We start from the raw sequence: 60,948 nt of genomic DNA, 5'->3' as shown, positions 1-60,948 counted from the left end.
ATAGCGTTTCCTGTCTGTCTGAGTTGTATTAAGATAAACAAAGAGAAGGAAACTATATGAGTACAGGCACTCATTAAGAACCTTGAATCTTTGTGTCTTGAACATCTGAAAAGGAATTCTGTTTTTTCTGTTTAGGTTACCCTTTTTAAATATATAATTTAATTGGAGGAAACATACTCTATTTCCAAAAGCAAAATGATATTAAACTAAAAATTTAATTTGGCAATTAGATTAGGTATAGACTAATCTATGCACTTGACATTTGTTAGTGTCCTTGACACATTACCTTCCATGGGTGAAGTTTCAGAAGTTCCATAAATCTCACTTTGCCTCTTCTTCCTCTATGCTTGAAGATACTTGAATGAGCAACATGCAATGCCTGTGCCAATATATAGATTGCATTGTAGATGCTGTAGCTGTGGCCAGTCATGTCCATTTCAAAAACAGATGCAGGGAGGGTCTCTAGCTTCTCCTCCTCGGTGCAGATCGGTTGACTGTCCATCATGGAGTTGGGTTTCCCATCTACCATGAAGCCTGAGAACACACATCCAAATGCCTCATTCCAGAAAACCCTAATAAAGCCATCTTCTTGATTGAAGTTTGGTTTTATTGTCTGAAGAAATTCCCGAAACCCTAGGCTCTCTCTTGAATGAACTGCAAAAGATAGAGCACCATGGAGAAAATCTAGGTCTTCCCATCTCTGAAAGGGAAGAGATGTGAAATCCATCTGGGCTGTCATAATCAGAATTTTACCATTTCCTTGTAATGGTATCTCTTCAAATTCTGACAGAGTCGGAAACATTCTCAAAATTATCATTACAATAATTTCACCTTGCACTAAGACTGAATTGACAGTGCTGTTGATTACAACAGTGTACATTTTCATCCCTTCTTTCACCATATTGACAATGTCAGTGGAATAAGTAATGATTGGGAATCTTTCAATGAAATCAAAGCAGATCCCGCTCTGGGCAAACATTGGTACCATATTTTGTACAAACATCTCCCCATTTTCATTATTCGCAGACAAGACCCCTGTCCAGGTCCATTTAAAATGCTGCAGCAGCTGAAGAATTCCTTTATACTGATGGTCCACATTTGGAAACATTTGGTGATAGAAACCAGCCTGTTTGTCCTTATTTGTTATTGGAGCAGAGCCATACGTCAACTATAGAAAATACAGATGAATTAGGAAAGGAGAAAATAGGCTTTGATTTTTTAAAAAGTGTATTGATATATAGTTTTGTAACTGTAGTGCACAAGCAAAGGTTTAGGTCCATTTCATATTACCACTTTTACATTTGGCAGTTGTGCTCCAAGCATAAGAGTTTAATGGTCATTTTGCACAATTCATCAATCTTTGCTTGTCTTAATCTTGCTTATGCTTCCTTGTGTCTTCCTAGGCTGTATAAACACAGACATTTGTCTCCGTCTATTCTAGGCTCTCAGAAAAGGGCTAATTTAGTTATTAAGTATGTTCTGTGAATGCAGCCAGTAACATTTGCTACAACAGGAGCTTTCTAGGCCCAGTTAATTTGCATGAGGCTGTCCATCCATATATTATTACCCAAGCAATTGAAGAAAGAGCAGCCATTAACAGGTGTGGTTCATAGATTTCAAAATCAGGTTGAAAGAAAAATATGCCTCTTAATTTCAGTCAGTGTTTACCTGTTCCAAGTGATCAAATCTTAGATTAAAAAATGAGATACTTAATTGGATTGCATCCATACTCCACATGCATGGTTACCTGAGGAAACTTATAGATCTGCAGAATGATGGCCACGTGAAGACATACATCAGTGTCAGGTCCTCCAATTATTGCTACTGGATATTTCTGGATGTCACAGTTGTAGTTAGGAATTAATCTGCCTTTAGAGGAAAGGAGTTCCATTGAGTCATGATATACCCATTTTGAAGTGAAATGACTGTTATAGATTTGAAAGCCGAGTGTTATATTGGGTAATATCTGGTGATTAGTATTGATCTCTGACAGCAAATACTAAAGCCAGGATGTGCTGGTAAATCTGAGTTATGACTCTGAAGAGAGAGGTACATGATCTGCTATAATCCATTTAATTCAGAATATGATATCTAGTTTGCCCTTCCTTTCAATTATAATATTTATTTTATTTTATTTATATATTATATTCATATAGCCCCCCCATCTCACACAAACTGACTCTGGGCAGTGTATAATGATTAAAAACAATTTGAGGGGTTGGTCCAGTCTATACATGTAAGAACCAATAGATCGGATTCATACTACTTATTTAAACTAGTCAGCAACTAAACTAATCGAAGCGCTTTATAAGAAAGATCGGGGAGCAGTCAGATTCACCTAGTATCTTCCACTCCTGCTAGGTATCCCATAATTACGCAAAGTTAGGTATCACAGTGATGCCTTCACTCTTGACCAGGGAGGCTACAGTGAGCATCAATCTGTGGGGTATATTGGCAATGGTTGTTGATAATGATATCAAAATTGAGTTCTTTGTCTTTCATCTTTTTTTCAATTCCATCTTTTCTCTGAAAAAAAATAATTACATGACAAGACTACGACAATCCTCCATGTTAGATTAGGTTAGGATGTTCATCAAAACAAATTATTAGGAAGAAAAATATGGTTCCCAGCTCCCTTCATACAGTACATCTTTGGTATTGTGACAGAGGTAGTAACATTTGCATAAATTTGGCAGTACAAAAATATAATTGAATTAAGTATATGGGATAATATCTCCAAAGAAAAGACACTGGCTTCTATAGGCCAAATTTAACACTGGTGAGATTCAGGAGAGGGGGTGACAAAAAGAAATATACTTCTCTAACATTCTTTGCTTGGCATTTATGGCACCAGATAAATCAAACAAGTAAAGGCAGCAAACATGTAGAAGCTATAAAGGCCATAAAATCATAATGCATTGGCAAAGCCAGTATCCATATTAATATAAAACAAACACAACCAGCAATTATTTTATACCCTCAAAATAGCACACACTATTCTCGACATCCACACACAAGTTAGCTTACAATACATGTAACACAATTCAAACAATGCTCTTACTCTCGCTCACCTTCAGGTATATTTTGCATGTATGACCCTGGCATGACTGAATACTTACATAATATCCCCAAAAAGGTTGCTAGAAGGAGGCGTCTTGAAGTCCATCATCATATAAAACAGGTAGATCTGAGAAATGATGCCAGCAATGTTGATGTCCCCTGACTGGTATTGCTTGTGAAGAATAGGCAGAGGATCAGCAGTGCTGCATTTACTGTGAGAAACGTTACACATTATCAGAGGCCAAAGCATTGACAGGAATGCTGTGGACACACCACCCAGAAAGAAACAATTCATTCTTGAAGTGATATCACCTTTCTCCACCTTACCTTTCCTTATGGATTCTGAGTTTAAGACCCAAAGAACTACTTGGTTTGTGTGTGTGTGTGTGTGTGTGTGTGTGTGTAGAGGTCAGGAAGGTGAGACTTTGAGATAAAAATCATATGTGGTCAAGCACTGGCTAACTTTAATTGCAGGTGGCAATGGTGCGGGAAGTATGAACAGTTCTCAATCCGGTTGAGGTGGACAATTAAGGTTATACTAATTATTAAATTACTAAGTAATGTATTTGAGATAATTGCCACCTTAGAATCCCAGGACTTAGGAGACCTTGAACAAGAAGGGGTATTTTGTTTGTCATGTCTCAGAAGAAATTGTCTCTGATTGATACTGAGCAATAATGGGAGTTTGAATGGGTAATAGCAACCCTAAAAACAGCAAGGATGGAAAAAAGAAAAAATAATGCCAGGAAAGTGGAAATTATTTGCAATATTTGTATTTATAATAGTGAAGGGAGAGTCCTTGATCCCATACCAGGCTGTCTTCTTCCCTCCTTTGTCCTCTTTGGGGAACTCTTGTCATGGAGGAACTTTCTTCAGCTGTCTGAAGCTATCTAAAATGAAATTTGCTTGCTAGCCATCTTCTCTGTCTGAACTACTCTCCTCCTGTAAGCTCCTTAGTGAGTTGAACTTCCTTCCCTGAACTCTCAAATAAAGATTCTCAATCTCTGCAAATAAAAAAATCCCTCTCCTACTTCTTTCCCAGAATCAGATTATTATATTCAAGTAAGTTTCAATGTCTCTGAGAACTTACAACAGGATGGTAGACAGTGTTTGTCTCCTCCATTAACATATAAGGAACATATAAAAAAGTTTATTTCCCTTATTCCTGAAGTGGAGATAAATCTTCACCACTTTACAGATTCTCATGGATTGTTTGTTTCTTCCCTTCATTCTTTATTTTTTGCTTTGGTCTCACTGTGTGTGTGTCTTTGTTCGTGCTTTGTAGATGAATGAAATTGTAAGAAGCATCTCATTCAATAACACTGCAGGAGAAACACAACCTTTCAACCAAAATGGAGAACTAGAATGTTTGGTCACATTCCCAAACCAGTCCTTTTTCAAAATCAAAGTTGGTGGAATAGGGTCTGTGACTTCCCAACAGGACATGTTAATGATCTATGGGGAAGCCATCATTTGGCCAAGTAGGTTGAACCAGGTAGGGTCAAAACACATGCTTGGATAATACAGGATCATGTTACCAATGTTTAACTGACTAGATGTGAGCTCTGGAATAGTTCTAGTGATTTTTTTTTTTTGGTCTTTTCGCATTTGTGAAGGACTAAAATATGTGGCAGGGAAACAATATACTGATTAATGATTTATGGAGGTAGATTTACTTGGTAATACTTAATACTCCCAAGTTAAAAAAAAGAGTCAGAAGTGATGTAATAATACAACCATGTGAAGAAAGCTTTATATAGTCATACAGTGTTGAAAAAAGGGAACAAATTCAAGGTATCCAATATGGATCCAAAAATTAGGATAAATACCTTGCACCAGGTTAAACTTTTGAGAAATCATGAAGGGTTGACAAGTTGTCTTGTAAGTAAACACAGCTTCTTTTCCTTTTACATGAGGAAAAGATTGATAGAATGTGACACAAATCAAGGTCTCATATAGATCAACCAGAGCTTTCTTGCTTTTCCCCTCATTCTCGGCCCATTCAATAAATTAGAACAACAACAACAACAACAACAACAACAAAATCCTTAAACATACCAAAATGCACAAAGCACAGAAACAATAACCACAGCAATTCAGCAAGAGCCTCTGAGGATATCATCTTATCATGTAAATTACATCGACCATTACATCAACCTGTCCTACCGGGTCAGGCAGAGAAGTTACTGTAAGTTACAGACCCCATTTACAAAGGAATGGTGACTAGGAGGGCCCAGGAGGAGAGACTTCTCTGCCATTGCCCCCGCCCTATGGAACACTCTTCACCCAGAGGTGAAGTGGGCCCCCACTCTCCCTGCCTTCTGGAAAGGTGTGAAGTCTGGGCTCTGCCACTTCTTTAGGCAGAGAAGTGAAATAGACAACCCTGGGGGTGGTTGGCACCCTGAAGATGCTCCCTGAGTCTAACAACTTCTAATTAACATCAGTTCCTTGTAAGCTGTTTATTTTTATATTGAAATTGTTTTATTTGAATGTATTTTAATTAATAATCATTCTATTTTCATTCATATTTATTCTTGTTACTGTAAACCATCCAGAGTTGCCCTGCACTGTGATGGACAGTGATACATTTAAAATATACATAAATAAATGAATGCCTACATTTCAGCAACTTCCTAAAGGCCATCAGCAATGAAGGTTGCCTGAAGTAGGTAGAAGCTCAGTGTTTTGACTTAGTTAAACAAGAGCTTTCAGAGGAAGCTGACTTAATGTGGCTAAAATGCTGTTGGTACATAAAACCAAGTCAATACAGGGTATCAACTCTCATGGTCAGACTCGGCCACAACACAGGCTGCTTCAGGCACTCACATGGACCTGAAGGGAATTCCTTAAAGCATCTCTCTACCCCTCTGAAGTGTGGAGAGGAGAGGAGAGGAGAGGAGAGGAGAGGAGAGGAGAGGAGAGGAGAGGAGAGGAGAGGAGAGGAGAGGAGAGGAGAGGAGAGGAGAGGAGAGGAGAGGAACCTCCATTGCAAACACCAGATATTAGGACAACTTGTTGAATCCTTAAAACTAAAAAAACTACTATTATTTTTTACAGATATTTGTTATAAATAAACCAATCTGATATGCAGATGTTAAGGAATGAGTGGAAGAAAGAATTAAAGGTTTTGATATTGCCTAGACAATGGGACAGTGTCTTAACTTCTATAGCAAGAGTGTCAAGTGACCTTCAACAATGACTTATATGGCAAAAAATAATCTTTAGAATTTATTGGACTCCACTAGATCTGTATAGAAATTAATTGTCAAAAATAGCATTTTGTTGGAGATGTAATAAGGACAATGACTCTTTAAAATATATGTTTGTACAATGTCCTATAATTGCCAAGCTTTGGGAGAAAGTCGTGGACTATATAAATATGAACGTGTGACAAAAGGTAAAATTTTCAGAGGGTAATTTTCTTTTGAACTATGTAACTAATACATGGAAGTTGACATGTGGACAACATAAGTGGATTCTCCGTGGTCTTCCTATGACCAAAAACCTGATATTGCAGCATTGGAAAGATAAATATATTAACTCTTCTTTTCTCTTTGTTGTGGTTTTGTTCATTTGTTTATTAAACCACTTTTATGTATTTCTTTCTTCTTTCTGTAATCAAAAACTAAAAACATATAAACAAACTCTGAGGAAACTTCCCTACCCCTTTCCTTTTCCTGAAAATATCCATGACAGTGGAAGAAATTGCAGCCCTAATTTGGAAATCTCAGAATGAATCTTCAAGTATGAGAAGTCTGGTATGTTCAAAGACTTATAAATGGATTGACTATGTGAGAGAAGCATTGACCAAAATTAAACTCAGAAGACTATTAATCACAGAAAATCAAAATGGGATAAAGGGAAGATTACAGTGCATTTCTCACCATTCAGGAGTCTATGCTTAGCATGTAAATAATGGAATAGTACATATTTTAATATTTATTCATTTATTTTTATTTTATATAATTTTAAGGAAATTCTCTATACAATTCTGGGTGGAGGCTGTCATAAAAAATAAAACATTAAAAACAGAACCAGCTTTCCAATTCCAAAATCAGCTGGAAAATTTGCATCTGGCAAACATGGCAAAGCAGTCTTCAGTTTTGGGTCTTACTGCTTTTACATGGCTAAATTAAAAGACAGAATATGGTTCTACATCTTTCAGTTTTTCCTTTGTCTTAATTGCTGTTTGCTATTCAATTCAGGCCTCAATATGATGATATAGCATTTAGGGAAAAAGATGCATATGAGGAGCCCCCCACTGGATGTTATGATGGAGAAGATCTCCACAGCCACCATATGTTTGCCCCCTGTGGTCAGATAGCTCGGAACAAAGGAGAGCCAAACGCTGCAAAAGATCAACATGCTGAAGGTGATGAATTTGGCTTCATTAAAAGTGTCAGGTAGTTTGCGGGCAAAGAAAGCTACAGTAAAGCTGACAAGGGCTAGGAGGCCCATAAAGCCCAGGACACAGTAGAACATCACAAAGGAGCCTTCATTGCATTCCAGAACAATTTTTTCTGCCATTAAGTGCATGTTGAAATTGGGGAATGGAGGAAAGGTCAACAGCCAGATGGTGCAAAGAACTACTTGAATGAAGGAGCAGAACACTATGATGGAAATGGCCAATCTTTTCCCCACCCACTTCCTCATCCTAGACTTTGGTTTGGTGGCCATGAAAGCTAAAATCACAATGATGGTTTTTGCTAACACGCATGATACAGCTACAGTAAATATTATGCCAAAAGCACTTTGTCGGAGGAGACATGTTATTTTATGGGGTTTGCCAATAAACAGTAAAGCACAAAGGAATGAAAGCAGGAGGGAAATGAGAAGGATGAAGGTGAGGTTTCGGTTGTTGGCCTTGACAATGGGAGTGTCCTGGTACTTAATGAAGATACCCAGAACCAACAATATGATCACAGAAGACAAAAGAGAAGAAATGGCCAAGGTGGTCCCCAATGTTTCCTCATATGTCAGGAAGGTTACAGCTTTTGGAAGACATGAATTCTGACCCTTGTTTGGATACTGATCTTCTGGACATGAGAAACAGTCATCCATATCTAGGAAAAAGAATCAGGTTAGGAAGATGGTTGCACTGAAATTAAACTGAAAAAATCAGAATCGAACACGACAGTGACATCAAAGTTTGGGAAGATAGGAAATATTTTTCAAGACAGATTCTGTCAAATATGCCCCCCCATTTGTTGGCTATATAGGTAAAGTCTTTCCTAATAGATTCTTTTCTTTTGTACAAGGGGTTGGGGGGGGGGGTGGATGACAAAAATACTTAATGTATGTATTTGATCTCTCCATGCCATTAGATATATATTCATAGGTCCATAGATTCATACATGGACATACATTCCCATTTAGGTTTTTTTTCCCCTTTCCTTTTTGGTTTGCTTATATTTGGGTTCCTTTCCATTTCAAATCTACTTAGCTACTTTCCTTTGGTAGAAATATAGTTGTCGCAAGGTTTCACACATAGGAACATTTTAAGCCCATACTTAGTAACAGTGAACAATTCCATTTGGCCTGTTGTTTAGCGCCAGCACTGGACATCACCTTGCAGATCTTTGCTAATCTTGAAAAGGTCACACATGACAGTCCAGGTTGGAACTTGGATGGGAGTTCACCAGGAAATCCAGAGTTGTTGTCTAGACTGTGAAGTCAAAATACATTCTGGGAGATGACTGATACCATATTCTAGCAAACAATTATGCTCCTATCTGATGAGAAAGACTCTGAATTGGAGGAGCAGGGCTTTAGAAGTTGTGGCCTTGCCCTCAGTAGCCAGCAGCCTCTGTGATATTTGAGGATTTGTATCAGAAAAAGCAGGACCCATTGTAGGATGATCCTGCAGGTCTGGAGCAGTCAGAGGACAGCTTTCATGATATCACAGCTTGAAAATGTTGCAGTTGGATGTTATGTTGGTGCTCATGAGCAGTCTGAAGCAGTTGTTAGAGATTTGATCTGCATAGCCTGAATATCAAATATCTCAACATCCCATGATTGCCATTATGTGACCAGCACAGAGAAAATAAATTAAGAGAGATATAAATAGAGACCTTTTCACTATGTGAGAAAATAGCATTAAGATCTATAGTCATATCAGATTATACCCTGACATTGCAACTATCAACTGAGGGAGAAATTTGGCTGCATTGAAGTGAATATCTACACCACCTAATATATCAGCACATCTGGAAACTCTGCATCTCTCGTCTTTCACCACTCACCTATCACATTGGAAATCTTCCCCTCTGGACAGCGAAGACAATCATAGCAACAAAATGGCTTCCCTTCTATTTTGCTCTTAGCATAACCCAACTGGCAATAGTGATTACACAGAGAAAGTGGCCGGGCCTGTTCATAAAGGAAAGAAAGAATGCTTTGTTTTTTCCAAGACCGTGTTGTAATAGTTATTCTCCATGTAAGCTCCCACTTTATCAGGTCTGGTGGGAAGTCTTGCAACTCATGTCAATAAAAACAGGGAAGAGGGAAACATACTATGGGATTTACAGAGCTACAGCTCAATGTCTCTGCCATGTATTTTCAACAATGTTAAGGTAACACCCTCCTTGAGTCAGGTTCATCTTCTACTTAACAAATGAATAGGTCCATGTAGTTTTATTGAAAACACAGTGGTGGTAGTTCACCTCCATCCTCTTTGTGCAAGTTTGTTCAACTGCCTACAGCCTTGAGATTTTCTAGTATTCTGGAAACTAACTATTAACCCAGACCACTTGGCTTAGCTTGTTTCACCATCAACCAAGGTCTGTTGGATGAAAATGGGATCCTGGATGATCCAAACATATGCTTTACCCTACCTGGTTAAACCTACTTGGCCAAATGATGGCTTCCTCATAGATCGTTAGCATGTCCTTTTGGGAAGTCACAGGCCCTATTCCACCAATCTTGACTTTCTTGAAGGACTTATTTGGGAATGTGACCCAATTGATGACATCAAACCCAGCCTCTAGTTCTCCATTTTGGTTGAAAGATAGTGTTTCTCCTGCAGTATTATTGAATGAGATGCTTCTTACAATTTCATTCAACTACAAAACACACACAGAGACACAGAGAGAGAGAAAAAAAAAAAAATTGAATGAAGGGAAGAAACAAACAATTCATGAGGATCTATAAAGCGGTGAAGGTGTATCTCCACCTCAGGAATATGGGACATAAACTTTTCTCTATTTAGCTGATACGGTATGTTAATGGAAGAGACAAACACTGTCTCCCGTATTCTTACAAGTTCTTGTAGATATACACCTTTACTTGTATCTAATAATCTGAGTCTGGGAAAGAGCTGGGAGAGAGATTGTTTTATTTGGAGAGAGTCTGTCACTGACATTTGGGGGAGGGAGAAAAGTCGAACCAGGCTAAGGAGTTTTCAGGAAGAGAGTGGTTAAATCAGAAAAGATGACTAGCAAGCAAAGTGAACTTCTATTCAGTTTCAGACTGCTGAAGAAAATTCCTCCATGGTATAATTTCACAAAGAGGAGAAGGAAGGGAAGAAGACAGCCTGGGATGGGATCAAGCCTATCCAACATCAATTCCAAAGAGGCAGAAGCAGATGTGTAACTCAATGTTCTGCTGGACATGAGAGGTTGCCAGCTAGGTTTTAGTTCAACCTCTTGATTAATGCTGTTGGGAATTGAATAATAGCTATGTGCACAGTGATGGTCACACTTTGCACCCTCCATTCCTCTTGCAGAAAGGAGATAGGTAATCTTTATCTGATAAAGCACTTTAAGCCATATGTTAGCTTCCAGTTTCTTCTGAAGTTAGAAATGGGAAGAGGGAGTACTTATCTTCTTTAACATATGGCAGAACTATTTAGCAGAATGAGTCAAACTCTTGGAGAAAACAGTGCTTTTATAATTATTAAATGTTACAGGTGAAAGGGGAAGAAAGAAATTGAACTGGTCCTTGCATACTGTCATTTGATCAGTTATGAATGCACCCACATGACCCATAACAAAGCTAAAAGAGAAAAATAACAAGAACTGTTTAAATGTTTCTAGGCATAGTTTTGATCATGATGATGGCAATCATGATGATGAAGATGATGATGGTGCCATCACTAAAACTACATTTAAAGGAAAATGCCACTGAATCATTAAAGTTAGTAAAAATAAATTATGAAACCCATAAAGATGAAGTAGGAGCCATATAAAATATCAGACAGTTTCCTCCATTGCAGTACTGGAATAGTGTTTCCAGTTTGTCTGAGATATATTAGCATGAACAGAGGGAAGGAAGCTATATGAGTACAGGCACTCAGTAAGAACCGTGAATCTTTGTGTCTTTAGCATCTGGAAAGGAATTTTGCTTTTTTTCCTTAACTTATCCCTTTTTAAGTATAGTATTTCTATGTAGGAGACATGCTCTATATCCAAAAGCAGAACGATATTGAATAAAAGATTTAATTTGGCGATTAGATTAGGTAGAGACTAATCTAGACACTTGAAACTTGTTAGTGTCCTTGAGACATTACCTTCCATGGGTGAAGTTTCAGAAGTTCCATAAATCTTACTTTGCCTCTTCTTGCTCTATGTTTGAAGGAATCTGAATGAGCAACATGCAATGCCTGTGCCAATATATAGATTGCATTGTAGATGCTGTAGCTGTGGCCTGTCATGTCCATTTCAGAAACAGATGCAGGGAGGGTCTCTAGCTTCTCCTCCCCAGTGCAGGTCGGTTGACTGTCCATCATGGAGTTGGGTTCCCCATCTACCATGGAGCCTGAGAACATACATCCAAACGCCTCCTTCCAGAAAACCCTAATAAAGCCATCTTCTTGACTGAAGTTTGGTTTTATTGTCTGAAGAAATTCTCGAAACCCAAGGATCTCTCTTGAATGAACTGCAAAGGATAGAGCACCATGGAGAAAATCTAGGTCTTCCCACCTCTGAAAGGGAAGAGATGCAAAATCCATCTGGGCTGTCATAATGATGATTTTACTATTTTCTTGTAATGGTATCTCTTCAAATTTTGACACAGTCGGAAACATTCTCATAACTATCATTACAACAATTTCACCTTGCACTAAGACTGAATTGACAGTGCTGTTCATGATAATAGTGTACGTTTCCATCCCTTCTTTCACCATATTGACAATGTCAGTGGAATAAGAAATGACTGGGGTTCTTTCGATGAAGGCAAAGCAGATCCCGCTCTTGGCAAACATTGGTACCACATTTTGTACAAACTTCTCCCCATTTTCATTAGTCGCAGACACGACCCCAATCCACGTCCACTTAAAATGCTGTAGCAGCTGAAGAATTCCCTTATACTGATGGTCCGTATTAGGAAACATTTGGTGATAGAAACCAGCCTGTTTGTCCTTATTTGTTATTGGAGCAGAACCATACGTCAACTACAGAAATTATAGATGAATTAGGAAAGAAGACAATAGGCTTTGATTTTATAAAAAAGTGTATTAATATACTTTTCTAAATGTAGTGCACAAGTTAAGGCTTAGATCCATTTCATATTACCAGTTTTACATTTGGCAGTTGTGTCCCTCCAACACTTTAAAGCATAAGAGTTTAAGGGTTGTTTCGCAGAATTTTTCAATCTTTGCTTGTCTTAATTTTGCTCAGGGCTTTTGTGCCTTCCTATGCTTTATAAACAGAGCCATTTGGCTCAGTCTATTGTGGGATCTCAGAAAAGGACTAATTTAGTTATTAAGTATGTTCTGTGAATGCAGCCAGTAACATTTGGTATACCAGGAGTTTCTACACCCAGGTAAAGTGCACTAGGCTGTCCATCCACAATTACTCCCTAAGACTGAAGAAGGAGCAGCCATTATAAGTGTGTTTCATAGATTTGAAAATCAGGTGGAAAGAAAAATATGCCCCTTGATTTCAGTCAGTGTTTACTTTTTCCAAGTGATCAAGTCTTAGATAAAAGGAATGAGATACTTAATTGGTTTATATCTGTATTCTACATACATGGTTACCTGAGGAAACTTGTAGATGTGCAGAATGATGGCCACGTGAAGGCATACGTCAGTGTCAGGTCCTCCGATTATTGCTACTGGGTATTTCTGGATGTCGCAGTTGTAGTTAGGGATTAATCTGCCTTTAGATGAAAGGAGTTCCATTGACGCATGACACACCCATTTGGAAGCGAAATGACTGTCATAGATTTGGAAGCCAAGTGTAAGATTGGGTAAAATGTGGGGATTAGCATTGATCTCCTTGACAGCAAATACTAAAGTCAGGATGTGTTGGTAAATCTGAGTTATGACCCTGAAGAGAGAGATACATTTTCTGCTATAATACATTTAACTAAGAATATATTTATTTTGCCCTTCCTTTCTAGTAGAATATGAGGGGTTGGTCCAGTCTATTTATGTAAGACGTAACAGGTCTGATTCATGCTACTTGTTTAAACTAGTCAGCAACTAAACTAATCAATGCACTTTATTAGAAAGATAAGGCAGCAGCCAGAGTCACCAGGTTTCTTCCAGTCCTGCTTGGTATCCCATAATTTAGAAAGGTTAGGTATGTGAGTGATGCCATCACTTTTGATAGGGAGGCTACAGTGAGCATCAATCTGTGGGGTATATTGGCAATGGTTGTTGATAATGACATCAAAATGGAGTTTTTTGTCTTTCATCTTTTCTTCAATTCCATCTTTTCTCTGGAAAAAAAATGTACTTGGGAAGACTAGGACAACCCTCCATGTTAGTTAGGTTAGGATGTTCATCAAAACAAGTTACTAGGAAGGGAAATTTTGCTCCCAGCTCCCTTCATACAGGTTTCGTGTTGTGACAGAGGATGTGCTCCTTGCATACGTTTGGCGGTACAAAAATATAATTGAATTAAGTATATCGTATAATATCTCCAAAGAAAAGACACTGGCTTCTATAGGCCCAATTTAACACTGGTGAGATTCAGAAGAGAGAATGACAAAAAGAAATATACTTCTCTAACATTCTTTGCTTGGCACTGATGGCACCAGATAAATCAAACACATAAAGGGAGCAAACATGTAGAAGCTATAAAGGCCATAAAATCATAATGCATTGGCAAAGCCAGTATCCATATTAATATAAAACAAACACAACCAGCAATTATTTTATACCCTCAAAATAGCACACACTATTCTCGACATCCACACACAAGTTAGCTTACAACACATGCAACACAATTCAAACAATGCTCTTACTCTCACTCACCTTCAGGTCTATTTTACATGTATCACCCTGGCATGACTGAATACTTACATAATATCCTCCAAGAGGTCACTAGAAGGAGGTGTGTTGAAGTCCATCATCATATAAAACTGGTAGCTCTGAGAAATGGTGCCAGCAATGTTGATGTCTCCTGACTGGTATTGCTTGTGAAGAATAGGCAGAGGATCAGCAGTGCTGCATTTACTGTGAGAAACGTTACACATTATCAGAGGCCAAAGCATTGACAGGAATGCTGTGGATACACCACCCAGAAAGAAACAATTCATTCTTGAAGTGATATCCCCTTTCTCCACCTTCCCTTCCCTTATGGATTCTGAGTTTAAGACACAAAGAACTACTTGGCTTGTGTGTGTGTGTGTGTGTGTGTGTCTGTCTGTGTGTGTGTGTGTAGAGCTTAGGAAGTTCAGACTTTGAGATAATAATCATGTGTGGTCAAGCACTGGCTAACTTCAATTGCAGTTGGGAATGGTGCAGGAGGTACGAACTGTTCTCAATCCGCTTGAGGTGGACAATCACAGTTATACTAATTATTACATTACTAATTATTACATTTGAGATAATCACCAATTTAGAATCCCAGGCCATAGGAAACTCTGAACAAGAAGAGGTATTTTGTTTGTTATGTCTCAAAAGAAATTGTCTCTGGTTGACATCGAGCAATACTGGGATTTGGAATGGATAATAGCAAGCCTGAAAACAGCAAGGATGGAAAAGAAAAAAAATACTGTCAGGAAAGTTGAAGTTATTTGCAACATTTGTATTTAGAATTTATTTATTATGTTTATTTATTATGTTTATATAGCCGCCCATCGCACACAAGGTGACTCTGGGTGGCGTACAACAATTTAAAAAATACATAAAAACAACTACATATTAAAAACAGTAAAAACACACAAAAAATGGAGGGGATAAAATATAATAAAATCATAAAATCTCCACAGTCCCTTGGGAAGCCCAGGCCTGATCACATAGCCAGTTCTTGAGGGACTTATGGAATGTTAAGAGGGATGGAGTTAATCTCACTTCTGGGGGGAGAACATTCCACATGGTGGGCACCGCATCAGAGAAGGCCCACCACCTGGGACCTGCCAAATGTAATTCTCTGGCATACGGGTTCCGCAGCATGCCTTCTCTACCAGGTCTGATGGGATGGGCCAATGTAACTGGGGAGAGGCAGTCCCTCAGGTAACCTGGCCCCATGCCATGAAGGGCTTTAAAGGTCAAAGCAGCACCTTGAATTGGACCCGGAAGCAAATTGGCAACCAGTGCAGCTCGCGAAGCTGAGGTGTGATGTGACTTGCCCTAGGGACATGCATAACTGCATGTGTTGTGTAATTTGCACCAGTTGAAGCTTCTGGATACTCTTCAAGGGCAGCCCCATGTAGAGCGCATTACAGACATCCAAAGGGCAGGTGACCAGGGCATGAGTGACAGTGATTAGGTCCCTCTGATCTAGTAATGGGCACAACTGGCACACACCACGAAGCTGTGCAAAGGCCCTCCCAGCTACCACTGCCACCTGTTCTTCAAGCAGGTGTCACAAGTCCAGGATAAATCTGTTTATCACCTTCACTGTGTACTCACAAGGAATATGATTTAAGTCATACCTGAGTGGTCTAGTGGTTTTCCCTACATTCTTAAATTTAAGCCTGAATTTTGTAATGCTCAATACAAAAGCTCATGATCTGAGCCACAGTCAGCTCCTGGTCTTGTTTTTACTAACTGTATAGAGCTGTGGCTGGTGTGGGTCTTCCGGGCTGTGTGGCCGTGGTCTTGAAGTCTTGTTTCCTAACGTTTCGCCAGCACCTGTGACCGGCATCTTCAGAGTGCAGGAGCACAGACAGGAACAGTTCTCTCTGTGCCCAGGGTGAAGTGACCCTTCTGTGGATATTTATAGAGATCTGGGGGGTGTGGTGTGGTGTGGTGTGGGTGGGGTTGGGTTACTGAGTGGCTGCTTGTTTTGGAGTCAGCATCTGTGTGTATTTTCCTGGGGATTAGGCAGGGTTTTTTCTTCTACTGAATTGTTAACGAGGGGCTGCTGGGGGTGATTAGCAAGTTCATTGTATGAACTGTTCACATGTCCTGGTGGTTGAGCTGAGTTCGTTGACCTTTTGCAGGCTGTATTTTTCAGGATTGGTAGCCAGGTTTGATTTTTAGACTCTCCTCTTTTTTATTGAAACTGTGCTGGTGTTTGTGAATTTCAATGGCTTCCTGGTATAGCCTGGTATAGTGGCTGTTGGTGTTGTCCAGTATCTCTGTGTTTTCAAATAGGATTTTGTGTCCAGTGTGCTTGAGAGCATGTTCAGCTACTGCAGATTTTTCTGGTTGCTGTAGTCTGCAGTGTCTTTCATGTTCTTTTATCCTGGTATGGATGCTGCGTTTTCTGGTCCCGATGTATACTTGCCCGCAACTGCATGGTATGCGGTATACTCCTGCGGCGGTGAGGGGATCCCTTTTGTTGATTTTAGCACTTCTTGTACTTTTCTGGTGGGTCTGAAGATTGTTTGGAAATTGTGCTTTTCCATGAGTTTTCCCATGCGGTCTGTGACCCCTTTGATATAGGGCAGAAATACTTTGTTGGTGGGTGGCTGTTTTTCTTCTTCAGTCACATGTTGCTTTCTTGGTTTGATGGCTCTTTGCGACTGAAGAAGAAAAACAGCCACCCACCAATAAACCAACGCATGGGAAAACTGATGGAAAAACACAACTTCCAAACAATCTTCAGACCCACCAGAAAAGTACAAGAAGTGCTAAAATCAGCAAAAGACAAAAGGGATCCCCTCACCGCTGCAGGAGTATACCACATACCATGCAGTTGCGGACAAATATACATCGGGACCACAAAACGCAGCATCCATACCAGGATAAAAGAACACAAAAGACACTGCAGACTACAGCAACCAGAAAAATCTGCAGTAGCTGAACATGCTCTCAAGCACACTGGACACAAAATCCTATTTGAAAACACAGAGATATTGGACAACACCAACAGCCACTATACCAGGCTATACCGGGAAGCCATTGAGATTCACAAACACCAGCACAGTTTCAATAAAAAAGAGGAGAGTCTAAAAATCAACAAAACCTGGCTACTAATCCTGAAAAATACAGCCTGCAAAAGGTCAACGAACTCAGCTCAACCACCAGGACATGTGAACAGTTCATACAATGAACTTGCTAATCACCCCCAGCAGCCCCTCGTTAACAATTCAGTAGAAGAAAAAACCCTGCCTAATCCCCAGGAAAATACACACAGATGCTGACTCCAAAACAAGCAGCCACTCAGTAACCCAACCCCACCCACACCACACCACACCCCCCAGATCTCTATAAATACCCACAGAAGGGTCACTTCACCCTGGGCACAGAGAGAACTGTTCCTGTCTGTGCTCCTGCACTCTGAAGATGCCGGTCACAGGTGCTGGCGAAACGTTAGGAAACAAGACTTCAAGACCACGGCCACACAGCCCGGAAGACCCACACCAGCCATCGTATGCCGGCCGTGAAAGCCTTCGACAATACATTGTATAGAGCTTCTGTATCTTTGGCTGCAAACTACATAACCAGTCTGGTTTCACTATTGACCATCTGGTAATGTCCATGTGTAGAGTCGTCTCTTGTGTTGTTGGAAAAGAGTGTTTGCTATGGCCAGCTTGTTCTCTTGACAAAACTCTATAAGCCTTTGCCCTGCTTCATTTTGTACTCCAAGGCCAAACTTGCCTGTTATTCTGATTATTTCTTGACTTCCCACTTTGGCATTCCAATCCCCTATGATGAAAAGGACATCTTTTTTTGGTGCTAGTTCTTGAAGATGTTGTAGGTCTTCATAGAACCGATCAACCTCAGCTTCTTCGGCATCAGTGGTTGGGGCATAGACTTGGATTACTGTGATGTTGAATGGTTTGCCTTGGATTCTCAATGAGATATTCTGTCATTTTTGAGGTTGTACCCCATTACTGCCTTTTCCACTCTCTTATTGACTATGAGTGCTACTCCATTTCTTCTAAGGGTTTCTTGCCCACAGTAGTAGATATACAGTAATGGTCACCTGAATTAAATTCACCCATTCCCATCCATTGTAATTCACTGATTCCCAAGCTGTCCATGTTCAATCTTGTCATATCATGTTTGACCACATCCAGCTTGCCCTGATTCATAGATCTTACATTCCACATTCCTATGCAACATTGTTCTTTACAGCATCGGACCTTCTTTTCACTTCCAGATATATCCAGGACTGAGCGTCTTTTCGGCTTTGGCCCAGTCACTTCACTCTTTCTGGAGCTACTTGGAATAGCCCTCCGCTCTTCCCCAGTAGCATATTGGACACCTTCTGACCTGAGGGGCTCATCTTCTGGCATCATATCTTTTAGCCTTTTGATATTGTCCATGGAGTTTTCTTGGCAAGGATACTGGAGTGGGTTGCCACTTTTTTCTCCAGTGGACCACATTTTTTCAGAACTTTCTACCATGACCTTGGGTGGCCCTGCACAGCATAGCTCATGGCTTCATTGAGTTATGTAAGCCCTTTCGCCATGACACAGCCGTGACCCATGAAGGGTTAATTCTATTTTCATTAATATTTGTTCTTGTTACCCAGAGTCACTCTGCGTTGAGATGGGAATGATAAATTTAATAAATAAATAAATAAATAAATAAATAAATAAATAAATGCCTAAGTTATAGCAACTTCCTAAAGGCAATCAATAATGAAGGTTTCCTGAAGTAGGTCAAACCTCAATGTTTTGACTTAGTTAAACAAGAGCTATCAAAAACAAGAGCTGACTTTATGTGCCTAAACTTCACTTGGTATACAAAACCAAGTCAGTACAGGGTATCATCCCTGCAGGGTCAGATTCATCTGCAATGCAGGCTGCTATAGACACTCACTTGGACCCCAAGGCAGTTTCTTCAAGGATCCCTGTACCCATCCAAAGTGTCCAACTTGCGAGCAAGCAGCAAGATGATGAACTGACCAGGAGAGTTTAAGGAAAGATTGGCAACTGTTCTGCATCCTCACCAGAGAGGGGATTTAAGCCTCACAGAAACAGCCTTCAGTTGCTAGGAGTAATGTACAAACTGATGATGTAATAAAAAATATGTCAGTAAAAACCGGGAAAAGTAACATTTGATGTATCTATTTGGTTTTGATTTGATTGGAGTTTTGAAGAAAAGAGAACATTAATATGATACAAATGGTGAGCTCATGATCAGAGTTTTCTGCAGTGTACTATGGGGTTATTATTTCTTTAACAACACTTCTATACTGCTTGTTTCTCTTTATTCAAGGTGCAAAAGGGAGGAGAGGAGAGGAGAGGAGAGGAGAGGAGAGGAGAGGAGAGGAGAGGAGAGGAGAGGAGAGGAGAGGAGAGGAGAGGAGAGGAGAGGAGAGGAGAGGAGAGGAGAGGAGAGGAGAGGAGAGGAAAGGAAAGGAAAGGAAAGGAAAGGAAAGGAAAGGAAAGGAAAGGAAAGGAAAGGAAAGGAAAGGAAAGGAAAGGAAAGGAAAGGAAAGGAAAGGAAAGGAAAGGAACCTCCATTGCAAACATCAGATATTAGGACAACTTGTTGAATCCTTAAAACTAAAAAAATTGCTATTAGTTTTTACAGATATTTGTCATAAATAAACCAATCTGATATGCAGATGTTAAGGAATGAGTGGAAGAAAGGATTAAAGGTTTCGATAATGCCTAGACAATGGGAGAGTGTCTTAACTTCTATAGCAAGAGTGTCAAGTGACCTTCAACAATGACTTATACGGCAAAAAATAATCTTAAGAATTTATTGGACTCCACTATATCTGTATAGAAACGGATTGTCAAAAACAGCATTTCATTGGAGACGTAATAAGGAGAATGTTTCTTTAAAGTATATGTATGTAGAACATCCTATAATTGCCAAGCTTTGGGAGAAAGTGGTAGACTATATAAATATGATCGTGTGACAAAAGCTAAAATTTTCAGAGGGTAATTTTCTTTTGAACTATGTAACTAGTACATGGAATTTGACATTTGGACAACATAAGTGGATTCTCCGTGGTCTTCCTATGACCAAAAACCTGATATTGCAGCATTGGAAAGTTAAATATATTAACTCTTCTTTTCTCTTTGTTGTGGTTTTGTTCACTTGTTTATTAAACCACTTTTATGTATTTCTTTCTTCTTTCTGTAATCAAAAACTAAAAACATAAAAGAAAACTCTGAGGAAACTCCCCTACCCCTTTCCTATTCTTTAAAATAACCATGACAGTGGAAGAAATTGCAGCCCTAATTTGGAAGTCTCAGAATGAATATTCAAGTATGAGAAGGCTTACAAATGTCTGGTATGCTCAAAGACTTATTGATGGATCGGCTATGTGAGAGAAGCACTGACCAAAATTAAACTCAAAAGACTATTAATAACACAAAATCAAAATGGGATAAAGGGGAGATTACAGTGCATTTCTCACCATTCCAGAATCTATGCTTAGTATGTAAATAATGGAATTGCACATATTTCAATATTTATTTATTTATTTATTTATTTATTTATTTTTATTTAACCTAATTTTATAGCAACTATCTATACAACTCTGGGTGGAGGCTGTCATAAAAAATAAAACATTAAAACCAGAACCAGCTTTCCAATTCCTAAAATCAGCTGGAAAATTTGCAACTGGTACATGGCAAAGGGACTTCAATTTGGGGTCTTATTGCTTTTACATGGCTAAATTAAAAGATGGAATACGGTTCTAGATCTTTCCGTTTTTCCTTTGTCTTAATTGCTGTTTGCTATTCAATTCAGGCCTCAATAAGATGATAAAACATTTAGGGAAAAAGATAAATACGAGGAGCCCCCCACTGGATGTTATGATGGAGAAGATCTCCACAGCCACCATATGTTTGCCCCCTGTGGTCAGATAGCTCGGAACAAAGGAGAGCCAAACACTGCAAAAGATCAACATGCTGAAGGTGATGAATTTGGCTTCATTAAAAGTGTCAGGTAGTTTGCGGGCAAAGAAAGCTACAGTAAAGCTGACAAGGGCTAGGAGGCCCATAAAGCCCAGGACAGAGTAGAACATCACAAAGGAGCCTTCATTACATTCCAGAACAATTTCTTCTGCCATTAAATGCATGTTGAAATCGGGGAACGGAGGAAAGCTCAACAGCCATATGGTACAAAGAACTATTTGAATGAAGGAGCAAAACACTATGATGGAAATGGCCAATCTTTTCCCCACCCACTTCCTCATCCTAGACTTTGGTTTGGTGGCCATGAAAGCTAAAATCACAATGATGGTTTTTGCTAACACGCAAGATACAGCTACAGTAAATATTATGCCAAAAGCACTTTGTCGGAGGAGACATGTTATTTTATGAGGTTTGCCAATAAACAGTAAAGCACAAAGGAATGAAAGCAGGAGGGAAATGAGAAGGATGAAGGTGAGGTTTCGGTTGTTGGCCTTGACAATGGGAGTGTTCTCATACTTAATGAAGATACCCAGAACCAACAATATAATCAAAGAAGACAAAAGAGAAGAAATGGTCAAGATGGTCCCCAATGTTTCCTCATATGTCAGGAAGGTTACAGCTTTTGGAAGACATGAATTCTGACCCTTGTTTGGATACTGGTCTTCTGGGCATGAGAAACAGTCATCCGTATCTAGGAAAAAGAATCAGGTTAGGAAGATGGTTGCACTGAAATTAAACTGAAAAAATCAGAATTGAACACGAGAGTGACATCAAAGTTTGTGAAAATAGGAAATATTTTTCAAGACAGATTCTGTCAAATAAGGCCCCCATTTATTAGCTATATAGGTGAACTCTTTCCTAATACATTTTACTCTTTTGTACTGTGGGGGTGGGGGTGGGATGGATGACATAATACTTAATGTATATATTTTACCTCTTCATGCCATTACATATATATTCATAGATCCATAGATTCGTACATGGACATACATTCCCATTTAAGTTTTTATTTCCCCCTCCCTTTTTTGTTTGGTTATAGTCTGGGTTCCTTTCCACTTCAAATCTACTTACTTACAGTATTTTCCTTTAGTAGAAATATAATTGTAGTAAGGTTTCACATATAAGAACATTTTAGGCCCATACTTATTAATGCTGGACAATTCCATTTGGCCTGTTATTTAGAGCCAGCACTTGACAGGACCTAGCAGATCTTTGCTAATCTTGAAAAGGTCACACATGACAGTCCAGGTTGGAAATTGGATGGGAATTCGCCAGGAAATCCTGAAGTTGTTGTCTAGACTGTGAAGTCAAAAAGCATTCTGGGAGATGACTAATTGATACCATATTCTACCAAACAATTATGCTCCTATCTGATGAGGAAGACTCTGAATTGGAGGAGCAGGGCTTTAGAAGTTGTGGCTTTTCCCTGAGGAGCCAGCAGCCTCTGTGATATTTGGGGATTTGAATCAGAAAAAGCAGGACCTGTTGTAGGATGATCCTGCAGGTCTGGAACAGTCAGAGGACAGCACTCATGATTTCACAGGTTGAAAATATTGCTGTTGGATGTTATATTGGTGCTTATGAGCAATTTGAAGCAGTTGTTAGAGATTTAGTCTCTGCATAGCCTGAATATCAAATATCTCAACATCCCACTATTGCCATTATGTGACCAGCACAAAGAAAATAAATTAATAGAGATATAAGTAGAGACCTTTTCACTATGTGAGAAAATAGCATTAAGATTTATAGTCATATCAGATTATACCCTGAGATTGTAACTATGAACTGCGAGACAGATTTGGCTGCATAGAAGTGAATATCTATACCACCTAATAGATCAGCACATCTGCAACCTCTGCATCTCTCGTCTTCCACCACTCACCGATCAGATTGGAAATCGTCCATTCTGGACAGCGAAGACAATCATAGCAACAAAATGGCTTCCCTTCTATTTTGGTCTTAGCATAACCCAACTGGCAATAGTTATTACACAGAGAAAGTGGCCGAGCCTGTTCACAATGGAAAGAAAAGAATGCTCTGTTTTTTCCAAGACCATGTTGTAATAGTTATTCATCATTTAAGCTCCCACTCTGTATCAAGTTTGGTGGGAAGTCTTGTAACTGATGTCAATGAAAACAGGGAAGAGAGGAACATACTATGGGATTTACAGAGCTACAGCTCAATGTCTCTGCCATGTATTTTCAACAATGCTAAGGTAAAACCCTCCTTGAGTCAAGGTCATTTTCTACTTAGCAAATGAACAGGTCCATGTAGTTTTATTGAAAACACAGTGGAGGTAGTTCACCTCCATCCTCTTTGTGCAAGTTTGTTCAACTGCCTACAGCCTTGAGATTTTCTAGTATTCTGGAAACTAACTATTAATCCAGACTACTTGGCTTAGCTTGTTTCACCATCAACCAAGGTCTGTTGGATGACGACCTCTGCTGTGATTTAAGTTGATATATGTTTGTGTAATGATATGGATTATATAGTGTAAAGGTCTTCATGGAATAGGAACAGCTATTTATCCTAATTTTTATATCCATTTTGGTTACAATAAATTTGTTCCCTTTTTCAACACTATATGCCTATATAAAAGCTTGGTTCACCTGGCTATGTTATTATATTACTTCCTCCTCCTCCTCCTCCTCCTCCTCCTCCTCCTCCTCCTCCTCCTCCTCCTCCTCCTCCTCCTCCTCCTCCTTCTTCTTCTTCTTCTTCTTCTTCTTCTTCTTCTTCTTCTTCTTCTTCTTCTTCTTCTTCTTCTTCTTCTTCTTCTTCTTCTTCTTCTTCTTCTTCTTCCTTGAAGGCAGTATTGCAAACTAAATCTCCCACCTCATAACATTAGTCAGTAGAAGGTTTTCCTGGAACATCTTTTGATACTTCAGATATGAGAAGACAATAAAAATCACTAGACCTATTCCAGAGCTCACATCTAGTCAGTAAAACATTCATGATACAATCCTGGATTATCCAAACATGTGCTTTACCCTACCTGGTTAAACCTACTTGGCCAAATGATGGCTTCCTCATAGATTGTTAACATGTCCTGTTGGGAAGTCACAGACCCTATTCCACCAACTTTGACTTTTGAAAAAGACTTGTTTGGGAATGTGACCCAATTGATGACATCAAATCCAGCCTCCAGTTCTCCATTTTGGTTGAAACAAAGTGTTTCTCCTGCAGTATTATTGACTGAGATGCTTCTTACAATTTCATTCATCTACAAAACACACACAAATACACGCACACAGTGAGAGACCAAAGCAAAAATAAAGAATGAAGGGAAGAAACAAACAATTCATGAGGAACTACAAAGTGATGAAGATTTATCTCCACTTCAGGAATATGGGAAATAAACTTTTTAATATTTAGCTTATCTGTTAATGGAGGAGACAAACACTGTCTACTGTCTTGTTACAAGTTCTTGTAGATATACACCCTTAATTGTATCTAATAATCTGAGTGTGGGAAAAAGCTGGGAGAGAAATTGTTTTATTTGGAGAGAGTCTGTCACTGATATCTGGGGGAGGGAGAAAAGTTGAAATGGTCTAAGGAGCTTTCAGGAAGAGAGTGGTTAAATCAGAGAAGATGGGTAGCAAGCAAAGTGAACTTCGATTCAGTTTCAGACTGCTGAAGAAAATTCCTCCATGGTATAATTTCACAAAGAGGAGAAGGAAGGGAAGAAGACAGCCTGGGATGGGATCAAGCCTATCCAACGTCAATTCCAAAGAGGCAGAAGCAGATGTGTAACTCAATGTTCTGCTAGACATGAGAGGTTGCCAGCTAGGTTTTAGTTCAACCTCTTGATTAATAATGTTGGGAACTCAATAATAGTTATATGCACAGTGATGGTCACACCTTGCACCCTCCATTCCTCTTGCAGAAAGGAGATAGGTAATCCTCGTCTGATAAAGCACTTTAAGCCATATGTTAGCTTCCAGTTTCTTCTGAAGTTAGAAATGGGAAGAGGGAGTACTTATCTTCTTTAACATATGGCAGAACTATTTAGCAGAAAGAGTCAAACTCTTGCAGGAAACAGTACTTTTATAATTATTAAATGATACAGATGAAAGGGGAAGAAAGAAATTGAACTAGTCCTTGCATACTGTCATTTGATCAGTTATGAATGCACCCACATGACCCATAACAAAGCTAAAAGGGAAAAATAACAAGAACTGTTTAAATGTTTCTAGGCATAGTTTTGATCATGATGATGGCAGTCATAATGATGAAGATGATGATGGTGCCATCACTAAACTAAATTTAAAGGAAAATGCCATTGAATTGTTAAAGTTAGTAAAAATAAATTATGAAATCCATAAAGATGAAATAGAAGCCATATAAAATATCAGATGGTTTCCTCCATTGCAGTACTGGAATAGCATTTCCTGTCTGTCTGAGATATATTAACATGAACAGAGAAAAGGATACTATATGAGTACAGACACTCAGTAAGAACCATGAATCTTTGTGTCTTTAGCATCTGGAAAGGAATTCTGCTTTTTTTCCTTAACTGATCCCTTTTTAAGTATACTATTTCTATGGAGAAGACATACTCTACACCCAAAAGCAAAATGATTTTGAACAAAAGTTTTTAATTTGGTGATTAGATTAGGTAGAGACTAATCTAGACACTTGACACTTTTTAGTGTCCTAGAGACATTACCTTCCATGGGTGAAGTTTCAGAAGTTCCATAAATCTTACTTTGCCTCTTCTTGCTCTATGCTTGAAGATATTTGAATGAGCAACATGCAATGCCTGTGCCAATATATAGATTGCATTGTAGATGCTATAGCTGTGGCCTGTCATGTCCATTTCAAAAACAGATGCAGGGAGGGTCTCTAGCTTCTCCTCCCCGGTGCAGATCGGTTGACTGTCCATCATGGAGTTGGGTTCCCCATCCACCATGGAGCCTGAGAAGATACACCCAAATTCCTCCTTCCAGAAAACCCTAATAAAGCCATCTTCTTGATTGAAGTTTGGTTTTATTGTCTGAAGAAATTCCCGAAACCCTAGGATCTCTCTTGAATGAACTGCAAAGGATAGAGCACCATGAAGAAAATCTAGGTCTTCCCATCTCTGAAAGGGAAGAGATGTGAAATCTATCTGGGCAGTCATAATCCAGATTTTGCTATTTTCTTGTAATGGTATATCTTCATATTTTGCCAAAGAGGGAAACATTCTCAAAACAATCATTACAACAATTTCACCTTGCACTAAGACTGAATTGACAGTGCTGTTCATGACAACAAAGTACATTTTCATCCCTTCTTTCACCATATTGACAATGTCAGTGGAATAAGAAATGACTGGGAATCTTTCAATGAAGTCAAAGCAGATCCCGCTCTGGGCAAACCTTGGTACCACATTTTGTACAAAATTCTCCCCATTCTCATTACTCACGGACAAGACCCCAATCCAGGTCCACTTAAAATGCTGCAGTAGCTGAAGAATTCCCTTATACTGATGGTCCATATTTGGAAACATTTGGTGATAGAAACCAGCCTGTTTGTCCTTATTTGTTATTGGTGCAGAGCCATACGTCAATAAACAAAGTACAAAAGAATTAGGAAAGGAGACAATAGGCTTTGATTTTTTAAAAAGTGTATTGATGTAATTTTTAAACTGTAGTGCACAAGCAAAGGATTAGATCCATTTCATATTACCAGTTTTACATTCGGCAGTTTTGTTCCTCTAAGACTTTCAAGCAGACGACTTTAAAGTTAGTTTTGCACAACTTACCAATCTTTGCTCAACTTAATCTTTCTTTGCGGGTTTTGTGGCTTCCTATTCTGTATAAGTGCAGAGATTTAGGTCAATCTATTGTGGGAACTCAGAAAAGGGGCTAATTTAGTTATTCAGTATGTTATGTGAGTGCAGCTAGTAATGTTCAGTGCACCAGGAGATTTCAAGGCCCAGGTAATGTGCGGGAGGCTCTCCATCCAGTTATTATTACCGAAGCAATTGAAGAAGGAGCAGCCATTGTAAGCGTGTTTCATACATTTCAAAATCAGGTTGAAAGAATAATATGCCTCTCAATTTCAGTCAGTGATTACTTTTTCCAGTTCATCAACTCTCTATATATAAAAGGAATGAGACATTTTTACAGAATGTATGCACATTCCACATACTTGGTTACCTGAGGAAACTTGTAGATGTGCAGAATATTGGCCACGTGAAGACATATATCAGTGTCAGGTCCTCCAATTATTGCTACTGGATATTTCTGGATGTCACAGTTGTAGTTAGGGATTAATCTGCCTTTGGAGGAAAGGAGTTCCATTGAGTCATGATATACCCATTTTGGAGTGAAATGGCTGTTATAGATTTGGAAGCCGAGTGTAAGATTGGGTAAAATCTGGGGATTAGTATTGATCTCCTTGACAGCAAATACTAAAGCCAGGATGTGTTGGTAAATCTGAGTGATGACCCTGAAGAGAGAGGTACATGATCTGCTATAATACATTTAACTCAGAATATGATATCTAATTTGCCCTTCCTTTCAAATACAATATTACAGATTGGTCCAGTCTATATATGTAAGAGACAAGAGGTCTGATTCATGCCAGTTATTTAATCTGGTCAGCAACTAAACTAATCAAACCATGTGATCAGAAAGATCTGGCAGCACTCAGATTAACCAAGTTTCTTCCACTCCTGCTTGGCATCCCATAATTTTTGTTCCAGGACAGCATTAGGAAGGGTTTAATATGTCAGTGATGCTTCACTATTGACAAGGGAAGCTACAGTGAGCATCAATCTGTGTGGCATATTACGCATGGTTGTTGATAATGATATCAATAGAGAGTTCTTTATCTTTCAACTTTTCTTCAATTCCACCTTTTCTCTGTGAAAAAAAAAAAATAGATGGCAAGACTAGGACAATCCTCCATGGTAGATTAGGTTAGGATGTTCATGGAAACAAGTTACTTGGAAGAGAAATTTGGCTCCCAGCTCCCTTCATACAGCTTTGGTGTTGTGACAGAGGAACTGCTACTTGCATAAATCTGGCTGTAAAAAAATATAATTGAATTAAGTATGTGGTACAATATATCAAAGAAAACACACTGGCTTCTATAGGCTGAAACTAAAATTGCTGAGGTTTGGGAGAGGGGGTGACAAAAAAAATCCATTCTCTAACACTACTATATTTGCTTGGCATATGAATCAAACAGGTAAAGGCAACAAATATTTAGAAACTACAAAGGCCATAAAATCTTAATGCATAGGAAAAAAACAGTGTACATGTGAATATATAACAGACACAACCAGCAATACTTTTATACTCCACAGAAGCTTCAAGACCAAATGGCACACTCCCTACTACACAACCACACACATGTGAGCATACCATATATGTAACCGAATTCAAACTGTGCTCTTACTCTCATTCACTTCCAGATCTATTTTACATGTATGTCCCTGGCATGACTGAATACTTACATAACATCCTCAAAGAGGTCGCTAGAAGGAGGTGTCTTGAAGTCCATCATCCTATAAAACAGGTAGATCTGAGAAATGGTGCCAGCAATGTTGATGTCCCCTGCCTGGTATTGCTTGTGAAGAATAGGCAGAGGATCAGCAATGCTGCATTTACTATAAGAAATGTTGCCGATTACTGTTGTCCAAAGCATTGATAGGAACACTGTGGACACACCACATAGAAGGAAACAATTCATTCTGCAGCTCACATCACCTTTTTCCACCTTACCTTTCCTTATGGATTTTGAGTTTAAGACCCAAAGAATTGCTTGGTGTGCATCTGTGTGTGTGTGTGTGTGTGTGTGTGTGTGTGTGTATGGAGATCTTGGGAAGCTGAGACTTTGAGATAAAGATCATATGTGGTCAAGCACTGGCTAATTTTAATTGCAGATGGGAATGGTGCAGGGCGTATTAACAGTTATTGATCCACTTGAGGTGGACAATCATGGTTATACTAATTATTACATTTGAGATAATCACCAACTTAGAATCCCAGGCCTTAGGAAACCCTGAAGAAGAAGGGGTATTTTGTTTGTTATGTCTCAGAAGAAATTGCCTCTGGTTGACACCAAGTGATAATGGGATTTATAACGGGTAACAGCAAGCCGGAAAACAGCAAGGATGGAAAAGAGAAAAAATGCAGGCATGAAATTAGAAGATATTTGCAACATTTGTATTTATAATAGTGAAGGGGGAATCCTTGTGAAGTCCACAGTTAGTAAATATTATGATTAGATAGATGATAGATAGATAGAGATAATGATGATGATGATGTTAAGTACATAGATAGATAGATAGATAGATAGATAGATAGATAGATAGATAGATAGATAGATAGATAGATAGATAGATGATAGAACCATGAAGCAGCAATGAAATGTGAGGTAGACTTTTCCTTGTATAGAAATTCCTGCCCTGCGGCAAAAGTAATGTTATAGATGACCCTATCTGGGAAAAATAGGAAAGCGATAAGATAATCAAGACTAACAAAAGAAACTCAGAAAGAGACCAAAAAAAAAAAAAAATGGGGAGAAGGAAGGATTGAGCTGGTTAATGGCTTTCCTCCTGAATGGAAACAAAGAGTTGCCAAACTATTGATGGCCTTGAAAAGGTTTTCCAGATGCTTTCAGATTAGCAAAACAGTTTCCAAGGAAGAAGGGATGAGACATTGAAGAGCAAATGGCTCTTCCCTTAATTAACAAAGGAACAGTCCTGGAAGAGGCTATGTCTCTGACAACATTATCTTTGACACATATCCTTTTGCCATTTCAATCATTGTTTTATTAAGTTTCAGCAATCAGAGATGCCAGTGGGAAGAGCTGGTATATACTACATAATATGAAGATTGACAAGTCATCTTTGGGTAGAACATTAGGGTTTCAGTTCTAATCAGGAAGGGAACTGGCCCCTTACATCAGTCTTTGAGTCTTGTGGGGTTGACCTTAGTATGAACTTCACAGAAACATTAAGCCAAACTACAGAAAACAAAAGGAGTAACATCAGTTTGAAGGAATAGTATCATGGGACCAGTTATGGAGGAGGCACAAATGAGACCAATTTGCCAGGACAAAACAAAATATTTGTTTGTTTCTGTTTGTTTATAGCATTCATTTCCTGTGAACTTCATGAGGATTCCCCCTTCACTAATATAAATACAAAAGTTGCAAATAACTTCAACTTTCCTGGCAGTATTTTTTCTCTTTTCCACCCTTGCTATTTTCTGGCTTGTTATTACTCATTCCAAATCCCATTATTGCTCGGTGCCAACCACAGACAATTTCTTCTGAGACATAACAAACAAAATACCTCTTCTTGTTCAGGGTTTCCTATAGCCTAGGATTCAAACTTGGTGATTATCACAAAGATGATAATTAGAACTGTAATAATTAGTATAACCATGATTTTATACCTCATGTGGATCAAGAACTCTTACTAAAACCTGCATCATTCCTATCTGCAATTAAAGGTAGCCAGTGCTTGACCACACTTGATTTTTATCTCAAAGTCTCAGCTTTCCATTCCCTCCATAAATACACACAAACAGACATGCACACCAAGAAACTCTTTGGGTCTTAAACTCAGAATACGTAAGGAAAGGTATGGTGGAAAAAGGTGATTGAAGTTCCAGAATGAATTGTTTCCTTCTGTGTGGTGTGTCCACAGCATTCCTGTCAATGCTTTCACCAACAGTATTGTGTACCATTTCTCATAGTAAATGCAGCATTGCTGATCCTCTCCCTATTCTTCACAAACAATACCAGTCAGGGGACATCAACATTGCTGGCATCATTTCTCAGATCTACCTGTTTTACAGGATGATGGACTTCAAGTCACCTCCTTCTAGTGACCTTTTTGAGGAAATTCTGTAAGTATTCATTCAGTCATGCCTAGAGCCATACATGTAAAGTAGACCTGAAGGTGAGTGGCAGTAAGAGCATTGTTTGAATTGTGGTATGTATGTGGTATGCTCATGTGTGTGAGGGTCTCTAGCAGGGAGTGTGCCATTTGGCCTTGAAGAATCACTACAGTATAAAATAATTGCTGTTTTTATCTTTTATTTATTCAACTGTATACTGCCTTTGCCTATGCGTTATGATTTTATGGCCTTTATAGTTTCTAAATATTTGCTGCCTTTACCTGTTTGATTCATCTGGTGCCACCAAATGCCAGGCAAAGAATGTTAGAGAAAGAATGTTTCTTTTTGTCACCCACTCTCCCAAACCTCAGCAGTATTATACTTGTCCTGGAGAAGCCAGTGTCTTTTCTTTGGAGATATTGTACCACATATTTATTCAATTATATTTTTGTACAGCCAAATTTATGAAAGTAGCACTTCGTCTCTCACAACACCAAAGCTGTATGAAGGGAGCTGGGAGCCAAGTTCCCCTCCCTAGTAACTTCCTTTGATGAACATCCTAACCTAAGCTAACATGGGGCATTGTCCTAGAAAAAAATTACAGGACACCAAGCAGGAGCATAAGAAACCTGGTTTTCCTGTCGGTTGCCAGATCTTTCTGATAAAGAGCTTTGATTAGTTTAGTTGCTGACTACTTAAATAAGCGGTATGAATCAGTCATATTGCTTCTTACATATATAGACTGCATCAACTCCTTATATTATACTTGAAAGGAAGGACAAAATAGGTATCCTATTCTGAGTTAAATGTATTATAGCAGATCATATACCTCTCTCTTCAGGGTGATAACTCAGATTTACCAACACATCCTGGCTTTGGTATTTGCTGTCAAGGAGATCAATACTAATCCCCAAGGATTACCCAATGTAACACTGGGCTTCCAAATCTATAACAGTCATTTCACTCCAAAATGGATGTATCATGCCTCAATGGAAATCCTTTCCTCTAAAGGCAGATTAATCCCTAACTACAACTGTGACATCCAGAAATATCCAGTAGCAATAATTGGAGGACCGGACACTGATGTGTGTCTTCACGTGGCCATCATTCTTCAGATCTATAAATTTCCTCAGGTAACCATGTATGTGGAGTATGGACAAAATCCAGTTAAATATTTCATTCCTTTTAAATAGGACTTGATCACTTGGAAAAAGTAAACACTGACTGAAATCAAGAGGCATATCTTTTTTTTCAACCTGATTTTGAAATCTGTGAAATATGCTTATCATGGCTGCTAGTTCTTCAATTGCCTGGGTAATAATATGTGGATGGAGAGCATCATGCATGTTACCTGGGGCTAGGAAACTCCTGGTATACCAAATGTTACTGGCTGCAATCAAAAAACATACTTTATAACTAAATTAGCCCCTTTTCTGAGTTCCCACAATAAAGTATGTCAAATGTGTGTGTTCATACAGCATAGGAAGCACCAAAAAACCCTAAGCAAGATTAAGACAAGCAAAGATTAGTAAGTTGTGCAAAACTAACTTGTCTGATTGAAAGTGCTTGAGGAACACAACTGCCAAATGTAAAACTGGTAATATGAAATGGATCTAAACCTTTGCTTGTGCTCTAGAGTTACTACATATATCAAAACAGTTTAAAAAAAAAAAAAAAAAAGCAAAGCCTTTTGTCTCCTTTCCTAATTCTTCTGTAATTTCTGTAGTTGACGTATGGCTCTGCTCCAGCAACAAATAAGGACAAACAGGCTGGTTTCTATCACCAAATGTTTCCAAATATGGACCATCAGTATAAGGGAATTCTTCAGCTTCTGCAGCATTTTAAGTGGACCTGGATTGGGGTCTTGTCCGTGAGTAATGAGAATGGGGAGAATTTTGTACAAAATGTGGTACCAAGGTTTGCCCAGAGCGGGATCTGCTTTGACTTCATTGAAAGATTCCCAATCATTTCTTATTCCACCGACATTGTCAATATGGTGAAAGAAGGAATTAAAATGTACTTTGTTGTCATGAACAGCACTGTCAATTCAGTGTTAGTCCAAGGTGAAATTGATGTAATGATCGTTTTGAGAATGTTTCCAACTGCGTCAACATTTTTAGAGATACCATTACAAAGAAATGGTAAAATCTGGATTATGACAGCCCAGATGGATTTCACATCTCTTCCCTTTCAGAGATGGGAAGACCTAGATTTTCTCCATGGTGCTCTATCTTTTGCAGTTCATTCAGTGGAGGTCCTAGGGTTTCAGGACTTTCTTCAGACAATAAAACCAAACTTCCATCAAGAGGATGGCTTTATTAGCGTTTTCTGGAAGGAGGCGTTTGGATGTGTGTTCTCAGGTTCCATGGTAGATGGGGAACCCAACTCCATGATGGACAGTCAACTGATCTGCACTGGGGAGGAGAAGCTAGAGGCCCTCCCTGCATCTGTTTTTGAAATGGACATGACTGGCCACAGCTATAGCATCTACAATGCTGCGTACATTTTGGCCCAGGCATTACATCTTGCTCATTCAAATACCTTCAAACATAGATCAAGAAGAGGGAAAGTAAGATTTATTGAACTTCTCAAACTTCATCCATGGAAGGTAATGTCTCAAAGACAATAAAAAGTGTCAGGTGTGTAGATTTGTCCATCTCTCATCTACTGGCCTAAATAAACATTTAGTTTCAAGGACCCTAAGAAGTGTCAAGTGCGTCAATGTCTAACTCATCTAATGGCCAAATTAAATACTAGTTCAAAATCATTTTGCTTTTGGGCATAGTGTATTTCACCTCCAATTAAATAAGAATTTTAGAATAGATTATGTTACAGAAAAGAGCAGAATTCCTTCCAAATGCGCAGGACACTCAGATTCACAATTCTGACTGAATGCCTGTACTCCTATTGTTTCCTTCTCTTCACTTTTTTCTGTAACATTTAATAATTAGAAAAGCACTGGTTTTTCCAAGAGTTTGACTCTTTCGGTTAAATAATTCTGCATACTGCTAAAGAAGATAAGTATTCCCTCTTCCCGCTGCTAACTTCAGAAGAGATTGGAAATTAATGTATGTCTTAAAATACTTTATCCTGCTATCTCCCTTCTGCAACAGGAAGGGAGGGGGCAAGGGGTGTCTATCACTCTGCATTTATATTTTTTTAAATTCACAACAGTGTTAACCAAGTGGTTTAACTAAAGCCTAGCTGGCAACCTGTCATGGCTAGCAGAACTTTGATTTTAGATCCACTTCTCCCTCTTTGTAATTTATGTTCGATAGGCTTGATCATTTACCAGGCTGTCATCTTCCCTCCTTTCTCTCCTTTGCTGAACTGTTCTCATTCTTCAGCAGTCTGAAACTGTTTAAACTGAAACTTGCTTGCTAGCTATCTTCTCTGTTTGAACCACTCTCTTCCTGTCAGCTCCTTAGCCGGTTCAACTTCCTTCCTTCCTTCAACTCTCAATGAAAGACTCTCAGTCTATGCAAATTAATAATAATAATAGTAATAGTAATAGTAATAGTAATAATAAATCTCTCTCATAGCTCTTTCCCAGACTCAGATTATCAGATTCAAGGAAGTTTCTATTTCTTTGAGAAGTTGTAACAGGATGGTAGACAGTGTTTGTCTCCTGCATTAAAGTCTAAGCTACATATAAAAATGTTTATTCCCATATTCCTTAAATGGAGATAACTCTACACCACTTTATAGGTACTCATGAATAGTTTGTTTCTTCCTTCCTTTTATTCTTTTTTTCCCCCCGTTTGTCTCTGTGTGTATGTGTCTTTCTGTGTGTTTTTTAGCTGAATGAAATTATAAGAAGCATCTCATTCAATAATACTGCAGGGGAAACATTATCTTTCAACCATAATGGAGAACTAGAGGCTGGATTTGATGTCATCAATTGGGTCACATTCCCAAACAAATCCTTTTTGAAAGTCAAAGTTGGTGGAATAGGATCTGTGACTTCACAAGTAAACATGTTAATGATCTATGAGGAAGCCATCATTTGGCCAAAGAGGTTTAACCAGGTACGGTCAAAACACAAGTTGGATAAACCAGGTTCACGTTACTAAGGTTTAATTGAGTAGATGGCTTCTCATGTCAGAAGTTCTGAAATATGTGCCAGGGAAACCTTATACTGATTAATGTTTTAGGGAGGAAGGTTCAATTTGCATACTCCCTCGAAGTTTGAAAAAAAACAAAAAGTGAGAAGTAATGTAACAACATGGCCATGTGAAAAAATCTTTCATATACTCATATAATTATGAAAAACGGAACACATTCATTGTAACAAATATGGATACAAATATTGGGATAAATAAGTCTACCTATCCCATGAAGATATTTATACTGTATAATCCATATCATTATACAATCATATATCATCTTAAATCTCAACCCTGATTGCTCATTGGAAGGATCGATAATGAAGCTCAAGCTCAGATATTTTGGTCACCTAATGCGAAGAGAGATCTCGTTGGAGAAGACCCTGATGCTGGGAAAGATTGAAGGCAAAAGGAGAAGAGGACGGCAGAGGATGAGATGGTTAGATAGCATCACTGAAGCAATCAGAATGAAACTGAGCAAACTCAGGGAGGCAGTGAAGGACCGGAAGGCCTGGCGCAATATGGTTCATGGGGTCACGAAGAGTCGGACATGACTTAACGACTAAACAACAACAATCATCTTAAATCACAGCAGAGGTCATCATCTAACAGATCTTGGTGGATGATGAAACAAACTAAGCCAAGTGGTTTGGCTTAGTAGTTCATTACCAGAAGAGTAGAAAATCCCAAGGCTGTAGGAAGTTGAAAAAAAATTCCACAAAGAGGACAAAGGCGAACTCCCTCCATACTGTTGTTAATAAGCTATGTGCACATATTCCTGTGCTAAGAAGAAGATGAGCTTCACTCAAGGAGGCTTTTACCTTACAATTGTTCAAAATACATGGCAAAGACAATGAAAGGCAGCTCTGTAAATCCCATAGTATTTTCCTCCCCTTGCATCTATTTAGTGACATCACTGACAAGACCTCTCACCAAACCTGATACAGAGTGAGAGCCTAAATGAAGAATAACTATTAGAACACAGTCTTGGAAAAAACAAAACGTTCTCTTCTTTCCTTTGTGAACAGGCCCGGCCACTTTCCTTGTGTAATAACTACTGCCATTTGGGTTATGCTAAGACCAAAATAGAAGGGAAGCCATTCTGTTGCTATGATTGCCTTCGCTGTCCAGAAGGGAAGATTTCCAATCTGATAGGTGAGTGGCGAAAGACGAGCAATGCAGAGTTTGCAGACATGTTGATATATTAGGTGGTGTAGATATTCACTTCAAAGCAGCCAAATGTGTGTCACAGTTGATAGTTGCAGTGTAAGGGTATAATCTGATATGAGTACAGATCTTAATACTATTTCCTCACACACTGAAAAGATGTCTATTTATCTATTTGTTTTCTCTAGGCGGGTCAGATAATGACAATGGTTGGATGCAGAAATATTTGATATTCAGTCTGTGCAGAGACAAAATCTCTAACAACTGCTTCAGAAAGCACATGAGCACCAACATAACACCCAACTGCAACATCTTCAAGCTGTTAGTCATCCCAAGCAATGACAGAGCTTTAAGATCATGCAGAGAGGAAATATTTTTGTACTTCTGCACACCCAAAGCCACGTTTGGAGATCAAATCCTGTGGTCAGCACAGCCTATTTGCTATTCCTAAATTGAATTATGTAAAGTGACTGATGATAAATATAATGCAATTGAATTAGAGGTAAATATGAATGGAAGTTCTTCCTTCCTTCACCATCCCAGAAGAATGTTTGCTTCAAAAAAGGGATGGCCTTTCAGAATTGATTTCTTCTATGAAACAGAAACTCGGGAAAATGCCAGGTTTGACAAAGTAAAACACCTCTAGTCTTCCTCTTTTAAATGAAAAGAGGGGGAAAAATTAACATTTACTTCTCAGCACACATATGCAATTATGATTGACAGGCAGGACATTCAGTGAAATACACATTAACCAAGGAATGGTAACAGGGGCCCTCTCAATTTTAACTTCTGCAATAATGATCAAATGCAAAGGACTATGTCACTGCCCTAGCATTGACATGGAAGATCTTGAAGTCGTGGAGAGTTTCTGCCTTTAACATCAACCATCAATAGTAAAGGAACAAGAAGTCAAGAAATACACCTCCGACTAGTTCTCAGTAGGGTAGCCATGAAGATCTTGGAACATATATTCAAATACTGTGATGTGACAGTGGTGCAAGCCATGGTAATCCCTATGACACTCTATGGAAGGGAAAGTTGGACTTTGAAGAATAGGATAGAAAGATGCTTTTGAACATTGCTATTAGAGAAGATGGGTGAAAATACTATGGACAGCCAAGAAAATAAATGACTGGATCATCAAACAAAGCAATGCAGAGTTTTAACTCTAGGCATAAATGACCAGGCTCAAATTATCATACTTTGGACACATTCTGCAAAGACCCAGCTCTCTGGAGAAGGCTCTAATGCTGGCAAAGGAAGAGGAACAAGACAACCAGCAGCAAGCTGAATAGTCGCAGTCAGTGATGATGAGTGCACCATTGGAAGACCTGAAAGACCAGGTTAGGGACAGAGTACAAGGAGAATATCTATTTATGCAGTCACTGAGAGTTGACACCAATTTGGTAGCACAAAATCAGTCAATAATCAATGTCACTGCCATGGATAAACAAGGAAATGGCAATAAATCAGGGAGAAACAGAACAAGCCGCACTTCTCAGAGACCCAGGATAGCTTTTCTGTGGAGGAAGCATACTAAAATTTCAACCCTTGTCATGGACAGGCCTTCCTGTCTCCCTCACCCCTCCCCTTTGTGCTTGCAAGGTCACTGGAATGCGCCACTTTCTTTCAGGTGGAGTCCTGAAAAAGGACAGGCTGTTCTTCAGCCTCTTGTAAAATTTCTTACCACAACACTTGCACTTCACACAGTGTTTATTTCAACCTTAGAGCTACAAAGAAAGTCATTCTTGGTCTTGCATCCTTTCCTTCCTTTTATGGATATTTTCATCACCTGCATTTTTGCTTCATTCTTTCACAATTATCATAGCCAATTTGGTGTAGTGGTTAAGACAGTGGACTCGTAGTGGGCGAATCTAAGTTCTAGTCCCATCTGGCCACAAGAGCTGTATAACCTTTGGCTGTTCCCTCCCTCTGAGGCCCAGGAAAATGGCCATGGCAAACCATTTGCAAAAAATGTTTACAAGAAGCTAAATGAGTTGTCACGTCTGACTTGAAGGCAATGCAATTACATCTGTAAATATCTCAATAAAGATTTCAAATTCTTTGAGTTAGAATCTCTTTCAAGTTCAGTTTTACTCCTGGGAAAACTTAACTTGAAAGACATTCCCATATGGTTTTCTTCATGCCCTATGCCAGCAGTTATAGGTTCAAGAGATCAGATTGAGATAACAAATCTTTATGGCATCCTCACAGCAGTGCATAAATGCAAGAGCTCAAGAGAAACAAGCAAGCTTCTTTCAGCAGTCAAAGTTCTACATGGAAAGCTTGAAGATCCAAGAATCAGATTTGAGAGTTGTCTTCCGCCAGTGCAGAGGACAGGCAGGGGTTCCAAAACAGCACCTCTTCAGGTGATGCGGCTTCAGGATGGAAATTGTTTGTTAACGGAAACTTGACTCCTAAGACTTTATTTTATTCTTCTGACTTAGGCATGCTTCTTGTCCGAAATTAAGCCTCTTTCTTTGGAGAAGCAACACTGAACAGTTTTGTCCTCTTCTAATTTTCTACATTTGCAAGGGCTGGGCATCAGGTAACTAAGCCCGCTCTTGTTCTGCTTGCAATCGGTAGTGGATTACCTGACTGCCCCAGAACTACAGTTCTAACTTGGCCTGTCACGTTTAATCTTGTCAAGATTCGCAAAGATCAGGAAGGTGTTGTCAAGTGCTGGGTGTAAAAAAAAAGGAAAAAAAAGGCAAAAGGATTTGTTCAGTATTTCTAAATATGCGCTTAGATTGCTCATTCATATGACAGCTTATGAAACCTCTATTTCTAAAAAAATGAAAATAACTAAGTAGATTTGAAGTGGAAAGCAACCCCAAATATTACCTAAACAAAAAAGGGACAAAAGGAGTACTAAATGGGAATATGTGCTAATCTATGGATATATGAATATATGTATGGGCATGGAGAGATAAAACATGTACATTAAGTATTTTTGTCATCCCCCTCCATCATACAAAGACAAGAATCTATTAGGAAAGACTTTATTGGTACAGCTAATAAATGGGGCCATACTTGACCGAATCTATCATGAAAAATATTTCCTGTTTTTGCCAAACTTTTCTGACATCATGTTCCATTCTGATTAATTTCAGGGCAACCATCTTTCTAACCTGATTCTTTTTTCTAGATATGGATGACTGTTTTTCATGTCCAGAAGATCAGTATCCAAACAAAGGTCAAAATTCATGTCTTCCAAAATCTGTAACATTCCTGACATATGAGGAAACATTGGGGACCATCTTGGCGATTTCCTCTGTTTTGTCTTCTGTGATTGTATTGTTGGTTCTGGTTATCTTCATGAATTACCAGGACACTCCCATTGTCAAGGCCAACAACCAAAACCTCACTTTCGTCCTTCTCATTGCCCTCCTGCTTTCATTCCTTTGTGTTTTCCTGTTTATTGGCAAACCCCATAAAATAACATGTCTCCTCCGACAAAGTGCTTTTGGCATAATATTTACTGTAGCTGTATCATGCGTGTTAGCAAAAACCATCATTGTCATTTTAGCTTTCATGGCCACCAAACCAAAGTCTACGATGAGGAAATGGGTGGGGAAAAGATTGGCCATTTCCATCATAGTTTTCTGCTCCTTCATTCAAGTAGTTCTTTGTACTGCCTGGCTGTTGACCTTTCCTCCATTCCCCGATTTCAACGTGCACTTAATGGCAGAAGAAGTTGTTCTGGAATGTAATGAAGGCTCCTTTGTTATGTTCTACTGTGTCCTGGGCTTCATGGGCCTCCTAGCCCTTGTCAGCTTTACTGTAGCTTTCTTTGCCCGCAAACTACCTGACACTTTTAATGAAGCCAAATTCATCACCTTCAGCATGTTGATCTTTTGCAGCGTTTGGCTCTCCTTTGTTCCTAGCTATCTGACCACAAGGGGAAAACATATGGTCGCTGTGGAGATCTTCTCCATCATAACATCCAGTGGGGGGCTCCTTGTATGCATCTTTTTCCCTAAATGCTATATCATCATATTGAAGCCTGAACTGAATAACAAGCAGCAACTGAGACAAAGAAAGAACTGAAAGATCTAGGATTGTATTACTTTGATTTAGGCATGCAAAAGCAGTAAGACCCCAAACTGAAGACCTATAACCATTTGCCATCTTCAAGTTGCAACTGCTTCTACTGCAACTGGGATTTTGCAGCTGATTTTAGCAATAGCAAAGCTGTTTTTTTTTTTAAAAAAATAATTTATGATATTCCCACCCATATCTGTATGGATAGTTGTTCTAAAATTATGCTAAAATGAATGAATGAATGAATGAATGAATGAATGAATGAATGAATGAATGAATGAGTAAATAAATATTGATATTTAAACAAATCCATGATTTCCATGCTAAGGATAAACTCTTGAATGGTGAGAAACAACTGTGACCTCCCCTCTCCTCCATGTTCATTTTTTCTCATTAGCATTCTATTGAGTTCAATGTTGGTCACACACATAATCAATCAATCAATCAATCAATTAATCAATATTATATTATATTTTTGGCCACAGACCAGAATTACCAATAAAAATGCATTAAAAATGAAACAAAGGAAAAAATGATACAGTTAATGGTGGGATCATCAGTCAACGTCTGCCTAATTTTGCAGTCAGTGTAGCAAAACTAAGCTACTTTCAAAGAAACTGAATTATACTGATCAGATAGCAACAAGTGTACCTAAAAAAATTCAAATTTTCCTGAGTATTTTACCAAATAGTGAGTTATAAAATGGGTTCGTGAGTCCTTATATAGGGTACAGTATTGCAGGACATGAGCTGTAGTTTCAATGGCCCCTGGTCCACAAGGCACAATCTCAGGTCATATGGGATTTTTTTGCATCAACCTTGAAAACTTCTATGGAAAGACCATTGCAGCATGTAGTCACTCCATTTCCTAAATGTCATCAAAGCCAGTGGAGACTTCATAGCACAGGGCTTGCCAGCAGATTCTTTCAGAGGCAACAACTTCTAGTTCCCTTGGCTGGAGGTCACAGTAGCATAGGGTTTCCATCACAGCATCTTTGTAGTGCCTGCACTGATGACTGTGAGGACTCTTTCTGGTCCTCAGTTCACCAAAGAGCAACTAGGAAGGCATACAATGGACATCCATTCTAATGATGGGTCCCACCCACTGCACCTGGGGTCTGATAATCAGGGACTGAATGCTGGTGGACTCAGCATGATCCAAGACCTCCAGGTTGGAGACACAGTCTTGCCAATGAATGCCAAGGATGGAGCGGAGGCTGCACGTACGAAATTTCTCCAGTTGTTTGATTTGTCATCAGTGCAGAGTCCAGGACTCACATCTGTATATGACAGAAGGGATAACCAGGGCTCTGTAGACTTTCAGCTTTTGGAGATGCAGATGTTGTATTGATTGAGCACTCTGGTACGCAGCCGCCCAAGAGCCTGGCTGGCCTTGCTGATCCTGGAGACAATTTCTTTGGCGAAATACCCATCCTACTATGGGATAAAAATAAAGCCTGAATTGGGGGATAATTTGACTGATGATCCCACCATTAACTGTACCATGTTTTTTTTATTTCATTTTTAATGCATTTTTCTTTGCAATTCTGTTCTATGACCTATAATAAAATATTGATTAATTGACAGACTGATTGATTGATTATGTGATTGACCAAAGTTGAACTCAAAAGTTTCAAATAACATCAACTTTCCTGGCAGAATTTTTTCCCTTTTCCACCCTTGCTATTTTCGGGCTTGTTATTACCCATTCCAAATCCCATTATTGCTCGGTGCCAACCACAGACAATTTCTTCTGAGACATGACAAACAAAATACTTCTTCTTGTACAGTGTTTCTCACAGCCTGGGATTCAAAGTTGGTGATTATCACAAATATGATCATTAGAACTGTAATAATTAGTATAACCATAATTTTATACCTGATGTGGATCAAGAACTCTTGATAAAACCTGCATCATAATCATCTGCAATTAAAGTTAACCAGTGCTTGACTATACATGATTTTTATCTCAAAGTCTCAGCTTCCCATCCCCTCCATACACACACAAAAACAGACATGCACACCAAGAAACTCTTTGAGTCTTAAACTCAGAATATGTAAGGAAAGGTATGGTGGAAAAAGGTGATTGAAGTTCCAGAATGAATTGTTTCCTTCTCTGTGGTGTGTCCACAGCATTCCTGTCAATGTTTTTGCCAACAGTATTGTGTACCATTTCTCATAGTAAATGCAGCATTGCTGATCCTCTCCCTATTCTTCACAAACAATACCAGTCAGGGGACATCAACATTGCTGGCATCATTTCTCAGATCTACCTGTTTTACAGGATGATGGACTTCAAGTCACCTCCTTCTAGTGACCTTTTTGAGGAAATTCTGTAAGTATTCATTCAGTCATGCCTAGAGCCATACATGTAAAGTAGACCTGAAGGTGAGTGGCAGTAAGAGCATTATTTGAATTGTGTTATGTACGTGGTATGCTCCTGTGTGTGAGGGTCTCTAGCAGGGAGTGTGCCATTTGGCCTTGGTGCATCACTAGAGTATAAAATAATTGCTGTTTTTATCTTTTATTTATTCATATGTACAGGGCTTTTGTCTATGCATTATGATTTTATGGCCTTTATAGTTTCTAAATATTTGCCGCCTTTACCTGTTTGATTCACCTGGTGGCACCAAATGCTAGGCAAAGAATGTTAGAGAAAGGGTGTTTCTTTTTGTCACCCCCTCTCCTGAACCTCAGCAGTATTATATTTGGCCTGCAGAAGCCAGTGTCTTTTCTTTGGAGTTATTGTACCAGATATTTATTCAATTATATATATGTACAGCCAAATTTATGCAAGTAGCACTTCCTCTCTCACAACACCAAAGCTGTATGAAGGGAGCAGGGAGACAAGTTCCCCGCCCTACTAGCTTCCTTTGATGAACATCCTAACCTAAGCTAACATGGAGCGTTTTCCTAGTCTTGCATCTTTTCCAGACAAAAGATGGAACTGAACAAAAGCCGAAAGGCAAAGAACTCCATTATTGATCTCATTACCAAGAACCATAAAAAATATGCTCCGCAGATTTATGCTCACTCTAACTTCTGTAGTCAATAGTGTAGACATCACTGACATACTAAACCTTTCCTAATACTGTCCTAGAACAACAATTGCAGGACACCAAGCAGGAGTGGAGGAAACCAGGTTAATCTGTGGGCTGCCACATCTTTCTGATAAAGTGCTTTGATTAGTTTAGTTGCTGATGACTTAAATAAGAGGTATGAATCAGTTATATTGCTTCTTACATATATAGACTGCATCAACTCCTTACATTAAACTTGAAAGAAAGGACAAAATAGGTATCGTATTCTGAGTTAAATGTACTGTATTATAGAAGATCATGTACCTCTCTCTTCAGGGTCATAACTCAGATTTACCAACACATCCTGGCTTTAGTATTTGCTGTCAAGGAGATCAATACTAATCCCCAGAGTTTACCCAATGTAACACTGGGCTTCCAAATCTATAACAGTGATTTCACACCAAAATGGGTATATCATGACTCAATGGAACTCCTTTCCTCCAAAGGCAAATTAATCCCTAACTACAACTGTGACATCCAGAAATATCCAGTAGCAATAATTGGAGGGCCCGACACTGATGTATGTCTACATGTGGCCATCATTCTGCACATCTACAAGTTTCCTCAGGTAACCATGTATGTGTAATACAGATACAATCTGGTTAAATATTTCATTCCTTTTAGATAGGACTTGATCACTTGGAAAAAGTAAACACTGACTGAAATGAAGAGGCATATTTCTTTCAACCTGATTTTGAAATCTATGGAATATGCTTATAATGGCTGCTCCTTCTTCAATTCCTTGGTTAATAATATGTGGACGGAGAATATCATGCACATTGCCTGAGCCTAAAAAGCCCCTGGTGTACCAAATGTTACTGGCTGCATTCACAGAATATACTTAATAAATTACCCCCTTTTCTGAGTTCCCACAATAGAGTACACAAATGTCTGTGTTTATACAGCATAGGAAGCACTGAAAAACTCTAAGGAACATGAAGAGAAGCAAAGATTAATAAGGTGTGCAAAACAAACTTTAAGCTTGTGTGATTGAAAGTGTTTGAGGAACACAACTGCCAAATGTAAAACTGGTAATATGAAATGGATCTAAACCTTTGCTTGTGCTCTAGAGTTAGTACATATATCAAAACAGTTTAAAAACAGCAACAACAACAACAACAACAACAACAACAACAACAACAAAGCCTCTTGTCTCCTTTCCTAATTCTTCTGTAATTTCTGTAGTTGACGTATGGCTCTGCTCCAGCAACAAATAAGGACAAACAGGCTGGTTTCTATCACCAAATGTTTCCAAATACGGACCGTCAGTATAAGGGAATTCTTCAGCTTCTGCAGCATTTTAAGTGGACCTGGATTGGGGTCTTGTCCGTGAGTAATGAGAATGGGGAGAATTTTGTACAAAATGTGGTACCAAGGTTTGCCCAGAGCGGGATCTGCTTTGACTTCATTGAAAGATTCCCAATCATTTCTTATTCCACTGACATTGTCAATATGGTGAAAGAAGGAATTAAAATGTACTTTGTTGTCATAAACAGCACTGCCAATTCAGTGTTAGTGCAAGGTGAAACTGATGTAATGATCATTTTGAGAATGTTTCCGACTGCGTCAAAATTTGAAGAGATACCATTACAATCAAGTAGTAAAATCTGGATTATGACAGCCCAGATGGATTTCACATCTCTTCCCTTTCAGAGATGGGAAGACCTAGATTTTCTCCATGGTTCTCTATCCTTTCAAGTTCATTCAATGGAGGTCCTAGGGTTTCAGGACTTTCTTCAGACAATAAAACCAAACTTCCATCAAGAAGATGGCTTTGTTAGGGTTTTTTGGAAGGAGGTGTTTGGGTGTGTCTTCTCAGGCTCCATGGTAGATGGGGAACCCAACTCCAGGATGGACAGTCAACTGATCTGCACTGGGGAAGAGAAGCTAGAGACCTTCCCTGCATCTGTTTTTGAAATGGACATGACTGGCCACAGCTATAGCATCTACAATGCTGCGTACATTTTGGCCCAGGCATTACATCTTGCTCATTCAAATACCTTCAAACATAGATCAAGAAGAGGGAAAGTAAGATTTATTGAACTTCTCAAACTTCATCCATGGAAGGTAATGTCTCAAAGACAATAAAAAGTGTCAAGTGTGTAGATTTGTCCATCTCTCATCTACTGGCCTAATTAAACATTTAGTTTCAAGGACCCTAAGAAGTGTCAAGTGTGTCAATGTCTAACTCATCTAATGGCCAAATTAAATACTAGTTCAAAATCATTTTGCTTTTGGGCATAGTGTATTTCACCTCCAATTAAATAAGAATTTTAGAATAGATTATGTTACAGAAAAGAACAGAATTCCTTTCCAGATGCACAAGACACTCAGAGTCACAAGTCTGACTGAATGCCTGTACTCCTATTGTTTCCTTCTCTTCCACTTTTTTCTGTAACATTTAATAATTATAAAAGCACTGGTTTTTCCAAGAGTTTGACTCTTTCTGTTAAATAATTCTGGATACTGCTAAAGAAGATAAGTATTCCCTCTTCCCGCTGCTAACTTCAGAAGAGATTGGAAATTAATGTATCTCTTAAACCACCTCCCTTGTGCAACAGGAAGGGAGGGGGCAAGGAGTGTCTATCACTCTGCATTTATATTTTTTATAAATATTTTCAAAATTCAAATTTAAAATATTTTTTAAATTCCCAACAGTGTTAACCAAGTGGTTTAACTAAAACCTAGCTGGCAACCTGTCATGGCTGGCAGAATTTTGATTTTAGATCTGCTTCTCCGCTTTTGGAATTTATGTTGGATAGGTTTGATCCCATACCAGGCTGCCTTCTTCTCACCTTTCTCTTCTTTGCTGAACTGTTATCATTCTTCAGCAGTCTGAAACTGTTTAAACTGAACTTTACTTGCTAGCCATCTTATCTGTTTGAACCACTCTCTTCCTGTCAGCTCGTTAGCCGGTTCAACTTCCTTCCTTCCCTTAACTCTCAGTGAAAGACTCTCAGTCTATGCAAATTAATAATAATAATTTTAAAAAATCTCTCTCATAGCTCTTTCCCAGACTCAGATTATCAGATTCAAGGAAGTTTCTATTTCTTTGAGAAGTTGTAACAGGATGGTAGACAGTGTTTGTCTCCTGCATTAAAGTCTAAGCTACATATAAAAATGTTTATTCCCATATTCCTTAAATGGAGATAACTCTACACCACTTTATAGGTACTCATGAATAGTTTGTTTCTTCCTTCCTTTTATTCTTTTTTTCCCCCCGTTTGTCTCTGTGTGTATGTGTCTTTCTGTGTGTTTTTTAGCTGAATGAAATTATAAGAAGCATCTCATTCAATAATACTGCAGGGGAAACATTATCTTTCAACCATAATGGAGAACTAGAGGCTGGATTTGATGTCATCAATTGGGTCACATTCCCAAACAAATCCTTTTTGAAAGTCAAAGTTGGTGGAATAGGATCTGTGACTTCACAAGTAAACATGTTAATGATCTATGAGGAAGCCATCATTTGGCCAAAGAGGTTTAACCAGGTAGGGTCAAAACACAAGTTGGATAAACCAGGTTCACGTTACTAAGGTTTAATTGAGTAGATGGCTTCTCATGTCAGAAGTTCTGAAATATGTGCCAGGGAAACCTTATACTGATTAATGTTTTAGGGAGGAAGGTTCAATTTGCATACTCCCTCGAAGTTTGAAAAAAAACAAAAAGTGAGAAGTAATGTAACAACATGGCCATGTGAAAAAATCTTTCATATACTCATATAATTATGAAAAACGGAACACATTCATTGTAACAAATATGGATACAAATATTGGGATAAATAAGTCTACCTATCCCATGAAGATATTTATACTGTATAATCCATATCATTATACAATCATATATCATCTTAAATCTCAACCCTGATTGCTCATTGGAAGGATCGATAATGAAGCTCAAGCTCAGATATTTTGGTCACCTAATGCGAAGAGAGATCTCGTTGGAGAAGACCCTGATGCTGGGAAAGATTGAAGGCAAAAGGAGAAGAGGACGGCAGAGGATGAGATGGTTAGATAGCATCACTGAAGCAATCAGAATGAAACTGAGCAAACTCAGGGAGGCAGTGAAGGACCGGAAGGCCTGGCGCAATATGGTTCATGGGGTCACGAAGAGTCGGACATGACTTAACGACTAAACAACAACAATCATCTTAAATCACAGCAGAGGTCATCATCTAACAGATCTTGGTGGATGATGAAACAAACTAAGCCAAGTGGTTTGGCTTAGTAGTTCATTACCAGAAGAGTAGAAAATCCCAAGGCTGTAGGAAGTTGAAAAAAAATTCCACAAAGAGGACAAAGGCGAACTCCCTCCATTCTGTTGTTAATAAGCTATGTGCACATATTCCTGTGCTAAGAAGAAGATGAGCTTCACTCAAGGAGGTTTTTACCTTACAATTGTTCAAAATACATAGCAAAGACAATGAAAGGCAGCTCTGTAAATCCCATAGTATTTTCCTCCCCTTGCATCTATTTAGTGACATCACTGACAAGACCTCTCACCAAACCTGATACAGAGTGAGAGCCTAAATGAAGAATAACTATTAGAACACAGTCTTGGAAAAAACAAAACGTTCTCTTCTTTCCTTTGTGAACAGGCCTGGCCACTTTCCCTGTGTAATAACTACTGCCATTTGGGTTATGCTAAGACCAAAATAGAAGGGAAGCCATTCTGTTGCTATGATTGCCTTCGCTGTCCAGAAGGGAAGATTTCCAATCTGATAGGTGAGTGGCGAAAGACAAGCAATGCAGAGTTTGCAGACATGTTGATATATTAGGTGGTGTAGATATTCACTTCAAAGCAGCCAAATGTGTGTCACAGTTGATAGTTGCAGTGTAAGGGTATAATCTGATATGAGTACAGATCTTAATACTATTTCCTCACACACTGAAAAGATGTCTATTTATCTATTTGTTTTCTCTAGGCGGGTCAGATAATGACAATGGTTGGATGCAGAAATATTTGATATTCAGTCTGTGCAGAGACAAAATCTCTAACAACTGCTTCAGAAAGCACATGAGCACCAACATAACACCCAACTGCAACATCTTCAAGCTGTTAGTCATCCCAAGCAATGACAGAGCTTTAAGATCATGCAGAGAGGAAATATTTTTGTACTTCTGCACACCCAAAGCCACGTTTGGAGATCAAATCCTGTGGTCAGCACAGCCTATTTGCTATTCCTAAATTGAATTATGTAAAGTGACTGATGTTAAATATAATGCAATTGAATTAGAGGTAAATATGAATGGAAGTTCTTCCTTCCTTCACCATCCCAGAAGAATGTTTGCTTCAAAAAAGGGATGGCCTTTCAGAATTGATTTCTTCTATGAAACAGAAACTTGGGAAAATGCCAGGTTTGACAAAGTAAAACACCTCTAGTCTTCCTCTTTTAAATGAAAAGAGGGGAAAAAATTAACATTTACTTCTCAGCACACATATGCAATTATGACTGACAGGCAGGACATTCAGTGAAATACACATTAACCAAGGAATGGTAACAGGGGCCCTCTCAATTTTAACTTCTGCAATAATGATCAAATGCAAAGGACTATGTCACTGCCCTAGCATTGACATGGAAGATCTTGAAGTTGTGGAGAGTTTCTGCCTTTAAGATCAACCATCAATAGTAAAGGAACAAGAAGAAGGACCCGGAGTGGAGAAATGTAAGTTCTAGTCCCGTCTTGGCACAAGAGCTGGATGAACTTGGCCTGGTCACTCCCTCTGAGGCCCAGGAAAATGGCCATGGCAAACCATTTGCAAAAATTTTTTCCAAGAAGCTAAATGGGTTGTCAAGTCTGACCTGAACGCAATGCAATTACATCTGTAAATATCTTAATAAAGTTCTCAAATTCTTTGAGTTAGAATCTCTTTCAAGTTCAGTTTTACTCCTGGGAAAACTGAACATGAAAGACATGCCCTTATGGTTTTCTTAGTGCCCTATGCCGGCAGTTACAGGTTCAAGAGATCAGATTGAGATAACAAATCTTTATGGCATCCTCACAGCAGTGCATAAATGCAAGAGCTCAGGAGAAACAAGCAAGTTTCTTTCAGCAGTCAAAGTTCTACATGGAAGGCTTGAAGATCCAAGAATCAGATTTGAGAGTTGTCTTCTGCCAGTCCAGAGGACAAGCAGGGGTTCCAAAACAGCACCTCTTCAGGTGATGCTGCTTCAGGATGGAAATTGTTTGTTAACAGAAACCTGACTCCTAAGACTTTATTTTATACTTCTGACTTAGGCGTGCTTCTTGTCCAGAATCAAGCCTCTTTCTTTGGAGAAGCAACATTGAACAGTCTTGTTCTGTTCTAATTTTCTACATTTGCAAGGGCTGGGCATCAGGTAACTAAGCCCGCTCTTGTTCTGCTTGCAATCGGTAGTGGATTACCTGACTTCTCCAGACTTACAGTTCTAACTTGGCCTGTCATGTTTAATCTTGTCAAGATTAGTAAAGATCAGGAAGGTGTTGTCAAGTGCTGGGTGTAAAAAAAAAGAAAAAAAGGCAAAAGGATTTGTTCAGTATTTCTAAATATGCGCTTAGATTGCTCATTCATATGAAAGCTTATGAAACCTCTATTTCTAAAAAAATGAAAATAAGTAGATTTGAAGAGGAAAGCAACCTCAAATATTACCTAAACAAAAAAGGGACAAAAAGAGTACTAAATGGGAATATGTGCTAATCTATGGATATATGATCAACCCTGATTGCTCATTGGAAGGATCGATAATGAAGCTCAAGCTCAGATACTTTGGTCACCTAATGCGACGAGAGATCTCTTTGGAGAAGACCCTGATGCTGGGAAAGATTGAAGGCAAAAGGAGAAGAGGACGGCAGAGGATGAGATGGTTAGATAGCATCACTGAAGCAATGAGAATGAAACTGAGCAAACTCAGGGAGGCAGTGAAGGACTGGAAGGCCTGGCGCAATATGGTTCATGGGGTCACGGAGAGTCGGACACGACTTAACGACTAAACAACAACAACAAATGGATATATGAATATATGTAAGGACATGGAGAGATAAAACATGTACATTAAGTATTTTTGTCATCCCCCTCCATCATACAAAGACAAGAATCTATTAGGAAAGACTTTATTGGTACAGCTAATAAATGGGGCCATACCTGAAAGAATCTATCATGAAAAATATTTCCTATTTTTTCCAATCTTTCATGACAATGTCATGTTCCATTCTGATTATTTTCAGATTAATTTCACTGCAACCATCTTTTTAACCTGATTCTTTTTCCTAGATATGGATGACTGTTTTCCATGTCCAGAAGATCAGTATCCAAACAAGGGTCAGAATTCATGTCTTCCAAAAGCTGTAACATTTCTGACATATGAGGAAACATTGGGAACCATCTTGGTCATTTCTTCTCTTTTGTGTTCTATGATCACATTATTGGTTCTGGGTATCTTCATTAAGTACCAGGACACTCCCATTGTCAAGGCCAACAACCAAAACCTCACCTTCATCCTTCTCATTGCCCTCCTACTTTCATTCCTTTGTGTTTTACTGTTTATTGGCAAACCCTATAAAATAACGTGTCTCTTCCGACAAAGTGCTTTTGGTATAATATTTACTGTAGCTGTATCATGCGTGTTAGCAAAAACCATCATTGTCATTTTAGCTTTCATGGCCACCAAACCAAACTCTATGATGAGGAAATGGGTGGGGAAAAGATTGGCCATTTCCATCATAGTTTTCTGCTCCTTCATTCAAGTAGTTCTTTGTACTGCCTGGCTGTTGACCTTTCCTCCATTCCCCGATTTCAACGTGCACTTAATGGCAGAAGAAGTTGTTCTGGAATGTAATGAAGGCTCCTTTGTTATGTTCTACTGTGTCCTGGGCTTCATGGGCTTCCTAGCCCTTGTCAGCTTTACTGTAGCTTTCTTTGCCCGCAAACTACCTGACACTTTTAATGAAGCCAAATTCATCACCTTCAGCATGTTGATCTTTTGCAGCGTTTGGCTCTCCTTTGTTCCTAGCTATCTGACCACAGGGGGCAAACACATGGTGGCTGTGGAGACCTTCTCCATCATAACATCCAGTGGGGGGCTCCTTGTATGCATCTTTTTCCCTAAATGCTATATCATCATATTGAGACCTGAACTGAATAACAAGCAGCAACTAAGAGAAAGAAAAAACTGAAAGATGTACAGTTGTATCCCCTTCCTTTAATTTGCCATGCAGAGGCAGTAGGACCCCAAACTGAAGACCTATAACTCTTTGCCATGTACCAGTTGCAACTGCTGCCACTGCAACTGTGATTTTCCAGCTGATTTTCATAATTGGAAAGCTGGTTCTGTTTTTAACGTTTTATGATGTTCCCCATCCAGAGTTGTATAGGTAGTTGTATAAAATTATGTTAAATGAAAATACATAAATAAATATTGAAATATAAGCAGCTCCAGGATTTACACGCTAAGGATATACTCGTGAATGTTGAGAAATCTGTATTGCGCTTTAATCTTCCCTTTTCCCAATGTTCGTTTTGTGTCATTAATTTTCAGTGTAATTTTGTTCAATGCCCCTCTCATATAATCATTCCATTTATAAGTGTGTGAACATACCAGAAATTTTTGAGCCTTCTCATAACTGAAGATTCATTCTGAGATTTCCAAATTAGGGCTGCACTTTCTTGAAATTGGAATTGGAAAGAAGTGGCAAAGTTTCCTGAGAATTTGTAAGATGGTTGCAATGTAGGTTCCTCCCCTCCCCTCCCCTCCCCTCCCCTCCCCTCCCCTCCCCTCCCCTCCCCTCCCCTCCCCTCCCCTCCTCTCCTCTCCTCTCCTCTCCTCTCCTCTCCTCTCCTCTCCTCTCCTCTCCTCTCCTTTCCTTTCCTTTCTTTTCCTTTCCTTTCCTTTCCTGACAGACATCATACACCTTGTCAGTTGCTCTGTGGTGAAGTGAAAACCAGAAAGGGTCCTCAAGGTCATCCACGCAAGCACTACAGAGAGGCTGTGAAGGAAACCCTACGCCACTGTGACATCCAGCCAAGGGAACTAGAAGTTGCAGCTGCTGACAGAACGCTCTGATAAGCCCTGGACTATGAAGCCTCCACCAGCTTTGATGACATTTGATAAATGTATTGACTATGTGATCGACCAAAATTGAACTCAACCGAATAGTAAAAACCAAAAATGAACTTGGAGGAGAGGGGAGGTCACAGTGCATTTCTCTACATTGAAGAATCTATCAGCATATAAATGATGGACTTCCTTATCAATCAGTATTTATTTACTTTATTTAAAATAATTATATAGCAACTATCTATACATCTCTGGGTGGGGAATATCATTAAACATTAAAAACAGAACCAACTTTCCAATTACTAAAATCAGGTGGAAAATCACAGTTGGATCCATACAAGGAGCCCCCTACTGGATGTTAGGAATGTTGGAATGCAGTTTTCCATTTGTCCCCTTCTTTGATTCCGACTAGATTATAAGGTCCACAAAGATCCAACTTGGTGAAGGTTCTAGTGGAATGCAGGCATGTCAGATATCAGAGGGAAAGGGTAGTTGTTATGTATGGTAATCTGGCTGTGACTCCTATACTCGCAACAAAGCCAAAGTTCTCCAGATTTTTAAAATTTAATTTTATTTTTACAAATAGCAGAAGAGCACCTGCAGGAGAGGTGGACGTCCAAATGAACCCCAGCTTCAAATTCTCCCCTATGAATTTATGGAGTGATTCAGTTTCTGGCTCAGATGGGGCAGAAAGACTGCCTCTATGGATGGGCATTCTTGGTATCAGGTCAATGGCACTGTCATAAGGCCGATGAGGAGGTAAACTATCAGCTTCTTTGATACTAAAAGCATCTTGATATTCATGGTACTTGAGTGACAGTTGAACAGTTTCCAATTCTGATAAAGAGGTGGTCTGTGTGTCCTGGAAAGCCTCTAAGAAATTTGGAAGCTTTGCTCTGGAAAATGCAAGATGCCCTTGGACCAGGAGATCAGAGGACCCTATAGGTGCAACCAAGATAGCCCCAGAAGTAATGGAAATTTGATTGCCGGTGCCACCAGAAATAGAATTTGCTCCTTGCGCTGTCCCAAATGCATAGTTACAGAAGTGGTAAGCTTAGGAATGGGACCTGAAAGCAAAGGGCAACCCTCAATGGTTTCTACTAACACCAGTATCTGAAGAGAACATACAGGAAGAGCCACTTGGTCCACAAAAACAGTGCTTATGAAATTACAAGAAGCCCCAGAATAAAGGGTTACCAAAGGGTTATGACCATAAAACTAGTTCAACTGGAACCTGGAAATGTTGTGGATGAATTGTAAAGTATGATGGGCTTGTAATATCCCCCCCCCCCCCCCCCCCAGATTCAGCATCCAAGACCATCCGGAAATATAGCATTTCCCAGCAGTTGTTTGTTTCCCTGCTTCTTGGGACATGGTTGGGCATAGGGGTTTGGTTGGCCACAATAAAGACAAAGGTTCTGTTGGCACCACTGGATTTTCTCTGTATCTGTTAACCATCTTTGAGTAGCACTCAACTGCATTGGTTCCTCAGGAGTCACTTCTGGAGGCCACTAGTAAATGAACCAATGGTGGAATTCAAAAATGGTTTAGTTCTCTTGCCAGCATTTACATGATAGGATGATGTCCTCTGAAGCTGTTGCTGAATTGCTGTGATTATTGTTTCTGAATTCCTGTATTTTGGTAGTTTTAAGCTTTGTGGTGGTTGTTGTTGTTCTAATTCATTGAATGGGCTGAGAGTGAGGGGAAGAGCATGAAATCTGTGGTTGAGCTATATGAGACCTTGATTTGTGTCACATTCTATCAGTCTTTTCCTCATGTAAAAGGAAAAGAAGCTGTGTTAACTTACAAGACAACTTGTCAACCCTTCATGATTTCCTAAAAGTTTAACCTGATGAAAGGCCTCTCCACTACCCATCCTATCAACCTTGCAAATACATAGATCCAGTTGAATCATACATTTGGAAAAGCATAAACAGAAAAAAAAAATGATTAAAGGATTTAGTAACTTTGTTCCAGTGCTCATACATATGAGAGTACATGATTAAGATAAAACTAAAATATAGTTAGAAGGAATCTATAAAATACCCCAGTTTATAATTTTAAAGTGATTATATGAACTGGCTGTGAAATTATAGTTATGATGCTCTATTTTTTGAATTATCAAGATCCAGCCTTGATGTCAATGCTGGACCTTTTCGTGATGTCAGTGCTGGACCTTTTTGTGATGTGTATGGTGGCCCTTGGGTTCAAAATCCAAGACCCACTGTTTGTGGCAATCAGGAGTCTCTGTGAGTAAGAGCTGCAAAGCTGCTTGGCTAATACAACTCCTTGGAGTTTAAACATTGCCCATGGACACTACTGTAGCCAGAGACAGAATTGTTTTTCTGCAGTAATGTCCTTTAAGACTTACCTTCCATGGTTGTTAATTGAGAAGTTCCCTTCTCCCTTCATCCCTTATTGTTCTTTTGTTCACAGTCAAGGAATGCACAGCATGCAAGCCATTTGCCAGTGCATGGACAGCATGATAGAGGCTTTAGCTGTGGCTGGTCATGCTCATTTCAAACACAGACCCAGGAAGAGTTTCTGACTTCTCCTCTCCAGTGCAGATTCCCCCTAAGTTGATTTCTGCATCAGCACTTGGAAAATAACACTGAAATGTCTTTTCCCAGAAATCCCTGAAAAAGCCATCTTCTTCTGGTGACCCAAGATTTTTGTGAAGAACAAACTGATGAAATCCCAAAACCTTCCCCCAAACCCTGCCATCCAAATCTCAGTTATGAATGATGCTGAATTATGACCTTCCACCTCCAACATTCTCTTATTTCTTCACAATGTCCATTCCTTCACCCACATTAAACAGCATGAAGCAAAATATAATTCAAGATTAGGTATGCCTAATCCTCCTCTTTGTTTTGCATCCTGTAAAATCTTATATTTGATTCTTGGTTTTTTTTTTCCTTTGCCAGATATACCTGGATAAATCTTTTCCCCATTCTTTAAAAGGTACATCATTTTTCAATATAGATATGGTCTGATACGAAATCATCTATCTGGTAATATGTTCATTTTTTATCACTGATGTTCTACCAAGCAATGATCATTTCAACTTTTCCCAATATAACAGGTCTTTCTTAATTTCACTCCATAGTTTAACATAATTATTCTGGTACAACTTACAATTCATATTAGCCATAGTAATACCTAAATATTTTACTTTCTTTTCAATTTGAAAACTAGTTTTATCCATCAATTATTTTTGCTCCTCCATCTCCATATTTTTACTCAGGATTTTTGTTTTTCTTTATCTCTTCTTCTTTAAATCCAGCAATCTCATCAGCTTTCCCCCCATTTTTGTATCTATTCTTTCCAGAGGATTTTCCAATACAAAAACAAGATCATCTGCAAATGCCCTTAATTTGCATGTCTCCTTTTTCATTTTTACTCCAATAATTCTGTCATTTTGTCTTACAACACTGGAAAGCAGGTGGGACACCAAATAAAATAAGAGCGGTGAGAGTGGGAATCTTTGTCTTATATCTTTTTGAATATAACATGGTTTTGATAATTCACCAGTAACTAGTATTTGTGCTGTCTGTGATGAATAGATTGATTTTAGCCATTTAATCAAGTTATCCCGAAAATCCATTCTTTCCATGTTTTTAAATATAAATGTCCACTTCAAATTGTCAAAGGCTTTTTCAGGATCAAGAAAAATCACTGCTGCTTATTTATAACTATCCTGTTCTAAGTATTCTATTAAGTTCATTTTCATTCCTTTGAATCTCAAGAAATATCTATTGCTTTTTTCCTGATTTTTTTTCCTTATATTTGGTTTCATAAATTATCCCATCATACAGGCTTTATTTCTACCCCGTAGTGGGATGTATTTGGACAAAGAAATTAACTCCAGGATCAGCAAGGCCAGCCGGGCTCTGGGGTAGCTGCGTTCCAGAGTGCTCAATCAACACAGCATCTGCATCTCCAAAAGCTGAAAGTCTACAGAGTTCTGGTTATCCCTTCTCTCCTATAGACATGTGAGTCCTGGACTCTCTACTGATGACACATCAAACAACTGGAGAAATTTCACATGTGCAGCCTCCACTCCATCCTTGGCATTCATTGGCAAGACTGTGTCTCCAACCTGGAGGTCTTGGATCACGCTGAGTCCACCAGCATTAAGTTCCTAATTATCAGAGCCCAGGTGCAGTGGGTGGGACACATAATTAGAATGGATGTCCATTGTATGCTTTGCCAGTTGCTCCATGGCGAAGTGAAGACCAGAAAGAGACCTCGAGGTCGTCATTGCAAGCACTACAGAGATGCTGTGAAGGAAACCCTATACCACTGTGACCTCCAGCCAAGGGAACTAGAAGTTGTGGCTGCTGATAGAACCAGGTGGCAAGCCCTGTGCTATGAAGTCTCCATTGGCTTTGATGATATTTAGGAAATGGATTGACTATGTGTTGCAATGCTCTTCCGACAGAAGTTTTGGAATGCCGATGCAAAAAAGTCCCACATGAGCTGAGATTTTGACCCTATGGTCAAGGGGCTATTGAAACTACAGGTCATGTCCTGCTATACTGTACCCTCTATAAGGAATCACAAACCCATTTTATAACTTCCTATTTGATAAAATACCAGGGAAATTCAGGACTTTTTTATGTACAGTTGTTTTCTCATCAGTATGATTGAGTTTCTTGGAATGTACCTACCTTTTGCTACACACTCGATAGAATTAGGTAGACTTTTACTGATGATCCCACCATTAACTGTATCATGTTTTGTTTTATTTCATTTTTAATGCATTTGTATTTGTAATTCTGGTCTGTGACCTATAATGAAATATTGATTAATTGACTGATTGATTGATTACATGATTGACCAAAATTGAACTCAATAGAATAATAATGACAAAAGATGAACATGGAGGAGAGGGGAGGTCACAGTGCATTTCTTGACATTCCAGAGTTTTTCTTTAGCATGCAAATCAAGAATTTGCTTATATATCAATATTTATTTATTTATTTATTTGTTTGTTTGTTTGTTTGTTTATTTTAGCATAATTTTATATCAACTTCCTATACAACTCGGGGTGTGGAATATCATAAAATATTTTTTCAAAAAAACAGCTTTCCAATTGGTAAAATCAGCTGGAAAAATCACAGCTGCAGTGGCAGCAGCTGCAACTGGTAGATGGCAAAGAGTTATAGGTCTTCAGATTACAAAACCTATGGATCAGTTAAATGACAAGAATGTGGATGCGTATAAGAATGATTGGCAACCTTTTCTTAGATACATGGAATTAACATAAAAAATAACATTGTGTATATAAAATGTAGTTGTCAAATATCTAATTAAATAGAAATAGAGGAGATATTTATCGGCACTAGTAAAGATGTGAAAATAATATATTTGTAGATACATTCACCGTTTAGACAGCTAGAAACCCTACTTTTAAAATGTTGTTTTCTTTTTTTTCCTCTCTTTTCCTTTCTCTGTATTTTTCCTTCTTTTCTGCCTATGTATTGTTCTATGTTATACTTTTACGTATATATTGTTAAATGTGAATGGTGTTTTGTATGTGTTATGTAATATCTTACACGTTTTCATTTGTTATTTTTAATTAATAAAGTTTTTTTTAAAATGTCCTCTTGAGAAGTCACAGATGCTATTCCACCAACTTTGACTTTCTTGAAGGACTTGTCTGGGAATGTGACCCAACTGATGACATCAAATCCAGCCTCTAGGAGCTATCTCCATTTCAGGAATATGGGAAATAAACTTTTTTATTTGTAGCTTATATGTTAATGGAGGAGACAAACACTGTCTACCATCCTGTTACAAGTTCTCAGAGACATAGAAACTTATTGTATCTGATAATCTCAATCTGGGAAAGTGCTGGGAGAGAGATGGTTTTATTTGGAGAGAGTGAGACTCTTTCATTGAGAGTTGAGGGAAGGAAGGAAGTTGAACCAGGTTAAGGAGGTTTCAGGAAGGGAGTGAAGATGGCTAGCAAGCAAAGTTCGCTTTAGGTAGTCTCAGACTGCTGAAGAAGGTTCCTGCATGATAGAATTTCCATTTCATATTACCAGTTTTACATTTGGCAGTTATGTTCTTCCAGCATTTTCAAGCATATAAGCTTAAGGCTCATTTTGCACAATATATCAATCTTTGCTTGTCTTAATGTTGGTTAGGGATTTTCTTTGGCTTCCTATGCTGTATAAAAGTAGACATTTGGCTCAATCCATTGTGGGAACTCAGAAAAGGTGCTAATTTAGTTATTAAGTATGTTCTGTGAGTGCAGCTAGTAACGCTTAGTACACCAGGAGGTTTCTAGGCCCAAATAATGTGCATGAGGCTCTCCATCCAGTTATTATTACCCAAGCAATTGAATAAGGAGCAGCCATTATAAGCGTGTTTCATAGATTTCAAACTCAGGTTGAAAGAGTAATATGCTTCTCAATTTCAGTCAGTGATTACTATTTCTGATCAATCAAGTCTTATATAAAAGGAATGAGATATTTTTACCAGAATGTATCCACGTATATGGTTACCTGAGGAAACTTGTAGATGTGCAGAATGTTGGCCATGTGAAGACATATATCAGTGTTGGGTCTTCCAATTACTGCTGCTGGATATTTCTGGATCTCACAGTTGTAGTTAGGGATTAATCTGCCTTTAGAGGAAAGGAGTTCCATTGAGTCATGATATACGCATTTTGGTGTGAAATCACTGTTATAGATTTGGAAGCCCAGTGTTACATTGGGTAAAATCTGGGGAGTAGCATTGATCTCCTTGACAGCAAATACTAAAGCCAAGATGTGTTGGTAAATCTGAGTTATGACCCTGAAGAGAGAGGTACATGATCTGCCATAATGCATTTAACTCAGAATAGGATATCTATTTTGCCCCTCCTTTCAAGTATAATACGAGATGTTGGTCCAGTCTATATCTGTAAGAAGCAATAGGTCTGATTTGTAGTTCTTACAAATTTTGTAAGACAATCATGGTTATACTGATTATTACAGTTGTAATTATCACATTTCTGATAATCACCAACTTAGAATCCCAGGCCTTAGGAAACCCTGAACAAGAAGGGGTATTTTGTTTGTTATGTCTCAGAAGAAATTGCCTCTGGTTGACACCAAGTGATAATGGGTTTTGTAATGGGTAACAGCAAGCTGGAAAACAGCAAGGATGGAAGAGAGAAAAAATGCAGGCATGAAAGTCAAAGTTATTTGCAATATTTGTATTTATAATAGTGAAGGGGGAGTCCTTGTGAAGTCCATAGTTAATTAATGATACGAATAATAGGTAGATAGAGAGACAGATGATGTTGATGATGTTAGATAGATATATAGATAGATGAGAGAGAGAGAGAAAGAGAAAGATAGGTATAGATAAATAAATAGATAGAACCATGAAGTAGCAATGAAATGTGAGGTAGAGTTTTCCTTTTATAGAAATTCCTGCCCTGAGGCAAAAGTAACACTCTAGACGCTCCTATCTGGGAAAAATAGGAGAGCAATAAGATAATTAAGACTAACAAAAGAAAATCAGAAAGAGATAAAAAAAAAAAATGGGGAGGAGAAGGATTGAGCTGGTTAATGGCTCTCCTCCTGGATGGAAACAAAGAGTTGCCAAAATATTGATGGCCTTGAAAAGGTTTTCCAGATGCTTTCTGATTACCAAAATAGTTTCCAAGGAAGAAGGGGTAGGTCGTTGTTGTTGTTTAGTCGTTAAGTCGTGTCCTCTTCGTGACCCTATGAACCATATTGCGCCAGGCCTTCCTGTCCTTCAGTGCCTCCCTGCGTTTGCTCCGTTTCACGCTCATTGCTTCAGTGATGCTATCTAACCATCTCATCCTCTGCCGTCCTCTTCTCCTTTTGCCTTCAATCTTTCCCAGCATCAGGGTCTTGGTCATTGAAGAGCAAATGGCTGTTCCTCGGATTAACAAAGGAATAGTCCTGGAAGAGTTTATGGCTGTGACAACATTACCTTTCACACATATACTTTTGTCATTTTAGTCATTCTTTTATTAAATTTCAGCAATCAGAGATGCCAATGGGAAGAGTTGGCATATATTACATACTATGAAGTTTGAGAAGTCATCTTTGGGTAGAACATAAGGGTATCAGTTCTAATCAGGAAGGGAACTGGCCCCTCACATCAGTCTTTGAGTCTTGTGGGGTTGACCTTAGTATGAACTTCACAGAAACATTAAGCCAAACTACAGAAAAGAAAAGAGGTAACATCAGTTTGAAGGAATAGTATCAAGGGACCAGTTATGGAGGAGGCACAAATGAGACCAATTTGCCAGGACCAGACAAAATATTTGTTTGTTTCTGTTTGTTTACAGCATTTATTTCCTGTGAAGTGCACAAGGTCTTCCCCTTCACTATTATAAATAAAAAAGTTGTAGATAACTTCGACTTTCATGACTGCATATTTTCCCTTTTCCATCCTTGCTATTTTCAAGCTTGCTGTTACCCG

The 60,948-nt window shown here is 38.8% G+C and overlaps 4 protein-coding genes across 4 annotated transcripts; 1 reads left to right on the top strand and 3 right to left on the bottom strand.

The window, feature by feature from the left end:
• Positions 1-7,221: 7,221 nt before the first annotated feature.
• Positions 7,222-9,417, bottom strand: LOC148215280 (vomeronasal type-2 receptor 26-like). Its single transcript, XM_088144009.1, has 2 exons — positions 9,303-9,417; positions 7,222-8,123 (listed from the first exon to the last, which is right to left on the bottom strand). Exon 2 carries the CDS (start codon positions 8,119-8,121, stop codon positions 7,222-7,224), a length of 900 nt encoding a protein of 299 aa, XP_088000135.1. The 5' UTR covers positions 8,122-8,123; positions 9,303-9,417.
• A 467-nt stretch (positions 9,418-9,884) lies between these two features.
• LOC112542580 (vomeronasal type-2 receptor 26-like) lies at positions 9,885-13,177 on the bottom strand. Its single transcript, XM_088144008.1, has 3 exons — positions 13,034-13,177; positions 11,567-12,448; positions 9,885-10,121 (listed from the first exon to the last, which is right to left on the bottom strand). The coding sequence occupies exons 1-3, from the start codon at positions 13,175-13,177 to the stop codon at positions 9,885-9,887; spliced, it is 1,263 nt and encodes a 420-aa protein (XP_088000134.1).
• A 7,825-nt stretch (positions 13,178-21,002) lies between these two features.
• Positions 21,003-26,701, bottom strand: LOC148215279 (vomeronasal type-2 receptor 26-like). The gene is made up of 4 exons (XM_088144007.1): positions 25,892-26,701; positions 24,218-24,445; positions 23,105-23,231; positions 21,003-21,913 (listed from the first exon to the last, which is right to left on the bottom strand). Exons 1-4 carry the CDS (start codon positions 26,699-26,701, stop codon positions 21,003-21,005), a joined length of 2,076 nt encoding a protein of 691 aa, XP_088000133.1.
• A 5,352-nt stretch (positions 26,702-32,053) lies between these two features.
• Positions 32,054-40,387, top strand: LOC148215278 (vomeronasal type-2 receptor 26-like). Its single transcript, XM_088144006.1, has 5 exons — positions 32,054-32,197; positions 32,791-33,672; positions 34,865-35,092; positions 36,199-36,325; positions 39,486-40,387. The coding sequence occupies exons 1-5, from the start codon at positions 32,054-32,056 to the stop codon at positions 40,385-40,387; spliced, it is 2,283 nt and encodes a 760-aa protein (XP_088000132.1).
• The last annotated feature ends 20,561 nt before the right edge of the window (positions 40,388-60,948 follow it).

This window comes from Python bivittatus, unplaced genomic scaffold (genome assembly GCF_059951505.1).
Source record: "Python bivittatus isolate LINGU-HERP-01145 unplaced genomic scaffold, Pbiv_v1 ctg000430_np1212, whole genome shotgun sequence".
Lineage (NCBI taxonomy): Eukaryota > Metazoa > Chordata > Lepidosauria > Squamata > Pythonidae > Python > Python bivittatus.
The sequence above is the reverse complement of the archived record's forward strand: the minus strand, read 5'-3'. Positions and strand labels throughout refer to the sequence as shown.

What these genes read in the sequence shown, in the direction of transcription:
- LOC148215280 (XM_088144009.1), bottom strand. Translation starts at nt 8,121, where the DNA reads ATGGATGACTGTTTCTCATGTCCAGAAGATCAGTATCCAAACAAGGGT.
- LOC112542580 (XM_088144008.1), bottom strand. Translation starts at nt 13,177, where the DNA reads ATGGAACTCCTTTCATCTAAAGGCAGATTAATCCCTAACTACAACTGC. An exon ending in ACATCTACAAGTTTCCTCAG is followed by an intron (nt 12,449 to 13,033) that starts GTAACCATGTAT and finishes TAATTTCTGTAG; the next exon opens with TTGACGTATGGTTCTGCTCC. An exon ending in TGAAACTTCACCCATGGAAG is followed by an intron (nt 10,122 to 11,566) that starts GTAATGTCTCAA and finishes TGTGTTTTGTAG; the next exon opens with TTGAATGAAATTGTAAGAAG.
- LOC148215279 (XM_088144007.1), bottom strand. Translation starts at nt 26,701, where the DNA reads ATGGACCATCAGTATAAGGGAATTCTTCAGCTACTGCAGCATTTTAAG. An exon ending in GGCCAAGTAGGTTTAACCAG is followed by an intron (nt 23,232 to 24,217) that starts GTAGGGTAAAGC and finishes CATTGTGAACAG; the next exon opens with GCTCGGCCACTTTCTCTGTG. An exon ending in GACGATTTCCAATCTGATCG is followed by an intron (nt 21,914 to 23,104) that starts GTGAGTGGTGGA and finishes TCTTTTTCCTAG; the next exon opens with ATACGGATGACTGTTTCTCA.
- LOC148215278 (XM_088144006.1), top strand. Translation starts at nt 32,054, where the DNA reads ATGGAAATCCTTTCCTCTAAAGGCAGATTAATCCCTAACTACAACTGT. An exon ending in TCAAACTTCATCCATGGAAG is followed by an intron (nt 33,673 to 34,864) that starts GTAATGTCTCAA and finishes TGTGTTTTTTAG; the next exon opens with CTGAATGAAATTATAAGAAG. An exon ending in GAAGATTTCCAATCTGATAG is followed by an intron (nt 36,326 to 39,485) that starts GTGAGTGGCGAA and finishes TCTTTTTTCTAG; the next exon opens with ATATGGATGACTGTTTTTCA.